The sequence below is a fragment of the Cebus imitator genome, unplaced genomic scaffold, assembly GCF_001604975.1.
Source record: "Cebus imitator isolate Cc_AM_T3 unplaced genomic scaffold, Cebus_imitator-1.0 Scaffold440, whole genome shotgun sequence".
Taxonomy (NCBI): Eukaryota; Metazoa; Chordata; class Mammalia; order Primates; family Cebidae; genus Cebus; species Cebus imitator.
In genome coordinates, this window is record NW_016107755.1 from 1,004,918 (window position 1) to 1,059,684 (window position 54,767).

The 54,767-nt window shown below is 44.2% G+C and overlaps 2 protein-coding genes and 2 pseudogenes across 5 annotated transcripts; 1 reads left to right on the plus strand and 3 right to left on the minus strand.

Annotated features, from left to right (window-relative positions):
• Positions 1 to 2,677: 2,677 nt before the first annotated feature.
• LOC108290621 (saoe class I histocompatibility antigen, A alpha chain) lies at positions 2,678 to 44,593 on the minus strand. Of its 3 annotated transcripts, none has more exons than XM_037732048.1 (8): positions 44,534 to 44,593; positions 5,594 to 5,863; positions 5,059 to 5,334; positions 4,192 to 4,467; positions 3,932 to 4,048; positions 3,453 to 3,485; positions 3,265 to 3,312; positions 2,678 to 3,102 (listed from the first exon to the last, which is right to left on the minus strand). In XM_037732048.1, exons 2-8 carry the CDS (start codon positions 5,850 to 5,852, stop codon positions 3,098 to 3,100), a joined length of 1,014 nt encoding a protein of 337 aa, XP_037587976.1. In that variant the 5' UTR covers positions 5,853 to 5,863; positions 44,534 to 44,593; the 3' UTR covers positions 2,678 to 3,097. The 3 variants fall into 3 exon arrangements, with proteins under 3 accessions (XP_037587976.1, XP_017365998.2, XP_037587977.1); XM_017510509.2 differs by lacking the exon at positions 44,534 to 44,593 and adding an exon at positions 5,992 to 6,236; XM_037732049.1 differs by lacking the exons at positions 2,678 to 3,102; positions 3,265 to 3,312; positions 3,453 to 3,485; positions 44,534 to 44,593 and adding exons at positions 3,503 to 3,770; positions 5,992 to 6,236.
• LOC108290580 (saoe class I histocompatibility antigen, A alpha chain-like) lies at positions 41,267 to 45,428 on the minus strand. Its single transcript, XM_037732084.1, has 7 exons — positions 45,387 to 45,428; positions 44,163 to 44,337; positions 43,642 to 43,974; positions 42,775 to 43,050; positions 42,532 to 42,648; positions 42,053 to 42,085; positions 41,267 to 41,694 (listed from the first exon to the last, which is right to left on the minus strand). The coding sequence occupies exons 1-7, from the start codon at positions 45,426 to 45,428 to the stop codon at positions 41,690 to 41,692; spliced, it is 981 nt and encodes a 326-aa protein (XP_037588012.1). The 3' UTR covers positions 41,267 to 41,689.
• A 4,174-nt stretch (positions 45,429 to 49,602) lies between these two features.
• Positions 49,603 to 50,993, plus strand: LOC108290640 (annotated as a pseudogene).
• A 300-nt stretch (positions 50,994 to 51,293) lies between these two features.
• Positions 51,294 to 53,983, minus strand: LOC108290650 (annotated as a pseudogene). The gene is made up of 2 exons (XR_005197166.1): positions 52,667 to 53,983; positions 51,294 to 52,511 (listed from the first exon to the last, which is right to left on the minus strand). The product of XR_005197166.1 is annotated as a heat shock protein HSP 90-beta-like (transcript).
• Between the last annotated feature and the right edge of the window lie 784 nt (positions 53,984 to 54,767).

Below are 54,767 nucleotides of genomic sequence, written 5' to 3' on the forward strand. Positions count from 1 at the left end.
TCCTAGCTACTTGGGAGGCTGAGGCAGGAGAATCACTTCAGCCCAAGAGTTTGAGGTTACAGTGAGGTATGATATCACCATTGCATTTCAGCCTGGGCAACAGACCCTGTCTCTGAAAAAAAGTAAAGACACTGTGAGCTGTCTACATGGACTCTGTGTCTCATGAGATTCATGTCCTGTAATTTTTCTAAATGGCATCTCTGTGTGGTTTTCATGAATGTGTGTCTGGTATTTCTTTCCTATCCTTTTACTTTCAGCTTTTCTGTACCTTCTGCTGAAATTATGGCTTTTGTAAATAGTCTATGGTTATTTATGGATTGACTTATTTTTCCCCCTCTGCACTATTTGTCTTGTCATTGGAGTGTGTGAGTCCATTATGGTTAATGTCATTGTTGGCCTCATTGGGTTTAAGTCTGTACATTGTCATCTGCCTTCTAATATTATCTCTTTTTCACTCAACTAGTTTTCTTCTGTTGCCTTCCTTAGATGAATAAAAAACTTTGCATTATTGTGGTCTTCTAAATAACTGTTCTAGTTTCAACTTCTCTTATTATTTCTTTAATTATCTGAGAAAGCACAATAATCCATGGCTTATTATAACCAACAGCAGACCGTAACTTCCCTGACTTCCACCTACCTGTGCAGACGGCCCAGGGAGAATCAGTGCTCTGGCTCTGAGACACAGGGGGTGGAAGCAGGAGAGTAACTGGGTGGTGAAGCTGTAGCTGCAGAGGCATCCGGGCCCCCCACCTGCACTCCTCGTAGATGTCTCCTCCACTGAATGCCTGCGATGCCCTCTCCTCCGTATGCTCCTGCCAGAGTCTCCCCGTCTCCACGGACAGCAGGTCCACCCTTCTACTCACTCAGTCCAACACCGTGGGTGTCCTTGATTCTTCTTTCTCACACCACAGATGCAATCCATTAGCAAGTGCTGTGAAGTCCATCTTCAAATTCATCCGGAATCCCATCACTTCCCACCATTTCCCCTGCTCACGCCCCAGTCAAGGTAACCAGCGTCTCCATCCTGGAATACTGCGCTCCTTCCCCAGCATTTCCCTACTGCCTCACTTGTCCCCCACCTCTCAATTCTGTTCTCAGCAAAGCAGCCAGAGAGAAGCTTTCAAAGGATAAGTCCCACCATGTCCCACTTTTCAAAACTGTCCTCTAACTCCCCATATAATTCATAGCAAATGTGAAAACCATCCCCACACCCTCCAGGCCTCCCTGCTCTGGCCACACCTCTGACCTCATTTCAGTTTCTCTCTGTCCAGCCCTGTTGGCCTCTTCCTCCTTCCAGGAACACAGACACTTTCCTGCCCTAGTGCATCTGCACTGAAGGTTCCTGCCTGAAAAGAGCTTTCCCAGTCATCCTTGTGGGCAGCTCCTCACATCCCTCAAATCTTCACTCAAAGGTCAAATTTACAAGGCCCATGCTGACCACCCAGCACAGCAGCCACCCCCCTGTCCCCACAGCCCACACTCTGGGTCACCTGCCCCACAGCACTTGCCACCTTCTAACTCAAGCATTTTCTGCTCTTTGCTTATACTATATCTATCATCTGTCTACAGAGGTATCCAATCTTTTGGCTTCCCTGAACCACATGGGAAGAAGAAGAATTGTCTTGAGCCACACATAAAATACACTAAAGACAGCTGATGAGCAGAAAAAGAAACAAGAAAAAAATGTATGTGCATAATTTTCATGTTATCTGCCACCACAGATAAGCAAAAATATCCTCATATTGAAAGCTGTCCGGGGCCACATGCAGCCTGTGAGCCACAGGTTGGATAAGCTTACATCTAGAACGCATACACCACAAGGCTGGAAATCCTTCTGTTTTTACTAAAATGTTTTCTAAATGCAAAAGCAGGCATATACATAGCAAACAACAAATGTCAGTTGAATGATCACTGTAGGGCACCTCCTTATTCTAAAGGCAATATCTTTATTAATGTAGCCTCAGGCCAAATGCTGTTTTGTGGCAGCTACAGAGCAATATCATCTCACACTGACATCAGTGCTGCCAGAGCTTTTCTCACCAGGGCTGTGTGTGTGCCCTCCCTCCCTTCCTCCTCCCACACCAACCCTCCTGCACGCTGCAGCACACAACCATATTTTTCTTTTCAGGAAAGATAACCCTGGGCTTATGGCTCCAATTTCCCAACCACATATGAATCTAAGTTAGACTCTGCCTTATAAATCCGTGAGTTTGGATTGGAGGCAGCACTAGGATTACTATGACTCAGGGCAGGAAGAAGAGTAGGAGAGAGAGCAGGAGTTCCAACAGAGTTACCTACTATGAGAAACTACTGGAGCCCTCCTCTCTGCAAGTATCAGAATCTGCTTCATTTAAGAAGGCTGGGGAAAAGATGGAAAATACAATCCAGGAAAGAGACCTGGAAGGAGGGCGAGAGGGACAGGGCTCTGAAAATTTCTCTCCTGATACCACAAGGACTTCTATATGTAGAGACCACCCTAGGTGACGCTGAAGTCCCTGTGATCACTGGCTGTGGTGGGACTAGCTTCTACTGAAGGGCCAAAGACAATGGAGCAGCAAAGATGACCCAGCCGAGCCGTGACCTCATAAAGCCCACAGTGGCCTGCACACCCACTGGGCACAGCCCCATCTACTCTCCACCCCTGCAACAAATCAGCACAAGAAACACGTGGACTGTAGAAGGTTCTCAGGTCTTCCATTTATTTTGTCTCTCAAATTTCAGGAATCTTTTCCTTTAATTAACCCATCAGTGTCTCATGGAAATAATTTCAAGAAGTAAATTACATTCACATTCTAATTTTAATAGGAAAGTAAGAAGTTACAGCTCAGTGCACCATGAAGTTGAGACAGAGATGGAGATATCCCAGCCCCAGGTCTCTGGAACAGGAAAGGTGACCGGGGAAGGAATGCAGGTGTGTGTGGGGAAGGGGGTCATGGTGGACTCGGGGCTGGGCTGGTCTCCCCACCTCCTCACACTATGCCTATAGGGACACAGACACATTCAGATGCTTTTGTAGTAAGAGAGGTCAGGGTTCTTGAAGTCACAAACAGAAGGTGTGGATAAATCATGACTCTCAGTCCCACACAAGGCAGCTGTCTCACACTATAAAAAAAAAATTCATTAACAAGTTTATATCAGTCACACTTTAAACAACTCATCACCAGCTCAATACATCCAAGTCAAAGAAACCCCATAACACAACTGTTCCCACTGTTCCCCCCAAAAACCCACACACATCAGCTCCCTCCCCTCCCAGGATCTCACCTTTACAAGCCGTGAGAGACACATCAGAGCCCTGGGAACTGTCGCTGCCTGGGGTAGAACAAAAACAGAACCTGGTCAGAGCCTACAGGAAATGCCGCTAGAGGAGGAATTGCTGGCTGGGTGAGCTCCCCCATGAGCTCCCGACCACAATACCAACGATCTCAGGGATCAGCCTCCTTCATACTTACTTGCAGCCTGAGAGTAGCTGCCTCCTTTTTTATCTGTGGGAAGAAAATATTCTGTGAAGGCTCAGAAAGGTGGCAAGGCCATGAGGTCCTAGAGAAACCTCCTAGTCTTGGACCCCAGAGAAGTTTCCAGAAATGTGTGCCTGCAGACTCAGGGAAGGATCAGGAAAAACAAAGAAAGCAGGTGTGGGTCCTGGAGCAACTACCCTCCTAAGGACTGTCCTCAGCAGGGACGTTCCCTTGTGACCTGTGACTGCTGAGATCAGGTTGACATCACCACAATCATGAAGGTGATACATCTGTCCTTCATTGTCACAGGTGCTTTACACAAGAGTAAGTGCTGGCACACAGGGCCCAGGCTGGGTAGGCTCATGAGTGTGGATGATGCTTCCCAGTAACCAGGCAGGGCACACTTCTACCTGGGGCTTGAAACCCTCAGTGGGACAAGAAATCTCAGACCCCACTCCTCACCCTTTCCTCACCTGAGCTCTTCTTCCTCCACATCACAGCAGTGACCACAGCTCCAGTGACTACAGCTCCAAGGACAACCAGGCCAGCAACGATGCCCACGATGGGGATGGTGGGCTGGGAGGGCGGCTCTGGGAAAGGAGGGGAAGGTGAGGGGCCCTGATCCCAGGTCCCAGCCCCCATCCCCAACCCAACTAAAGGTCTCCAGAGAGGCTCCTGCTTTCCCTAAGAGACATGACCCCCCCTTCCCCTCCTTACCCATCCCCCTCCTTACCCCATCTCAGGGTGAGGGGCTGGGGCAGCCCCTCGTGCTGCACATGGCATGTGTATCTCTGCTCCTCTCCAGAAGGCACCAACACAGCCGCCCACTTCTGGAAGTTTCCATCCCCTGCGGGCCTGGTTTCTACGAGCTCCATGTCCTGGGTCTGGTCCTCCCCATCCCGCTGCCAGGTCAGTGTGATCTCCGCAGGGTAGAAGCCCAGGGCCCAGCACCTCAGGGTGGCCTCATGGTCAGAGATGGGGTGGTGGGTCACGTGTGTCTTGGGGGACTCTGAAGGGAAGAGTCAGAAAATTCAGACATCTTGCATCTCTCATGGGACACTGCTGCAGCACCCATGTGACCATCCTGAGAATGGACAGGACACCTGGGGTGGGGAAGGGAGTGCAGAACCCAGACACCAGCCTGGACACAGGCACCTGGGATAATGTCCTGTTCCTTGGAAAGTTCTAGTCTCTGAGTGGGGAACAGGGACTTCTGGTCCTGATCTGAGTGGAGGCCAAGGGACTCAGAGGAGCTGGAGTCAGAACCCCGCACACATTGAGTGTGAGGCAGAGGACAAGGCAGGAGAGGAAAAATCCTGGTGCCCAACGCTGCTGTGGGGTCACAGGAAACCCTGATCAGTATTTCAGGGATTGACTTCCCCTCCTTTCCCTCAGAGACTGCAACCCTTAATTGTATCAGAGAACAGGGCAGGCTCTCAGACTCACTGTCTGGTACAGGATCTGGAAACCCAGGATTCCTCTCCCTCAGGACCGGAGGGAGGGAGATATTCTAGTGTTGGTCCCGTTTTCCTCCCCTCCTTCTACAAGGCCAGCCTGGGAGGTCTACAGGCGGTCAGGGAGGTGACCCCGGCCCTCGTACCCGCGCGCTGCAGCGTCTCCTTCCCGTTCTCCAGGTATCTGTGGAGCCACTCGATGCATCTGCCCTCCAGGTAGGCTCTCATCTCCTCAGCCCAACTGGCCGCCTCCCACTTGCGCTGGGTGATCTGAGCCGCCGTGTCCGCGGCGGTCCAGGAGCGCAGGTCCTCGTTCAGGGCGATGTAGTCCTTGCCGTCGTAGGCGTACTGTTCATACCCGCGGAGGAGGCGCCCGTCAGGCCCCAGGTCGCAGCCACACATCCTCTGGATGGTGTGAGACCCTGGCCCCGCCCCCGCGTCAGCCCCGCCCATTTTCAGTTTGGGCAAAAGTCCCCGTCCCCGCCCCACCAACCCGCGGGGATTTTTGGCCTAAACTGAAAATGAAACCGGGTAAAGGCGCCCGAGTTTCTCCCGGGTCGAGGGTCTGGGCGGGTCCGGCAGCCTCGGGGTGGCTATTGGGCCCGGAGACTCGGGGCGACCCGGTCCGTCCGTGGGGAATGTGGAGGGGTGGTGACCTGCGCCCCGGCAGGGGTCACTCACCGTCCTCGCTCTGGTTGTAGTAGCTGAGCGCGGTCCGCAGGCTCACTCGGTCAGTCTGTGCGGTGTCCTTGAGGTTCCGTGTGTTCCGGTCCCAATACTCCGGCCCCTCCTGCTCCATCCATAGCGCCCGCGGCTCAGCTCTCGGAATCGCAGCGTCGCTGTCGAACCGCACGAACTGCGTGTCGTCCACGTAGCCCACGGAGATGAAGCGGGGCTCCCCGCGGCCGGGCCGGGACACGGAGGTGTAGAAACACCTCATGGAGTGGGAGCCTGGGGGCGAGGAGGGGTGAGACCCGCCGGACCCTCCACCCAGCACCCCTTCCCGGGTCCTGCGTCCCCGCCGGGCGGCCCCTCGCTTCTCCCCGCAGAGGCCGTTTCCCTCCCGACCCCGCACTCACCCGCCCAGGTCTCTGTCAGGGCCAGGGCCCCCGAGAGCAGCAGGAGGAGGGTTCGGGGCAACATGACCCCATCTTCAGTGTCTGGGGAGACTCTGAGTCCGGGTGGGTGACTGGGGACTTTAGAACGGGGAGCGCGGCGACGCTGATTGGCTTCTCTAGAAACCCGGCACCCAATGGGAGTGGGAACTGGGTTCGCGTCATGAGTATCCAGGATGAAGGACCCGACACAGGTTGGGAGAGGAAGAGAAACGCTGCAGAGATGGGGAATCCCCAATACTGCGCCTCCCCAGTGCGGACACTGCCTTCCGGGCCTGAGACCCTGAGAGCCACGCCTGAGCCCTGGGACTTCGCCCTGACCCCGCTCCTCCTGTGCCAAGCGCTCTGTCTCAATGTCTCCCTGAGTCTGGGCCCAGGAACTGCTGAGAAACCATAGAGAGAAACCCTCAGCATGGGCCCCGTCCTCCCTCCACGTTTCATCCCGGAATCCCCGTCCCTGAACTGGACTTCCTCCCTCCTGCTCCTTACCTGTCCCCCTGGACTCTTCTAGAAGAAAACTCACCCCAGGAAACTTGCTGCCAGAGAGTGAGCTCGCCCTGGGAATGGAGGTGTAGAGACAGGGTTTGTTTGTTTGTTTGTTTGTTTCTTCAAATCTGGAAAAATTTTGCCTGAGAGCATGAGATAGCATAGAGACAAGTTTACTTTTTGTTTGTTAATTACAGTGGGTAGCAGAATCTTGGTAACCCCTGAATGATCAGGAACCTAATCGGTTAAAAATGTGACTTTGGCCCATTGATATATAAATGTGTCTAAAAGCTCTCATCTGAGACAAGGCAAGAAAAAATAGACAAACAAGTAAATAAATAAATAAAAGCATCGCAACAGGATCACAAAGCTCCTGTTTCACCTTCCCAGACAATGTATCTGTGACTCCCACTTGATGTATTTTAAATATACCTTAATTCCACAGCCCTGAGTTTCTGTGTGAGTCCAGGACATCTCCTCAGTACAAAGTACACACTGTGTTACTGTATGTTGCAACCAGGAGCCAGTACAGACTTCATTCACCTCACAGTCGCAAGTGTTCAATGCAGTCACAAGGCCCCCCACCAGTGCTCATGCACTGCCTGTTTTTAGGAAGTGTCCACATCTAAATGGTGTGTTTATTTTATAGGAGCACTTAGTATTTTTTAAACCTGATTGACATAAGAAACAATTAGTCTTTAGGCAGACCTACATAAGGTATTAAAGCTCAGCTGCAAGGAACACCCTGCTAGCCTCTGTAGATGGATGTATTAAAAATCTATAAAACAATGTGTTTAAAACTAAGAATTCTGCTTCTTTTGAACTCCTTCCCTCTGCTGCTTTTCCTCACCTCCTGCTTCTCCAGCCCTTCCCTCCATCCCTCTCATCCCTCAGGCCCTCCTCTCCCTTAGTCCCCACCACCCTGTCAGTCCTGAATAGTGGCTCTAGCACTGTCCCATTACCTGCTACATGACTGTTCTCTCCACAGTGGTCCTGCTACTGTGAGTCAGAGTGTCTCATTTCTCACGATAAAAAACTCCAGTGGCTCCACCTCAGTCTTGTGAAGCTTCTAGAACGTCAAGCACTTGTGCAAGTGAGGGCATACTTGGTTTAGTGTAGGACTAAATTAATTTTTGTTGACTGAATGATTAAAATATGAGTGTATTAAAATGGACCACAGAAAATTACAAAATGTAAGACACTGAAAACGTTAAGCAAGATTTTATTTTATGTAACTAGTGTGTATATCAATTCATCAATTCATTCTATGAGTCTGTTGAGCCTGTGTATGAATTTTATAAGACTGTATAACAAATTATTACAAGCATTGGCTTTAAAAAACAACTTTATTGTTGATTTATTTATTTTTAGAGACAGAGTCTCCCTCTGTCATCCAGGGTGAAGTGCAGTCACATGATCATGGCTCACTGCAGCCTCAAACTCCTGGGCTCAAGGGACCCTACTGCCTCAGTCTTCAGAGCAGCTAGGACTGCAGGCAAGTGCCACCATGCCCAGCTAATTAAAAAAAAATTGTAGAGACGAGTGTCTCACTACATTTTCCTGGCTGGTCTCAAACTCCTGGCTGCAGGTGATCCTCCTGTGTCAGCTCCTCAAATGTTAAGATTACAGGTGTGCACTACCATGCCTGGCCTAACACCACTCATTTATTTGTTTATAGTTCCTTAGTCAGAAGTCTGGGCAAGATGTGGATGGAATCTCTGTTCTGGGCTTCCCAAAGCTGTGTTTTCATTTTGATTCCTCCTTCAGGCTTATACAGAGGTGGCAGAATGCAGTTTCTGGCAGTTGTAAGACTGGGGTCGCTGTTCCTTGCTGGCTGTCAAGGTAGAGAACAGGGAGGGCTGTGTTCAATTCCTGGTGCCCACCAGCGTTCTTGCCTGAACAGCCCATTCATTTTCAAAGCCCACAGTGGAGGAAACCACTCATGCTGAATCCCTCTCACACTGTGAATCTCTATGCTCACGAAAGACCCAGTCCTTTCCTAGGCTCACCTGTTTAGGGCAGTCCAAGCAGGATAAACCCAGCCTAAAATCAACTAATTGAGGCCCTTAATTATATCTGCTGAATCCCTTCACAGCAGCACCTACATTAGAGTTGGGTGAATAACTGGGGGAAGGTGCATGACCAGGAGGTCGTTGTTGGGGGCCATCATAGAATCAGCCTAGCAAGGATTTTATCTTCCTTTTGTGTTTAATTGAGACACAGTTGGAAATTGAAGTTCAAGTAAATTGATCATTGTGAACGGGAATAAAATACATCCTCTTCAGCCATGGAAATTCTCCTTACCTTTTACAACTAAGTTACATGTTTAATATCTTATAGCTAGTTTAGGTCTGGTGTGGTGGCTCACGCCTGCAATCCTAGCACTGTGGAAAGCAGAGGAAGGCAGATTTGTTGACTCCAGAAGTTCAAGATCAGCCTAGGACACACGGTCAAACCCCCATCTCTACAAAAAAAATTTTAGAAAATTAGCCAGGCATGGTGGCTCGTGTTTGTAGTCCCAGATACTCAGGAGGCTGAGGTCACAGGATCCCTTGAGCCCAGGAGGTCGACACTGCAGTGCATGGTGATCATGCCACTGCACTCCAGCCTGGGTGACAGAGAGTGACCCTGTCTCAAAAATAATAATAACGATGATGATAAATTTAGAGCAAATGGAAATTAATGTGTAATAATATATCCTCTCTTGTCAAAATTAGTTATTTGCTATTGCATAACAAATTATGTAAAACTTAGCAGCTCAGAACAACAAATATTCATCATCTCCCACAGTTTCCAAAGTTCAGGAACCCAGAAGAGGTTTTCCTGAGTGCTTCTGGCTCAGTTCCTCTCACAAGGTTGTAGTCCAGTTGTCAGCCAAGGGCTGCATCATCTGAGCGTTTCACTGGGGCTGAGGATTCACAGGAAACATGGCTCAGTCACATGGCTGTTGGAAAAGGCCTAGTTTCTTGTTGTCTGGTCTCAGAAGTCCTCAGTTCTTAGCCACATGGACCTTCCTGCAGGGCTGCTTATGGGACAGCAGCTGGCTTCCCCCAGAGCTCACGATCCCAGAGACAGAGAGAAAGTAGAAGCCGCAGTAAGTTTTACGTTCTACACCCAGAGTCACGAACTGTTATGTCAGCATTACTCTATCTGTTAGAGGTTGTACTAGCTGGTTCTCACACTGCTATAAAGAAATACTCGAGACTGGGTTATTTATAAAGGAAAGAGGTTTAATTGACTCAGAGTTCTGCATGGCTGAGAAGGCTGCTACAAGAAACTTACAATCATTTCAGAAGTGGAAGCAAACACATTCTTCACGTGGTGGTAGGAGAGAAAAATGCAGAGCATAGGATGAAAAGCCCCTTATAAAACCATCAGATCTCATGAGAATTCACTCACTGTCATTAGAACAGCGTGGTGAGGGCAGGCGTGGTGGCTCACGCCTGTAATCCCAGCACTTTGGGAGGCCGAGGCAGGTGGATCACAGGATCAGGAGTTCGAGACCAGCCTGGCCAACATGATAAAACCCTGTCTCTATTAAAAATACAAAGATTAGCCTGGCATGGTGCCTTGTGCCTGTTATTCCAGGTACTCAGGAGGCTGAGACAGGAGAATTGTTTGAACCCAGGAGGCAGAGTTTGTGGTGAGCTGAGATTGTGCCATTACATCCCAGCCTGGGCATCAGAGTGAGTTTCCATTAAAAGAAAGAAAGAAAGAAAGAAAGAGAGAGAGAGGGAGAGAGGGAGGAAGGAAGGAAGGAAGGGAAAGAGAAAGAAAGAAGGAAAGAAAGAGAACAGCGTGTGGGAACCGTCGCCGTCATCCAATCACCTTCGATGTGGTCCCTCCCTCAGTATTGGGAGATTGCAATTCACATGAAAATTCAAGATGAGATTCAGGTGGGAACACAGAGCCAGGCCATATCGGAAGTGCATCGTTAAGTTCAAGCCACACTCAAGAGAGGAAAGTAAGCTGCATGTCTGGAAGGGAGCAGTATTAAAGGATTTGCATATATGTTAAAGCAAAATTAAAGGTATTATTTCAGAATTTTGTAAATCAAAGCCTTCTTTTATCTAATTATTGTTCTTTCATATGGTTTAAGCTTGTCTTTTAATTTAATTTTAAATACTGCTTTACCCTTGAATTTTAATTTTATTTTATTTTAAGTTCTAGGGTACATGTGCAGGATGTGCAGGTTTGTTACATAGGTAAACGTGTGCCATGGTGGTTTGTTGCACCTATCAACCCCATCACCTAGGTATGAAGCCTGGCATGCATTAGGTATTTTTCCTAATGCTGCCCCCCACCTCCCACCCACAACAGGCCCCAGTGTGTGTTGTTCCTCTCCCTGTGTCCATGTGTTCTCATTGCTTAACTCTCAATTACACGTGAGAACATGCGGTGTATGGTTTTCTGTTCCCGTGTTAGTTTGCTGAGGATAATGGCTTCCAGCTTCATCCATATCCCTGCAAAGGACTTGATCTCATTCCTTTTCAGGGCTGCAGAATATTCCTTGGTATAGGTGTACCGTATTTTATTTATCCAGTCCATCGTTGATGGGCATTTGGGTTGATTTCATGTCTTTGCTATTGTGAATAGTGCTGCAATGAACATATGCATGCAGGTATCTTTATAATAAAATGATTCCTATTCCTTTGGGTATATACCCTGTAATGGGATTGCTTGGTGAAATGGTATTTCTAGTTCTAAATCTTTGAGGAATTGCCACAGTGTCTTCCGCAATGGTTGAACCAATTTACATTTCCACCAACAGTGTAAAAGCATTCCTATTTTTCCTCAACTTCCCCAGCATCTGTTGTTTCTTGACTTTTTAAAAATTGCCATTCTGACTGGCATGAGATGGTATCTCATTGTGGTTTTGATTTGCATTTCTCTAATGATCAGTGATGTTCAGTTTTTAAAAATATGTTTGTTGACTGCATGTATGTGTTCTTTTGAGAAGTGTCTGTTCATGTCCTTTGTCCACTTTTTAAGAAAGTGGTTTTTTTTCGTGTAAATTTGACTAATTTGTTTGTAGATTCTGCATATTAGATCTTTGTCAGATGGATATTTTGAAAGATATATTGAAAATTTTTTCTCCCATTTTGTAGGATGTCTGTCACTCTGATGATAGTTTCTCTTGCTGTGCAGAAGCGTGTTCGTTTAATAAGATCCCATTTGTTAATTTTTGCTTTTGTGGCAGTTGCTTTTGGCAATTTCATCATAACATCTTTGCCAATGTCTATGTTCTGAATGGTATTGCCTAGATTTTCTTTCAGGGTTTTTATAGTCTTGAATTTTACATTTAAGTCTTTAATCCATCTTGAGTTAAATTTTGTGTAAGGTATAAGGAAGGGGTCCAGTTTCAATTTTCTCAATATGGCTAGCCAGTTCTCCCAGCACCAATTATTAAATAAGGAATCCTTTTCCCACTGCTTGTTTTTGTCAGGTTTGTTGACCATCCAGTGGTTGTAGATGTGTGGTCTTATTTCTGAGTTCTCTATTCTGTTCCATTAGTCTATGTGCCTGTTTTTGTACCATTACCATGCTGTTTTGGTTACTGTAGCCTTGTAGTATAATTTCAAGTCAGATAGCCTGATGCCTCCAGCTTGGTTCTTTTTATTTAGGATTCTCCTGGCTACACAAGCTCTTTTTTGGATCCATATGAATTTTAAAATAGTTTTTTCTAATTCTGTGATAAGCTTTTCTTTTTAAATTAATGATTAAAAGTTTGAGATATCAAAGAGCCTTGGGTGCTCAGGGGAAAACAGTTTGAGACAGAGAAAGGAGATTTAACATCTTTGAGTTTTTCTTGCAAATACCTTTAATAACAACAATGTTTTCTACAATGAGTTAACACAGTTGAGAACATAGAGTAACTGGATCAAATAGTTCCAAGACTTCAGTGCCATAAAAATAATGCCTTGAAAATAAGTCTTTGTTTTGTCTAAGATGTCTCAAATTTAGTGGAGGTATGCCCCAAGTGCCAATTTTCTTGTTCAAATATCATCTTCATAAAACATTTGCCTACACTAAAAAGCAAAACAAACAAAGCAACAAGAACAAATGCTGATCTGTCTGCTCTGTCTGTGGAGGAGCCCTTGTTTTGTTTCTTTGCTTCTCTAGTAAACTTGGTTTCACTTAGAAAAACATTGCCAAATTGCCTAATCAGATTGCTTTTCATTTACAAAAATGTGAATCTCATACTTCAGTCAACACATCTAGCTTAGCATGATGTCAATAACTTTGGTTTGGTGGAGTTGACAGAAATAGTTCAAATTGAGAAACAAGTTTTTTCAAAAACTGGCTTTTCAGTGGGCATTCTATAATAAACTTTTTATGTTCTGGTATTGAATGAGATGTGATAGAAGTGATTCGGACACCGCTATGATTCTAAGTAGCACTGCTATTATATGCTTCTGAAGTGTTTTTTTTTTTTTTAATTTTTTGCAATCCTCTTGTTTTCCATCCATATTTACTCTTCCATCACTGATTATTCCTTTCTACTATTTTGTGGTTTCATTCATTTTGATCAATGTTGTGCATTTCCAATTCTGTAAAAGTTTAATTCAGTCATATGTGTGGTAAAATGTAACATCATATCCTTTGCAAGATGGAATTACCTTGCACATCAGATTGAACACTGTATACTTGAAAATCTAGAGAGATGCCAGTGACCCAAGGATCAAATGACCTATTTCTATCCAAGGCCATTTTCATGGCATCGATGTCCTCTCTGTCACATGACTCCTTACAATTCTCTGTGGTTTTCTTCCAATATAAGTAGTTCTTGTTAAGGATTCTTGCAGTGAACTTTGGTATTCTTTTCTCTTTCCTTTCTACAAAAACCAGATATATGTTATTTTGAAAAACTCTGTTTAAGGAATTATAATCAATTAACTATCAGGGTGCCCAGAACTGGCATAAAACACAAAACCTGTAAAGCTACCCTGGGCTGCTGCCCATTCCCATCCCCCAGAAGGAGACTCCATCCTGAATCTTGTGTTTATTATTCCTGTGTGTTTCTTTAAAGATTTGTGCAATATGTATACATATATATAACAAAAATAACATGTAATATATATATATGTAAACATATATATAATAATATATAATATATTACATGTTTTATATATATAAAATAACATGTTATTTTAAATATATAAAAAATAACAAAAATAACGTAATATATTAAATATTATTATATACATATAATAACATATATTACATGTTATATATATATATATAATATGTGTGTGTGTGTGTGTGTGTGTGTGTGTGTGTGTGTGTATGTATATACCTAAACCAACTATTAGTTAGTTTTGCTGGCTTTTACACTTCCTGTATAGCAAATTCCTACTGCATTTATTTCCCGTAATGCACATTATGTATAGGAGTTATCTTTTGTTTGGGAGGGAAAGAAGGGGGAAGGGAGGAAGGAGTGAAAGAGGAAAAGAAGGAAAGAGAAAAGGAGGAAAGAGAAGGAAAGGGAGTGATAAAAAGGGAGAGCGAGAGTTTGAATGAAAATAGAAAAGAATGGGGGGGAGAGACGGAGGAAAGAAAAAGAAACAAAGGAGAGAAGAAACTAAAATAAAGAAAAAGAAAAAGAAAAAATATGCTTTGAGGAACTAGAAGCCGCATACATTGCTAATATTATGCAAATGGGGGGAAGTAAAACAGATGTGGATAACCTCTAGAGAATAATGAAAATGTAAGAGGGCTTCATCAGTTATCCTTTGCTGTGTAACAAACTATCCCCAAATTTTGTGACTTAAATCAACAAACATCAACTAACTCAAAAGCATAATACAAATACCAGCAAAACGGAACCACTGCAGGTAGAAGAAGTTGAATAAACAAGAGGATTTTACAAATTGGAATAAGTAAGAGGTCACTGGTGCACAGATGAAAATGATTTTGTAGTCCAAACACCCCAAAAAGCAAGTGCCATCATTGGATTAAAGTTACAACATTTTATTAGGGGACACACCTTTCAGACAGTATGATGAGAAAGATCGGTTACTCTGGGAAAGGCAACAGATGAAGATGCAAGTGTCAACCTCAGTGATGGACGGGAGAGAAAGTTTACTGGAGGGTGCAAGACCACAATCTAAGGAGAGTTGAGCAAGGCCATGGAGGAGTCCTGGAGGCAGAATTGGCTATCAGAGGAGTCCCCTGTCTCCCAGGTGTTGGGAGCCAGCCCCAACCCTGCATGTGGGTGCCCTGAACCCTGGTGGTGACAAGGGAGTGAGAAAAGAATTAAGACAAAGACAAGAGTAGAATTCTACAAGATGGGTCCAGGGGGCCAATGCACTCTAGGGCAGGGGAGACCACATTGGCGCTGAGCTCTGGGCTCCACAGGCTTTTATTAGGTGCATTATCTTGTTAATCTTGCGGGATGTGGGGAGGGGAGGTGAAAAGATTGTTGGGGGAGAGGAGAGCTTGGATCTGCAGCATTCAATAGCAAATGTGGTTCTTCTAAGAAATGCTAATTTAGGACACTGAGTTTTACCACCCATTGTTTAACAAGGTGGATCTGTGAAGAGGCACAGCAGATAAGGCTCCATAAGGTCTGACCACACTGAGTGTATTAAGGGGCTTTTATCTCCTGAGCAGTGCGGACACAGAGCAATCAGAATTACTCCGTATTCTGAGAACATAGGCAGAGCCTATGGTGTTCCGGTTCTCTCTGCCCTGCAAGGCTTTCTGGCCTCTCAAGCTTCCATCTGCAAAGACCCTCACGAGTCTTGTGAGCAGAGGTTGCATTCTTTCCCAGTGTTCTTGCACAAGCCCTCTTTAAGAGACCCCCATACAGACCCTACGTTGGGAAGAGATCCCGGGACCAAAGCAGTCTTTGCTGCCTTGCAACCACACCGCTGTGTTCTGTGACTTTAGAGTGCTCTCAAGTGGTCTTTACTATAGGCCTCCTGTTGTAGAAGGAGAAGCCACGAGAAACAGACCTCTCGAACACCGAACGGGGAAGGAAGAAGTTTATTATTAATATTACGGCTGGGAGCCGGGCGATGATTTGTCTAAATGACTTAGCTCCCGCAACAAAGAGAAGCTCTGCCTTTATATAGGCTTACGCTCTAGATATTACACGTGAAAGGATCTTAGGTTGACAGTGCTAGAAGTCACATACGAAAGGGTCTTGGTTGCTCACTTCGGCAGCACATATACTAAAATTGGAAAGGGTCTTGGGTTTACAGTTTTAGGAATTACATGTGAAAGGTTTCTGGTCTCCAGTGGAGGACTGGGGTAGGGGTTTGATCTTGTTTAAGTAAAAACGGTGTCTTCCGGAAAGATTCCCCCAACACCATGCCTGCTCTTTACAGGAAGGTGATTCAGGAGGTGTCTGTCTGCCAGCCTTTTCTTCTATTGAACCGCAGTGTGGAGGTCAAGCGGGAGGTGATCCTAGATGCCTGGGTCTCCTTCCTCACTGTTACCACTCTATTTCTCTTTTTACAGACCTTAAACAATTTTTATTGTACTGCACCATAGTTAGGAATTTTCTTAATTCAATATTTGATACATGGCACAAATCTCAGGTGTAACAAGCAAAGCAAGCTTGTAATTATTTAACTAGAAGTAGCACAGGTCTGCCCCTGGCCATCTTGGCCCACATCAGGAATGTCCTACCTTAGTGTCACTGGTGTGACCCATCACTGGTTGGGAGTAGCCCACGGGAATCAGAGCCTCAGCAGCAATGCTACAGAGGATGTCAGGGCACAGGAGCAGGGCCTTGGGAGATTACTCAGGAGTGTGAATCAAACCTTCTGCCCTGACAGGTGTGGGTCCTTGGAAATCAAGTTGTCTCAGGCTGAATTGCTGGATGACTCTGCTCACACTTACAATGGGGCAAGGAAGCCAGAATTCCCCCAGGTGATCTCTGGTTTCTACACACACTTCTGCCCTCACTGTGTGAAAGGAGCCATGCCTCCTCCTGGAGATGAGGGTCTGTTACCTGGGCCTGGGGAGGAGGAGACTCCTCTTGTCACCAGCTGGTCTCTGGGCACACACTGTCTAACCTTCTCTGGTGACAACCATAATGTGTAGTTCAGTGGGCTGTCTTTTGTCTCCTTTGAAGGGTACCCTCCTGTGGAAACCAGGACCTCCTACTCTGCACAGCCCAGTGTTGGGAGATAAAACATGCAAAATACCCCCGTGGGTGGATCTAAGGGATTGGACATGGAGCCATACCTGCTTCCACTTTTTGATTTCTGGAACCACATGTGCTTCCTGTTGAGAACACAGCACTGTACAGATGTCCCTGATTCAAACAATGCACCAAGTCCTAAAAGATGGCACCCACCCCTCAGAGTGCTTCCTCCAGGCTGGCACTGAGTTGTGGCTGTAGAAGACCTGTCCAGCATTCCTTGTGGCTGGTAGCACCTGGGTGGTGGAGATGGTGATAGGATTAGTGGAACCCACAGCCACGGAAACGCTGAAACTTTCCTGCCAAGGGAGTCCTTCAGGCAGATAATGGGCTGAGAGCACCGCCTAGCCTGCAGATCAGGAATATAACAGTATCCAGAGAGTGGTGCTGACAGAGTGTCTGAGAGCAAGGCAGGAAACCCCCCATGGAATAGGTGCCTAACGCTGTGAAGATGAACCTGTGGCCCTTCCAGGATGGAAGTGTCTAAATGTAGTAACTTTGTTACTTAGTGGCTAGTAAGTCACCTAGAGAAATAGTGCCCACCAGAGTATATCATGGGCCTCAAATGCTGATGAGTTGGACATTCAGAGATGGCAGCACCTGGATCTTCCTTGGTATGGGGAAGTCAGTGCTTCTGGTCCCATGTGTAGCCCCATGCCTGACACTGTGCTTGCTCCATTCATGAGTCCATCCTACCAGGCCTTGGCTGACCCACAGTGAGGGCCGGCTAACTTCCGTTGTCTGGTTGTTCAGTGCCACCTCAGACTTGGGTGTTTTCTGAAGGTGTCAACATGGGATTCAAGCTCAACCCAGGTGGGCCATTTTCACCTCATGATGGATGCTGTTGGGCCTGTGCAGTCTGTGATTTTGTGGGTCACACCGGCACTTAGAACCACATAGTTGCTTGGTGTTCTGTGGTCAAGTAATCTACAAAATCAGGACCAGCAACATTAAACATTGCTTCTTACAGGGGGCTATGTCTCTGCTGTGGATGACATGATCTTTCTGCAGAATCCCAGGCCCTCCACTGTGACTCTCCCACTGGTGCTTGGTTCAGCTCCTTCCTGCATTTTTCCCCACCACCGGCACCACCAGCACCAGGAAGTCTGAAGGAAGGTGGCTGCTTGCACCATGGCCTGGATCTGCTGCAGGGTCCTTTCCTGTGCAGGCCCCACTTGAAGCTGGCCTCCTCCTATGTCATTAGAGTATGGGCCAAAGTAACATACCTAGATATGGAATGTGGTGTCACAACTCAAAGAGGCTTATCAGGCAGTGTGCTTCCTTCCTTCTGGTAAGGATAAAACAGTTTGTATTTTACCCTGGAGGGGACACAACTTTCTTCCATAAAACTTCACTTTGGTAGCCATTCCTGAAGCTCTGTAAGGTTTATCTTCACCTTCTAGAGGCATGTATTTTGCCAAGGACTCCAGTGCAGTTTCTGACTGCTGCTCATCCACCCCAGTCAACATGAAGTTGTCAATGAAATGAGCGGATTTAATATCCTATAGGATATCCAGTATGTCTAGTATAGTCTTCTGACTATACTATAGGTGGATCCAAGATGGCTGAATAAGAACAGCTCTAGAGTGCAGTTCCCAGCAAGAACAAGGCAGAGGGTGAGTGATCACCATATTTCCAAATGAGTTATTACTGCCCAAAGACCAGGAGATTCCTGGGCTGAAAAGAGCCACAAGTTTCCAGCATGGCTGTTTCAGCCAGTGCAGCAGGTCTCTGCACAAAAATTCACGCAAATCTGGGCGGCCATTTGAACTGGTGCCTGGAATGCCTGGGAAACAGAGTCACCCATTCAAGTGAAAAAAAGTGGGATAAAACAGGGAGCCAGGTGATCTGGCTCGGTGGGTCCCACCCCCAGAAAGACCAGCAATCTAAAATGCTCTGGATTGAGAATTTCACAACAAGTGCAGCTGGACTTGGGAGAGGCCAGCTCTGTGGGGGGAAGGGTGTTCGCCATTACCAAGGCAGTCCACCGCTACCAAGGCAGGCCACCTCTGCCAAGGCAGTCTGCTATTACTGAGGCAGTCCACAATTACTGAGGCAGTCCACCATTGCTGAGGCAGTCTGTCAATACTGAGGCAATCCACTATTACTGAGGCAGTCTCCCATTACCAAGGCAGACCCCTATTACCGAGGCAGTTCTAACTATACTTCTATAAACAAAGCTGCAAGGAAGTTCACGCAGCAGCTGGGCAGAGCCCATGGCAGCTCAGCAATGCCTCTGCTGGCAGACTGTGACTAGACTACCTCCGAGCTGGGCAGGTATCTCTGAAAAAAGGCAGCAGCACATCAGGAACTTATAAATAAAGCACCACCTTCCCAGGACAGTGCACTTGGGAAAAAAGGCAGTTATGAGTTCGGCTGCAGCATACTTAAACTTACCTGCCCAGCAGCTCTGAACAAAACAATGGAGCTCACAGCTCAGCACTCGAGCTCCTATAAGGGTCAGACTGTCTCCTCAAGCAGCTTCCTGACCCCGTATATCCAAAGCAACACCTCATAAAGGAGAACTCTGATATCTGGCAGGTATCCTTCTGGGATGAAGATAACAGAAGAAGAAACTGGCAGAAACTCTTACTGTTCCGCAGCCACTGCAGGTGATCCCCAGGCAAGCAGGGTCTGGAGTGGACCTCCAGCAGTCCTACAGCAGATGGGCCTGATTGTTAGAAGGAAAACTAAGAAACAGAAAGAAATAACTTTAGCATCAACAAAAAGGGTGCCCACTCAGAGACCCCATCTGAAAGTCACCAACTACAAAGACCACAGGTAGATAAATCTACAAAGACGGGGAGAAACCAACACAGAAAGAATGAAAACACCCAAAGCCGGAATACCTCTCCTCCTCCAAGGAATTACAACTCCTTACTAGCAAGGGAAAAAAGCTGGATCGAGAATGAGTCTGATGAATTGACAGAAGCAGGCTTCAGAAGGTGGGTAATAACAAACTTCTCTGAGCTAAAAGAACATATTCTAACCCAAGGCAAAGAAGCTAAGAATCTTGAAAAAAGTTTTGACAAAATACTAACGAGAATAAACAGGTTAGAGAAGCATATAAATGACTTGACGGAGCTGAAAAACAGAATAAAGGAACTTTGCAAAGCATACACAAGTTTCAATAGCCGAATCGACCAAGCAGAAGAAAGGATATCAGAGATTGAAGATCAACTCAATGAAAAAAAATGTGAAGGCAAGATTAGAGAAAAAAGAGTGAAAAGAAACAAACAAAGCCTCCATTAAAATATAAAAAATATAGAAATATGTGAAAAGACCTAATCTACGTTTGATAGGTGTACCTGAATGTGACGGAGAGCATGAATCCAAGCTGGAAAGCACTCTTCAGGATATTATCCAGGAGAACTTCCCCAACCTAGCAAGGCAGGACAGTATTCAAGTCCAGGAAATACAGAGAACACCACAAAGATATTCCTCAAGAAGAGCAACCTCAAGGCACATAATCGTCAGATTCACCACGGTTGAAATGAAGGAAAAAATGCTAAGGGAAGCCAGAGAGAAAGGTCAGGTTACTCACAAAGGGAAGCCCATCAGACTCACAGCGGATCTCTTACCAGAAACCATACAAGCCAGAAGAGAGTGGGATCTAATATTCCATATCCTTAAAGAGAAGAACTTTCAACGCAGAATTTCATATCCAGCCAAATTAAACTTCATAAGAGAAGAAGAAATAAAATCCTTTATGGACAAGCAATTGCTGAGAGATTTCGCCACCACCAGGCCTGCCTTACAGACCTCCTGAAAGAAGCATTAAACACTGAAAGAAACAACCAGTGCCAGCCACTCCAAAAATGTACCAAATGGTAAAGACAGTCGACACAATGAAGAAACTGCGTCAACTAATGGGCAAAACAACCTGCTAGCATCAAAATGGCAGGATCAAATTCACACATAACAATATTAACCTTAAAAGTAAACGGGCTAAATGCCCAATCAAAAGACACAGACTCGCAAATTCGATAAAGAGTCAAAACCCATTGGTGAGCTGTGTCCAGGAAACCCATCTCACATGCAAGGACACACATAAGCTAGAAATAAAGGGATGGAGGAAGATTCAACAACCAAATGGAGAGCAAAAAAAAAAAAGCAGGAATTGCAATCCTAGTCTCTGAAAAAATAGACTTTAAACCAACAAAGATCAAAAGAGGCAAAGAAAGGCATTACACAATGGTAAAAGGATCAATGCAGCAAGAAGAGCTAACGATCCTAAATATATACGCACCCAATACAGGAGCACCCAGATACACAAGGCAAGTTCTTAATGACTTACAAAGAGACTTAGACTCTCACAGAATAAAAGCAGGAGACTTTAACACCCCATTTTCAATATTAGACAGATCAACCAGATAGAAAATTAACAAAGATATCCAGGACTTGAACTCAGATCTGGACCAAGTGGACCTAATGGACATCTACAAAAATCTCCACCCCAAATTCACAGAATATACATTCTACTCAGCACCACATCACACCTACTCTAGAACAAACCACATGATTGGAAATAAATCACTCCTTGGCAAGCACAAAAGAATGGAAATCATAAGAAACAGGCTCTCAGACCACAGTGCAATCAAATTAGAACTCAGGATTAAGAAACTCACTCAGAACCGGACAACTTCATGGAAGCTAAACAACTGGCTCCTGAATGTCCACTGGATAAACAATGAAATGAAGGCAGAAATAAAGATGTTCTTTGAAATCAACGGGAACAAAGACACAAAGTACCAGATTCTCTGGGACACATTTAAAGTAGTGTCTAGCGGAAAATTTGTAGCAATAAATGCCCACATGAGAAGCAAGAAAAGATCTAAAATTGACACCGCATCATCAAAATTGAAAGAGCTAGAGGAGCAAGATAAAAAAAACTCAAAACCTAGCAGAAGACAAGAAATAACTAAGATCAGAGCAGAATTGAAGGAGATAGAGACACACAAAAAAAAAACCCTTCAAAAACTCAATAAATCCAGGAGCTGGTTTTTTGAAAAGATCAACAAAATAGACAGACTGCTAGCCAAATTAATAAAAAAAGAAAATAGAGAAGAACCAAATACATGAAATAAAATAGGATACAGGGGATAGTCCCACCGATTAGACAGAAATACAAACTACCTTCAGAGATTACTACAAACAACTCTATGCACATAAACCAGTAAACCTGGAAGAAATGGATAAATTCCTGGACACTTGCATCCTCCCAAGCCTAAACCAGGAAGAAGTCAAAACCCTGAATAGACCAATAACAAGGGCTGAAGTTGAGGCAGCAATTAATAGCCTACCAACTAAAAAAAGCCCAGGTCCAGATGTGTTCACAGCTGAATTCTACCATACAAAGAAGAGATGGTACCAAGTCCTTCTGAAACTATTCCAAACAATCCAAAAAGAGGGAATCCTTCCCAAGTCATTTTATGAGACCAACATCATCCTGATACCAAAACCTCAGAGACTCAACAAAAAAAGAAAATTTTAGGCCACTATCCATGATGAACATAGATGCAAAAATCTTCAATAAAATACTGGTAAACTGATTGCAACAGCACATCAAAAAGCTTATCCATCATGATCAAATAGGCTTCATCCGGGAGATGCAAGGCTGGTTCAACACACGCAGGTCTATAAATGTACTTCACCACATAAACAGAACCAAAGACAAAAACTACGATTGTCTCAATAGATGCAGACAAGGCCTTTAACCAAATTCGACAGCCCTTTGTACTGAAAACTCTCAATAAACTAGGTATCAACAGAACATATCTCAAAATAATAAAATCTATTTATGACAAACCCACAGCCAATATATTACAGAATGGGCAAAAAACTGGAAACATTCCTGTTGAAATCTGGCACTAGACAAGGATGCCCTCTCTCGCCACTCCTATTCAATATAGTATTGGAAGTTCTAGCCACAGCAATCAAGCAAGAAAAAGAAATAAAGATTATTCAGTTAGGAAAGGAGGAAGTCAAATTGTCTCTATTTGCAAATGACAGGATTGTATATTTAGAAGACCCCATCATCTCAGGCCAAAATCTCCTGAAACTGATAAGCAACTTCAGCAAAGTCTCAGCATACAAAATCAGTGTGCAGAAATCACAAGCTTTTCTATACACCAATAACAGACTTAAAGAGAGACAAATCATGAGCAAGCTCTTATTCACAATTGTTACAAAGAGAATATAATACCTAGGAATACAACTAACAAAGGATGTAAAGGACCTCTTCATGGAGAACTACAAACCACTGCTCAACGAAATAAGAGAGGACACAAAGAGGTGGAGAAACATTTCATGCTTATGGTTAGGAAGAATCAATATTGTGAAAATGGCCATACTTTCCAAAGTAATTTATAGATTCCACAATATCCCCATCAAGCAACCTATGACCCTCTTCGCAGAACTGGAAAAAAAACACCTTAAACTTCATATGTAACCAAAAGAGAGCCTGCATAGCCAAGACAATTCTAAGCAAAAAGAACAAAGCTGGAGGCATCATGCTACCTGACTTCAAACTATACTATAAGGCTACAGTAATCAAAACAGCATGGTACTGGTACCAAGACAGATATAGACCAATGGAACAGAACAGAGCCCTCGGAGGCAATGCCACACATCTACAACCATCTGATCTTTGACAAACCTGACAAAAACAAGCAATGGGGAAAGGATTCCCTGTTTAATAAATGGTGCTGTGAAAACTGGCTAGCCATGTGCGGAAAGCAGAAACTGGACCCCTTCCTGACACCTTAAACTAAAATTAACTTCAGATAGATTAAAGAGTTAAACATAAGACCTAACACCATAAAAACCCTAGAAGAAAATCTAGGCAAAATCATCCAGTACATAGGCATAGGCAAGGACTTCATGACTAAAACACCAAAAGCATTGGCAACAAAAGCCAAAATAGACAAATGGGATCTAATTAAACTCCAGAGCGTCTGTCCAGCAAAAGAAACAATCATTAGAGTAAACGAGCAATCAAAAGAATGGGAAAATTTTTTTGCAATCTACCCATCTGACAAACTGCTAACATCCAGAATCTACAAATAACTAAAACAGATTTACAAGAAAAAACCAAACAAACCCATTCACAAGTGGACAAAGGATATGAACAGACACTTTTCCAAAGAAGACATTTCTAAGGCCAACAAACATATGAAAAAATGCTCATCATCACTGGTCATTAGAGAAATGCAAATCAAAACCACATTGAGATACCATCTCACGCCAATTAGAATGACAATCATTAAAAAATCTGGAGACAACAGATGCTGGAGAGGATGTGGAGAAATAGGAACACTTTTATACTATTGGTGGGAGTGTAAATTAGTTCAACCATTGTGGAAGACAATGTGGCAATTCCTTAAGGATCCAGAAATAGAAATTCCATTTGATCCAGCAATCCCATTACTGGGTATATACCCAAAGGATTATAAATCATTCTATTATAAAGACACATGCACATGTATGTTCATTGTGGCACTGTTTACAATAGCAAAGACCTGGAACCAACACAAATGCCCATCAATGATAGACTTGACAAGGCAAATGTGGCACATATACACCATGGAGTACTATGCAGCCACAAAAATTGATGAGTTTGTGTCCTTTGTAGGGACATGGATGAATCTTGAAACCATCATTCTCAGCACACTGACACAAGAACAGCACATGTTCTCACTCATTGGTGGGTGTTGAACAATGAGAACACACGAACACAGGGAGGGGAACATCATATACTGGGGTCTGTTGTGAGGGAATAGGGGAGGGACGGGGGGGTAGGGAGGTTGGGGAGGGATAACATGGGAAGATACACCAGATAAAGGTGATGCGGATGGAGGCAGCAAACCACATTGCCATGTTGGTACCTATGCAACAATCCTGCATGTTCTGCACATGTACCCCAGAACCTAAAGTTCAATTAAAAAAAAATATATATATATATTTATTTATTTATGAAAGAAGTGAGGTAGCCCTCACTGCATGCAATGGAGTCCTGGAGCTGCTGGTTTTTCTGGTGCTCAGTGTCCAGAGAGTGGGATGGAAGGAGGCTTTGTGCAGAACAGGAACCATGTCCCATAATTGTTTTTTCTTCATTAGACTTCTTGTCATAAAATCAAACACAGGTAACATAAAAGAAAAAAGATCTTAAAAATGGTGACCTTTAATCAAATGTTAACCATCAGAGAGAGAGAAGTTTGTCAACTGACCTAGAAACCCATCAGTTGTCCCAGCTCAATAATAAATTCTTCCCTATTAAATCAATCACATTCTGACTTTTATGGTCAGCACTTCCCTGTTCTATTTTATATGTTTATCATCCATAATTATAGTTTAATTTTACTTTTTATTTTTATTTTTATTTTATTTTATTATTATTATTATTATTTTTGAGACGGAGTTTCGCTCTTGTTACCCAGGCGGGAGTGCAATGGCGCGATCTCGGCTCACGGCAACCTCCGCCTCCCGGGTTCAGGCAATTCTCCTGCCCCAGCCTCCTGAGTCGCTGGGATTACAAGCACGCGCCACCATGCCCAGCTAATTTTTTGTATTTTTTAGTAGAGACGGTTTTAATTTTACTTTTTAAAATGTTTTTTGTTTCCATTTGTTCTATAGTTTCTCCCTTTGAAATTAATATTGTCTGGTAGAGTTTCCTGTTGTTTGCATTTTGTGGACTGTGCCCCAAGATATGATTTAATATGCATTTCTATTACCTGTATTTTCAAGCATTTGTAGGTTGGTATAGAGGTTTGCATCAATTCAGGTTTTTCCCCATGAGTTTTGATGATACTATATAATGTTTTTCATCAAGAGAAGGAGTTTAATACTGGTTATTTCCTTTTTTGTGATGTAAATTGCCATTATTTTTCAATGGCTAGATCTGTTAATTCATTACAAATATCAAAAGAGTTGTAGTTTCAGTCTTCTATTTCTTCTCAAGTATTATTTTAATAATTTCTAAAATAAGGGATTTATCCTCTTCTACTATTGGCCTATTCATAGAGACTTGCTTTTTGAGAGATTAAACCAAGCACCCCACAACCTGTGACCCAGCAATTGCACTCTTGGATATATATACATATAAATGCATGCATTGGTGTGCCCAAAGTTATGAAAGTATTATTCATCGCAGCATAATTTGAAGAAATCTGGATGTAACACAAATGTCTATCAATAGTGGCGAGACAGGAAATGTGAGCTATTTATAAAGTGGAGCACCTGACAGCTATGGGAGTGTACAGGTTATGACCACACACAGCAAGACGTGGGACATAAGAGTTACTGTATCCAGAACTGACTCATCTCATTTATGCTATTAGAAATCAAGACAGTGTCTGCTCTAGGGTCAGAGAGAGTGATTGGTGACCAAGCAGAACCCTAGGATGCTTCCTGGAGGCTGGCAATGCTGTTCCTTGATGTGGGTGCTGTTTACCTGAGTGTTCACTTTGTGAAAACCCACGGCCCATTTGTGGTTTGTCCACCCTTCTCCATGCATGTTGTCCTTCATTCAAGTATACATTTCTGGTGTTTTGAAACAATTCTCTCTAAACTAATAAAGAATCTCTTGCTGACAGTCCTTAGAAAGGCTTCACTTAAAAAATCAGTGCAATTATTAAAAAACCAGGAAATAAATGCCTATGACTCAGATCTAAAGAGGAGAATCTACAACAAGAGCAGTCAGCTTGGGAGCTGACATCAGAACACCTTTGGAAATGGCTTTTGAGCCAGGAACTAGGAGTCAAGACCCAAACAGGCCCATGGGAGGTGGGGGTGTGACATGATGTACCAGCAGTGCATGAATGAATGAAACATGGACAGTGGTTCCTGGTTTGACTGGTCAGTCTGGAACTTGGGGAAAATGAAGTTGGAAAACTGCAGGGTGGAGGAGGGAGGAACACATAGACTTCTTGCCATGGGCAGAGCATGTGAAGATAGAGCTTACATGTGAATGCCCACCAGTGGGTCTCTCAGAGAGTAGGGCTCCTTGTAACCAGGTGGACAGGATGGCTTGATGGTTGATGCCACTCAGCCACACAGGACTTGCTCATGGCGCTCCTGCACAAAGCGTCCATGGGGGCTGTGATGGACACTGCATGGGCACAGCAATTGAGTCACCATTCACCAAGGCTGACCTGGCAGCTGCCACTGCTGAGGGCACAGTCAGCTAAATCAGATGTTTGTTTGAGCACAGACATAAAACAGGCAATGTTCACTATGAATCAAAGTGTTATGACAGATAAAGATGCCACTGCAGATATAGTAGAGATTCACACAGTTTTCAAACTATGAAAAAATTATGTCAATGGACTTTTTACAAGTAAAGAAATTAAAACCATTGTGGAAATTCTATTTCCCTTCAACCATATCCAGTTTTACAAGTAGGTTCTACCAAACCTTCAAAGAACTTATATCAAGTATATACTGCCCTTATATAAAATATTTAAGATGTACAGGAAAATATAGAGAAAGCCAACAAATTCACTTTATTAGGCAGGAGTAACGTTGATCACAAAACTAGTTAGGGAACAAAGAAGGAAAAAGATATTACGGGAAAATTACTTTTAATTAATTAGATGTGAAAATTCTAAGAAAAATATTACTAGACAATATAAACCAATGCGTTATGAACACACTGTCTTGGCCAAGATAAATATCCCAAGAATGCAAAGATATTTAAATTTTAAACCTTTTAATACATTTTACCACTTAATTAAAGAATAAAATATAGAGATGATGTTATTTTACTAGAGTAAGAAATTAATCTAGATGAAATTTAGCACTCCATCTGACCCATATTTCTTTAGTCATCCCCAGTTTAAAGAAACCATGCAATCAGACTGGGCCACTCACATAATCCAAAGTAATCTCTCCATCTGAAGTCCATGCTCTTAAGCATATCAGCAAAGTCCCTTTTGCTGTGTAAAGTAACATATCTAAATGATCTGTTTCTTAGGGCTTGGTCATATTTGTGAGGCCATTATTTTGGGCTCCACAGTGTATGTGGTGGCTAAATGAGGTTTAACATTAGGCTAATTAAATTCCTAGAAGATGAGAAGTGAGTAAATGGAAAGAGGTGTTCCAGAAAGAGGTTATTTTAAGATATTAAGCAAATGTATCATAATTCTTTGAATAAAAAGAGATTCACATTTATTCATACTGCACTGGAGCTTCACATGCTAAAGAGAAGCAGTGATCTTTAAAGTAGCCACAGAAGAAACACAGACCATCTAAGAAACAACCAGATTAAAATGTAACTGACTTTTCCCTCTCAGCCACAGCAGCCAGAAGATACACCATCATCAAAGATCTGACAGAAAACCAATGTCAAACTAAAAACTTGAGGCTGGCAAATCTCTCTTTCATGAATAAAGGTAAGACAAAACAATATTGTATAAATGAAATGTTTGCGCTCTCCAAAATAGCCATCTAAAAATATCTACAAGAACAGAGGAATATATAAGAATGAAAGAGAAAGGAAACAGAAATTTTAATTTGTAATCATTGGTACATATTACTCAGTACTGTCATTATAAAATATTAATAATGTAGCTTTCAAAGAAAAAAGTCATGTCAAATACATAACATGTTGTGTTATAATTTCTTTATTTATCCCTGCACCCTCACTCTTGACTTCTATGAAGTCCAAGGAAGCTTGATTCTTTTTCTTGAGACTCAGCTGCATAGACTCAACTCCATAGAGCACAGTACCCAGAATTAATGAATGTTTATATGGATGAGTTTTGTGAAAGTACTTAGCAGATCAGAAATTGTGGTGCATAAGCACAATTCAAAAGTGGCTTAGGAGTGACATCAGAGAACATGGTGGCATAAGAACTCCAAAGGCCAGCCCTGCACAGAGACAATGTGCTTGTAAAACATCAGGATAAAAAATTTTCTTGGAAAGCTATTAAAGCACAGATTCCTGGACTCACCATTAGATATTCTGATTGATTGGGTTGATAAAGAATCAACTGCATTGGAACGCTGAAAAATCATCAAAGATTTACATCAACCTTAGAAAGTCCAGAAAAATGTACTGGAACACAGAAGCAGAGCTTTGTGGCACCATATCTTACCCTTGACTCACTCCTCCCTCTCCAAGTCTGCAGTGATCTTGAAGACAGCAGCCTGGGAACCCAGAGTGGGTTCCTATGCCAGAGAAAGCCGAGTGGACCACGTTCTCAAAGTATTGTGATTGTCTGTTTTTTTTCTGTTGGGTGACTCCATGAAGGCAGATAAGAAATGGCTTACATTGGGCTGGGCATGGTGACTCATGGCTGTAATCACAGCACCTTGGGAACCTGAGCTGGGTGGATTTCTTGAGCTCAGGAGTTTGATACCAGCCTGAGCAACATGGTGGAACCCCATCTGTACAAAAAATACATAAATTAGCTGGGTATGGTGGCACATGCCTGTAGTCTCAGCTACTCAAGAGGTTGAGATGAGAGAATTGCTTAAGCCCAGGAGGTTGAGGCTACAGAGAGTCAGGATCATGCCACTGCACTACATCTTGGGCTTCACAGAAAGACCTTGCCAAAAACAAACAAACAAACAAACAAAAAAAGGAAAAGGAAAAAGAAAATAAATCCTTTGCATTTATTTTCCCTACTGATAACTCCCTTAGGTTGGAGAGGTAGAGGGCACCTAATAAAAGCATTTAAATATCAGTGAACCAGAAGCTGCCCAGTTGGGGCAAAAATTATTACATGAGGAAAGTCATAGACATGCAGAAAAGCCTGGAGGGGAAACTGGGTGAGTGAGATGGGGAATATGGGTTTTGAAAAGCTTCCATATATCTGTAAGTGTGTATACTCTACTTCATGACCCCAGTATGTAGCACGGCAGGAGCTCTTGACCAGCAAAAGCATTCTAACTTGAGTGGGGGGTGCATGGGAAGAAAAGGAGATAGGACAGGCAGGGTCAGGAGGACTGAGGAGACAGCACTCCAACAGCTACTTTATTTCTCACAAGTAAGAATTATATACATTTTCCAGGCTTCTTGTTTACGTCATTGCAAGGGGAAGAGCAGATCTGTACATTACATGCCCTACACGATAAAGAAGACAGATACACAATCAGTGGTCATAAAAGGTACTGGACATTCCTTGTGATCATAAAACTTATCTACGTCCAGACATCGTTCCTCAAGACTGCAGGCCATCTGGTTGTCTTTTAACAGGATTCTCCTTTTTCTGTTCCTGACTCAACTTTATCTCAACCTCCCTCTATCAGGCATCCCTGTGTCTGGGCTCGACCACCCGTCTTGTGAAACTCCCTTTGCAAGTATTCACATGGTTGGGTTCCCCATGCTCACAAAGCACCTGAGAATGCCCTATGTTCACACCTCTTTTTTGGCTAAAGATGTTTAAGGAAATATCTGTCAAATCACAAGTTGACCACTGAGCTAACAAAATAGAGGTTTCAGTGATAACGCACAATACAGAATACAGTCTATACAAAAATAGTTCAGAAAATGTGAGTTCCAAAGTTATCACATGGTACTATTCAAAATAAAAATGAGGGGTCCAATTAAACTAGACAGTAAGATCCATTCTCAGGAAAAAGGAGAAATAGACAGAAACTATTCCTGAGAAAGGCCATTGAACATACCGAAAAAACACTTTAAATCAACAGTCTTAAATATGTTCATAGAGCTAAAGAAAATCATGGGCAAAAAAACTAAAGAAAATCAGAAGAACTATGTTAACTCAAATAGAGAACATCAATAAAAAGACAGAAAGTTTAAAAAGAGACCAAGTAGAAATTTTGAAGCTGATAAGTGCAATAACTAAAATGAAGAAGTCACTAGTGGAGATCAAAAGCAACTTTCACTATGCAGAATGAAGAGTCAGCAAGCTTAAAGATAAGACAATTGAAATCATCCAGTTTGAGGTGCAGAAAGAACAAAATTATGAAGAAAAATGAACAGAGCTTAAGAAATCTGTGAGACACCAAGCATATGCACTTTGTGAGTTCTCAAAGAAAGCAGGGAAGGAGCAAAAGAAGAATGGCTTTTTGGAGGAATAATAACTCCAAACCTCCCAAATTTGATAAAAAATATGAATCTACACGTCCAACACACTTGATATGTTTTAAGCAGTGAAAATTTCTAAATGTCCACACTGAGAGACATTATAATCAATCAGTCAAATACCAACAAAAAACAGACTGTCTTAAAAGCAATAACAGAGAAGGAACTTTTCAGGTACAATGGATCCTCAATATGATTAACATACAAGTTTATGTCAGAAACCATGGGACTCAGGAAGCACTGGGATGACAAATTTAAAGTTAAGAAAGTAAAAGGACTGACAGCCAAGAATTGTATATCTGCAACTATTCCTTCAGAAATAATGGAGAAATTAAGACATTCACAGGTTAAAGAAAACTGAGAGGGATTGTCTGAACCCTGCAATATGTGTATGTGTGTGTGTGTGTGTGTGCGCGTGTGTGTAATTCTTCTCTTGTTTTTCCTATTTGAGTTAAAAGAAAACATCCATTGACTGATGAATGGAGAAATAACATATAGTTTATTTCTACAATAAAATATTATTTGGCCATAAAAATAATAAAGCAGTGGTACATGATAAAACATTACTGAATCTTGAAAACATGATAAGGGAAGGAAGCCAGTTACAGAAGGCTACGTAATTTATTAACCCATTTTTTGGTGAAATATTTAGAAGAAGCAAATCTATAGAGAAAGAAAGTGGATTTGTGGTGACAGAGTCTGGTGGCAGGTGGAAATGGAGGGTGATTGATTAGTAGATGCAGCATTTCCCCTGAGGTGACAAAAACATTCTGGAACTGGGGAGTGATGATGGTTATATAACATTTTGAACCTACTAATTGTCACTGCAATGTACATTTCAAATGGTTACAGTGTTCATGTACACTTTTGTGGTCATGTACATTTTATCATAATAAAAAAGAGACTGAGAAATATATTCCAAAGTCTTTTTTATGGTAAAGTCCTGAGTTTGAGAATCTGCCTGTCTTTTCTTCTCAAGACATCATCTCCTACCCAGAGTTCACCCTGGTTCTTCTGCAAGTAGAAAGCCTCCTTTCAGGACATTATCCAAGATCAGCCAGACCCAACTGCAAAAGTGACTTCTGTCTTGGATCCAAATGCTCAAATGCAACTCTAGGGCTAATTTCAGTGGGAGTAAGAGGTTATTCAATGAGAATAACTCATTTGGAGAGAAAATGTTTGGCCTTAGGAAAGTGCTTTGCTTTCCTAAAGAGGATCCTGCTTGCCAGTAATTACAGTTTTCGTTTGTGTGGGGTGGAGTTCTCAGCAGAGTAAAGATATCTCTAGGAACACCACACAGCTCATGTGTAGCTGACTGATTCACTCATCTGCCACCACCAACTGAAGGAAGGAACTGTATTCTTACCTTGGCCCATCTTTCAGCTGCAGTCCACTGAACATGAACTGTTACAAGTGTGAAGCTTCCAGGGTTTTCAGTTGCTCTTCCTGCTGTTGTGGAGCCTCCACAGGTGTGACTAACACCCAGGTGAGCCTAGAGGAAGCTGAGTGTCTCTTAATTCTCAAGGCCAACATTTTTAGTGAACCCAGAAGAAACCCCTAGGTTCTCAGGGACTCAGATTTTCAACTGTGGAAGGGAAGAATCCCACTCTCTCAGGTGTGCTGGTAATTTATATATATATATGTATATAAATATAATGTAAATGTACATAACTATAATTTATGTATCTATGAATTAGATAATTAGTATTCCATAAACTGATGGTATTTTTAGTGTTGACTTCATTGCTCATGTGAACACTGTAATAGAAGGATGAGTCACGGATTTTAGAGGAAAAATATTTTTTTAGTCTCTGAAAGAGCCATCAGTAGACATTTCTGCCATATGGAATTCCAATGAGAAATATGTTTTAGGCTGAGATTGACAGGAGATCTGAACTCTTTTTTTTATTATTATTTTAAAGATGAGATCTATGTTGCCAGGCTAGAGAGCAGTCACCATTCACAGGTGTGATTATAGCCTCAAACTCCTGAGCTCAAACAATTCTCCCACCTCAGCCTCCTGAGTAGCTGGGACTCCAGGTGCCGGCCACAGCGTTCAGCGACTTTTCATTGTTATTTTACTTCAAATGTTTTATTTTGAATGTTAAAATATATGTTTCTACACTAGAAATGTGAAAATATATTTGATTACAGAAGACTTTAAAATGCACAGATCAATGCCTGGTTGAATTTTAAAGACAATAAAATGCAGAGAAGAGAGAAATGTCACCCAGGCCTCCCCTCAAAAGAACCACTGCTATTATATTATTAAACCTTCCTGGAATGCAGTGTGAATGGTGGTCCCTGGAGCTGTCTTTTGCAGTGGTGCTGATTTCCATTCTGTTGTTTTCTATGTATATATACATTTTATATATGCTTTCATTGTACAAAGTTGCATTCATAAGTTGTGGATTATCTTTTATTTGATAGAGTCTTGCTCCTGTCTGCTGTGCTGGAGTGAAGTGGCATGATCTTGGCTCACTGCAACCTCTGGATCCCGGGTTCAAGTGTTTCTCCTGCCTCACCCTTTTGAGTAGCTGGGACTACAGATATGAGCTACCAAGCCTGGCTAATTTTGTGTTTTAAGTAGAGATAGGGTTTCACTTGTTGGCCAGGCTGATCTTGAACACTTGACCTCAAGTGATCCACCCATGTTGGCCTCCCAGAGTGGTTGTGGGTTATTTTGAATGTTGCTTTTTGAAAGTATTATTATGCAAGTAGTTTTCCATGTCATAAAGTCTGCATAGAGTTTATGGACTTTACAAGCTGCATCCCATCTCCAACAAGGAGATGTGGCCAGTGTTCCTGTTTTTTTTACCTCCATCTGCTTTCATTTTGTCTTTTGATAAGTAATATTTTGACAACCATGTTTCTATGTAAAGGTTCTCCTATGGTTGTGATTTTAAAAATTCATAGACTACTTAGGTTGGGCATGGTGGCTCATGCCTACATTCTCAGCACTTTGGGAGACTGAGGCAGGCAGATTGCTTGAGCCCATGAGTTTTAGGCCAGCCTGGGCAACATGGAGAAACCCTATTTCTACAAAAAATACAAAAGGATTAGCCAGTCTTGGTAGTGCATGCCTGTAGTCCCAGCTACTCAGGTGGCTGAGGTGGAAGAGTTGCTTAAGCCTGGAAGATTCAGGCTGCATTGAGCCTTGAACACCACTGCACTCCAGCCAGTGAGCTCCTGTCTCAAAAAAATAAATTATATACTATTCAAATGGTAAGTATTAAACTCGTGTCTGTGAGGATGTTTCTGGAAATGATTGGCATGTGAGTGGGTGGACCTAGTGAAGAAGATCGTCCCTCACTGTGGGCAGCCGCAATCCAATCACCTTGGGGCCCAGATAGAACAGAAAGGCAGATAGAAGGCAAATTTCTCTCTGCCTCTGTCTTTGTCTCTGTCTCTGTCTCTCTTTCTCTGTTAGTTTCTCTCTGGAGCTGAGGCTGGGACACCCTTCGTCACCTGCCTTGAACATCGAAATTACGGGTTCGACGGTCTTTGGATTCTGAGTCTTGCACCAGTGTGCTCCTTTATCCTCTTGCTCCCTTTTCTGGGTCCTTGGGCCTTTGATCTTGGACTGAGCCCCACTATTGGATTTTCTAGTTCTCTAGCTTGCAGACAGTCTGTTGTGGGACTTCTCAGCTTCTGTAATTGTGTGAGCTAATTAGCCCTATAAATCCCCCCCCCCTCTATCTATCAATCAATCATTTATCTATCTTTCTATCATCTATATGTGCTCTTGGTTCTTTCTTTCTTGGTAATCCTAATAAGGAACAGACAATAAACAAATAAAATCTGTCATAGTATCAGTGATAACTGCCATTGAGGAAAATATGCCTAGGCTGGAAGATTGGTAGTAGAGGTGGAAATGGAAGGGGTTAGATTTCAGAGATCACTGGACAAGACCTTTCCTAAAACTTGACCATGTGACATTTGAAAAGAGACATTAATGGTGGGAGGAGTGAGCCATGTGGATCCCTAGGGAGCAGGTGCATGTGGGAGTCTCAGCAGGGGCAGGTGGCAGAGACAGGACAGAGCAGACAAGAGGCTGGTATGAGTGGAATCGAGTGAACTGGGCTGAGAGTGATGGGATGAGGCCAAAGTGGCCATAGGGTGCCCTGTGATAAGGAGCTCATAGGAAATGGTGGGAAACTGTGGTTTCATTGTGCCCAAGAAGGAAGGAGCTGGACTGTTCATAGGATATGCTCTAATTCTCATTTGAAAGGCACACTAGTCTGTTGTGTCGGCATTGGACCATGGGCATGAGACCGTAGGCAGCCTAGCTGAAAGGCCCTTCCAGTTTACTATCCTAGAGAGGATGGTTTTGGTGTGGAAACGGCAGAGGAGTAAGAAGTGATTGGATTTAGCGTTGATATATATTTTTTAAATTGTGACAAAACACACATACCACAACAATTTACCTTCTAACAGTTTTTTTCAGTGTACAATTCATTGGCATTAAGTACATTTACAATTGGTGGTGGTTACAAAAACACCAATATGCATTTCCAGAACAATTTCATCATCCCAACAGAAACTGTACCCATTAAATGACAGCTGCCCATTATTCCTACCCTCAGCCCCTGGTAACCTGTACTCTACTTTCTGTTTCTATGAATTTGCTTGTTCTAGCTGCCTCATACAAGTGAAAAATCACATTTGTCTTTTTCTGACTTATTTCACTTAGAGTGTTTTGAAGGTTCCATCCAATCTGAATATTATTTACTTTTAAGGCCGAATAATATTCCATGTGCATGTGCACCATGGGTTGTTTATCTTGTCATCCTCTGACGGACACTTGTGTTGCATCCACCGTTTGGGTTTTGGGAATAGTGCTGCTATGAGCATGAGTGTACAATTATCTGTGTACATACCTACTTTAAATTTTTGAGGGTATATGCCAAAAAATGGAATTGTTGGGTCATATGGAAATTCTGTTTTTACTTTCTTCAGGAAGCATCGCACTGTTTCTGTGGTGGCTGCACCATTGCTCACTCTCAACAGCAGTGCACAAATTGTTCCATTTTCTCCACATCCTCTTCGGTACTTGGACTAGTGAAGCTGAGCATTTTGTTATGCCCCTCTTGGAATTCCTTATTTTTATGTCCTTATCACGTATCTTCTCTGGAGAATTGTGTATTCATGCATTTTACCCATTTTTGAATGTGATTGCTTTGCTATTATTAAGTTGTAGTTCTTTACATAGTCTGGATATTAATTCTTTATCAGATACATGATTGGCAAATATTTCCTCCTATTCTGTGCATTTTCTTTTCACTCTCTTAATAGTGTCATTTGATGTAAAAAAGTATTTATATTTCGATAGAGTCTAATTTGCCATTTTTCTTTTATTATCATGTTACCTGCCAAGAAACCACTACCAATTCTAATGTCCCTAAGATTTCCTCAGCATTTTCTTTGAAGAGTTTTACAGGTTTAACTCTTAAGGTTAGTTCTTTAAGCCATTGTGACGTAATTTTTGTATAGGGTGTAATAGAAGGGCAAGAATTTTTCTAGTATCATTCTTTTGCATGTGGATATCCAGGTTTGCAGCACCATTTGTTAAAACACCATGTGTTGGAGTGGGGCTGATCCATTTGTAAGATGCACTGAGCACTAATACATGGGAATACCATGCATTTATCTACCTGTCTTTCCTCTAGAGTTGTTCTGAGAAGGTTTTCACTGACAACGCAGCAGAAATAAATGTATATGACTTCCTATAAAATAAAATTCAAGTAAAACTATAAATATTCAAATGCTGAGACTGCAGCAAGACTAGAACATCACTAGAAAAGCCAAACATAGGCTGAAATGGAGGGTTTATGTTTACCTTGCTACACATTCTGTTGGCCCACCATCTCTATGCTTATTGCATAAGAGAGCCACAGGGCGGGGTGAGAGCTCACATAACCAGTCCCTGGTTTTCTGCGTCAGAAACAATTTCAAATTCTCTGCTTAGACAGAGTAAGAAAATTAACTGAAAGATGTTGAATGTGAAGTTGGCATCTACAAAGTCGGACAGTGAGTAATAAATGTCAACATCACGGAATCCAAGGAGATTGTATCGTTTTACACAGAAATGCCCCACTCTGCATTGCTGAAGAAGGCGGGTCCCTTCAGGGGAACTTTATGATGAAGAGAAAAACGCTATATGATGTAGAGGTTTTCTGCTGCAGCCCTAAACTGCACTGTCCTTCTTTCTAACTGAAGTTCTCACAAAGTTGTATAGCTTCAATGGTTGCACCTGGGCCCAACTTTTGTTTTTCTGATGTTGTTTGTTAGAGCTCCTGGATGGGGCTTAGAGAAGCGACTTGGATATTTTGCAAAAATTATATTTCTTTAATGGAATTTGAAATCCATGAATACTCTGCTTTTCTGCCGTATCCCCAGAGCAGGGTGAACACCTTGCACTTCTTTTCAGAACGTCACTAGGGGTGGTACAAGATTTGGAGCTAGGGCCTCCCTTGATCTCTACCTTTCTTTAATTCAGAGGATCAGAAGCTGTTGGGGGAAGAACTGTGTCTTGTGCCCCTCCTGATCTGGTTAATATTACTATTCAATGTCCTGTGAGGAAGTCACGTGTGCAACTAACATCACTTCTGCACGCAGTGTCATGGGAGAGTGGGTTCCTGGGCCCCAGGTTAAGAGCATAAGCACTACAGGCACGGACCTAGAGCTCTGGGAGGGGAGGGATGGCTGGGATGGAACCTAGTCTTGTCCTTTAGTCCTGGGGCCTTTTCACTCTTCACATGGTGGGTGGTGGGCATCTGGCAGGTGCTGATGTTAATGGAGTCGAGGGAGGACACTGGCCAGGACTGGGAAAGCGGGATTGGAGAGATAATTAGGGCAGACATTATTTTTTCTGAGCGTTAAGTCATGGCTTGAAATGTGGAGGGCCTGGAGGTGTATCTCCCTGCCCAAAGCTGTTTTTGCCTTTTCCCACAAGGCTCATTTAGCCACAGGCCTAGTGTCAACACCAGGGGGCGCCCACAGACCATGAAGGCACCGCGCAGCCCGGATTGTCTGTGGTACTGGGTCCTTGACTTGACCAGGAAGACAAGACTTTGCAGCCAGGCCGCCTGGATTCAACCTGCAGCTCTGGTCCTACTGACACTTTTCCTCCTGGTGCCTCAGTTTTAAAATCTGTGAAACGGTGAGGACATTACAGCACTTACTTCTGGCGTGGGTTTCTCAACAGCAGCACTGTTAACCATTTAGGGCAGAGAGTCCTTGTGGAGTGGGCTGTCCCGTGCATTGCGGGAGGTTTACCAGCAGCACCCCACTCACTCACTCCCACCAATCCCCATATGGCAACTGAAAATGTCCCAGGATTTTGAGGTCTCCCTTGTGTCTAGCAGCTGCCGTTCCTCAGGCATTTTCCCACCTGACACTTGAGCTCATCTCTGCTTTGGTCCACATAAGGCCACTTTAAAAAAAGTTGTTTCTTTAAAGATTCTATCCATCTTTTAAACAAATGCATTTTCTTCCTTTATGTCTGCATTCAGTTAATTCTTCCACACTCTTTGTTTAGTATATCTTGAAATGTATCAATTCCAGTTCTAGTAACTAGCATATCTGACTTGCGTGGTACCTGCTATGACCCCTAGTAGAGCTCTGATTCCTTTCGCCCAGGGAATGCATTCTCGATTCTGCTCTGGATGATGGAAATCAATTTAATATACGTTATTTGTTTGAAATGTTGCTCCTCATCTGTAAAATGTACATGTGGATATGACTTGAATTACTAAGTGGTTTTATTTCTTCATTCCTCTGATATTTGTTGTGCATCTACTGTAAGTCATATACATGGCATGACATGGCTTCCTTGATCACACCAGATCAAATGAGAAAATGAGACGTTCTAGCCAGGTGTATTGGCACATGTCTGTAGTCCTAGCTATGTGTAAGGCTGAGGCAGGAGAATTGCTTCAGCCCAGAATTTCGAGGTTACACTGAGGTATTTCAGTCTGGGCAATACACCCTGTTTCTTAAAAAAAATAAAAAGATATGGTAAGCTGTCTACATGTACTCTATGTCTCAGGAGATTCACGTCATCTAATTTTTCTAAATGGCATCTCCGTGTGATTTTCATAAATGTTTGTCTGGTATTTGTTTTCTACCCTTTTCCTTTCAGTTTTTGTATCTCCTACTGAAATTATGGCTTTTGTAAACAGCCAACAGTTATTTATATATTGACTTATTTTCCCCCTCTGCACTATTTGTCTTGTTATTGGAGTGTGTGAGTCCCTTATGTTTAATGTCATTGTTGACCTTATTGGGCTTAAGTCTGTACATTGTCATTTGCTGTCTTCTAATATTGTCTCTTTTTTGTTCAACAATTTTTCTTCCATTGCAGTCTTTAGATGAATAAAACACTTTACATTATTGTAGTCTTCTGAATGTGTTCTAGTTACAAATTCATTTATCATTACTTTAATTATCTGAGAAAGCACAATAATCCATGACTTATTATAACTGACAGCAGACCATAACTTCCCTGACTTCCACCTACCTGTGCAGACAGCCCAGGGGAGAAGCAGTGCTCTGGCTCTGAGACACAGGGGGTGGAAGCAGGAGAGTAACTGGGTGGTGAAGCTGTAGCTGCAGAGGCATCCGGGCCCCTCACCTGCACTCCTCGTAGATGTCTCCTCCACTGAATGCCTGCGATGCCCTCTCCTCCGTATGCTCCTGCCAGAGTCTCCCCGTCTCCACGGACAGCAGCTCCACCCTTCTACTCACTCAGTCCAACACTGTGGGTGTCCTTGATTCTTCTTTCTCACACCACAGACGCAATCCATTAGCAAGTGCTGTGAAGTCCATCTTCAAATTCATCCGGAATCGCATCACTTCCCACCATTTCCCCTGCTCACGACCCAGTCAAGGTAACCAGCGTCTCCATCCTGGAATACTGCTCTCCTTCCCCAGCATTTCCCTACTGCCTCACTTGTCCCCCACCTCTCAATTCTGTTCTCAGCAAAGCAGCCGGAGAGAAGCTTTCAAAGGATAAGTCCCACCATGTCCCACTTTTCAAAACTGTCCTCTAACTCCCCATGTCATTCAGAGCAAAGGTCAAAACCCTTCCCACCCCCTCCAGGCCTCCCTGCTCTGGTCACACTTCTGACCTCATTTCAGTTTTTCTCTGTCCAGCCCTTCTGGCCTCTTCCTCCTTCCAGAAACACAGACACTTTCCTGCCCTAGTGCAACTGCACTGAAGCTTCCTGCCTGGAAAGAGCTTTCCCAGTCATCCTTGTGGACAGCTCCTCACATCCCTCAAGTCTTCACTCAAAGGTCAAATTTACAAGCCCCATGCTGACCACCCAGCAGAGCAGCCACCCCCCTGTCCCCACAGCCCACACTCTGGATCACCTGCCCCACAGCACTTGCCACCTTCTAACTCAAGCATTTTCTGCTCTTACTCTGTTTATACTGTCTCTATCATCTGCCTACAGAGGTGTCCAGTCTTTTGGCTTCCCTGAACCACGTGGGAAGAAGAAGAATTGTCTTGAGGCACACATAAAGTACACTAATGATAGCTGATGAGCAGAAAATAATCAAAAAAAGAAAAAAAGTACACGCATAATTTGTATGATGTCTGCCACCACAGATAAGCAAAATCGACTTCACATTCGAAGCTGTCTTGGGCCACATGCAGCCTGTGAGTCGCAGGTTGGACAAGCTTGCATCTAGAACATATACACTGGAAGGCTGAAATTTTTTCTGTTTTAACTTTAATGATGTTTTCTAAATGCGAAAACAATCATATAGCTAACAGACAACAAATGTCAGTGGAATGAATTATCACTGTAGGGCACCTCCCTATTCTAAAGGCAATATCTTTATTAATGTAGCCTCAGGCCAAATGCTGTTTTGTGGCAGCTACAGAACAACCTCATCTCACACTGACATCAGTGCTGCCAGAGCTTTTCTCACCAGGGCTGCGTGTGTGCCCTCCCTCCCTCCCTCCCTCCTCCCACACCAGCCCTCCTGCACGCTGCAGCACATAACCATATTTTACTCTTCAGGAAAGATAACCCCAGGCTTATGGGTCCAATTTTTCAACCACGTATGAATATAAGTTAGACTCTGCTTTATAAATTCATGAGTTTGGATTGGAGGCAGCACTAGGATTACTACAACTCAGGCAGGAGAGTTCCAACAGAAAGTTACCTACGATGAAAATCCATGGGACCCCTCTTCACTGCACGTTTCCAAATCTGCTTTCTTTAAGAAGATTGGGGAAATTTGGAAAATACAATCCGGGAAAGAGACATGGAAGGAGGGCAAGAGGTACGGAGGTCTGAAAATGTGTCTCTTCATACCACAACGGTGTTTATGTGTAGGAACCACACTAGGTGACTTTCAAGTCCCTGTGATCACAGGTCGTGGTAAGACAAGGCTCTATTGAAGGATCAAGGGCAATGGAGCAGCAAAGATGACCTAGTCAAGCAGTGACCACATAAAGCCCACAGTGGCCTGCACACCTATTGGACACAGCCCCATCTACTCCATCTCCTGCAACAAATCAGCACAAAAAACACGTGTACTGTGGAAGGTTCTTGGGTCTTCCATTTATTTTGTGTCTCAAATTTCAGGAATCTTCTCTAATTAACTCATTAACCTCTCATGGAAATAATTTGAAAAAGTAAACTATACTCAGATTCTAACGTTAATAGGAAAGTAAGAAGATACAGCTCAGTGCGCCATGAAGTTGAGACAGAGATGGAGACATCGCAACCCCAGGTCTCTGGAACAGGAAAGGTGATGGGGAAGGAATGCAGGTCAGTGTGGGGAAGGGGGTCATGGTGGACACAGGGCCGGGCTGGTCTCCCCACCTCCTCACATTATATCTATAGAGACACAGACACATTCAGATGCCTTTTCAGAAAGAGAAGTCAGGGTTCTTGAAGTCACAAAGGGAAGGTGTGAACAAAAGTTGCCTCTCAGTTTCACACAAGGCAGCTGTCTCACACTATAGAAAAATATTCATGAACAAATTCGTATCAGTCACAGTGAGGGGTGACACTTTAAAGAGCCCATCACATGCTCAATACATCCCACTCCAACAAACCCCATAGCACAGTTGTGTACACTGTTCTCCCCAACACCCACACACATCAGGGTACTCAGGGTCTCACTTTTACAACGTGATGTGAGAGACACATCAGAGCCCTGGGCACTGTCATTGCCTGGGATAGAACAAAAGCAGGACCTGGTCAGAACTCACAGGAGATGCAGCTATAGGAGGAATTGCAGCTGGGTGGGTTCCCCCACGGGCTCCAGACCACAATATCCCAATGATCTCAGGGATCAGCCTCCTTCATACTTACTTGCAGCCTGAGAGTAGCTCCCTCCATTTCTATCTATGGGAAGAAAATATTCTGTGAGAGCCCAGAATGGTGGCAGGGCCATGAGGTCCTAGAGGAACCTCCTAGTCTTGGACCCCAGAGAAGTTTCCAGAAATGTGTGACTGCAGACCCAGGGCAGGATCAGGAAAAACAAGGAAAGCAGCTGTGGGTCCTGGACCAACTGCCCTCCTAAGGACTGTCCTCAGCAGAGACGTTCCCTTGTGACCTGTGACTGCTGGGATCAGGTCCCCATCACCACAGTCATCAAGGTGATACATCTGTCCTTCATTGTCACAGGTGCTTTACACAAGAGGAAGTGCTGGCACACAGGGCCCAGGCTGGGTCGGCTCATGAGTGTGGATGATGCTTCCCAGTAACCAGGCAGGGCACACTTCTACCTGGGGCTTGAAGCCCTCAGTGGGACAAGCAATCTCAGACACCACTCCTCACCCCTTCCTCACCTGAGCTCTTCTTCCTCCACATCACAGCAGTGACCACAGCTCCAGTGACTACAGCTCCAAGGACAGCCAGGCCAGCAATGATGCCCACGATGGGGATGGTGGGCTGGGAGGGCGGCTCTGGGAAAGGAGGGGAAGGTGAGGGGCCCTGATCCCAGGTCCCAGCCCCCAACCCCAACCCAGCTAAAGGTCTCCAGAGGGGCTCCTGCTTTCCTTAAGAGACATGACACCTCATCCTCTCCTTACTCCATCTCAGGGTGAGGGGCTCAGGCAGCCCCTCATGCTGCACATGACATGTGTATCTCTGCTCCTCTTCAGAAGGCACCACCACAGCTACCCACTTCTGGAAGGTTCCATCCCCTGCGAGCCTGGTCTCTATGAGCTCCATGTCTTGGGTCTGGTCCTCCCTATCCTGCTTCCAGGTCAGTGTGATCTCCGCAGGGTAGAAGCCGAGGGCCCAGCACCTCAGGGTGACCTCATGATCAGAGATGGGGTGGTGGGTCATGTGTGTCTTGGGGGGCTCTGAAGGGAAGAGTCAGAAAATTCAGACATCTTGCACCTCTCATGGGACACTGCTGCTGCACCCATGTGACCATCCTGAGAAGGGACAGGATACCTGGTGTGGGGAAGGGAGCACAGAACCCAGACACCAGCCCGGACACAGGCACCTGGGATAATGTCCTGTTCCTTGGAAAGTTCTAGTCTCTGAGCAGGGTAGGAGGGATTGCTGATCCTGTCCTGAGTAGAGGCCAAGGGACTCAGAGGACCTGGAGTCCGACCCCCACACACTTGACTGTGAAGCAGAGAACCAGGCCCGAGAGGAAATGGTTTGGTGCCCAAGGCTGCTGTGGGGTCAAAGGGAAACCCTGATCAGTATTGCAGGGATTGTCTTCACCTCCACTCCCTCAGAGACTTCATCTCTTGATTGTATCACAGAGCAGGGCAGTCCCTCAGAGTCATTCTCTGGCACAGGATCTGGAAACACAGGAGGATTCCTGAGGACCAGAGGGAGGGTGATATTCGAGTGTCGGTCCCATTTTCCTCCCCTACTTGTGCGAGGCCAGCCTGGGACGTCTACCGGAGATCAGGGAGGCGCCCCGTTGCCCCTGGTACCCGCGCGCTCCAGTGTCTCCTTCCCGTTCTCCTGGTGTCTGCGGATCCACTCCAGGCACCCGCCCTCCAGGTAGGCGCTCATCTTCTCCGCCACATTGTCCGCCTCCCACTTGCGCTGGGTGATCTGAGCCCCCAGGTCCGCGGTGGTCCAGGAGCGCAGGTCCTTGTTCAGGGCGAGGTAATCCTTGCCGTCGTAGGCGAACTGATGATACCCGTGGAGAAGGCGCCCTTCGGCCCCAGGTCGCAGCAATACCTTTCCTGGAGGGGGTGAGACCCTGGCTCCGCCCCCGCTCCCGCGGTCACCCCGCCCACCGAGCCCCGCCCCCGCCCAACCTGCGGGGATTTTGGCCTAAACTGGAAACCAAACCGGGTAAAGGGGCTTGGGGCTTTCCCAGGTCGAGGGTCTGGGTGAGTCCCCCAGTCTCGGGGTGGATCTCGGACCCGGAGACTCGGGGTGACCCAGGCCGTCCGTCGGGGACGGGGAGGGGTCGTGACCTGCGCCCGGGACCCGAGTCATTCACCAGCCTCGCTCTGGTTGTAGTAGCCGCGCAGTTTCCTTAGGTTCACTAGGAAACTCTGTGCAGTGTCCTTGAACATCCGTGTCCCCCGGTCCCAATACTCCGGCCCCTCCTTCTCCATCCACGGCGCCCGCGGCCCCATCCTCGGACTCGAGGCGTCGCTGTCGAACCGCGCGATCTGCGTGTCGTCCAGGTAGCCCACGGAGATGAAGTGGGGGTGCTCAAATACCTCATGTGGTGGGAGCCTGGGAGCGAGGCGAGGCTGAGATCCGCCCGACCCTCCTCCCAGCGCGGCTCCCCGGATCCTGCGACCCCGCAGGTCGGGCCCCTCGCTCCTCCCGCAGAGACCATTTCCCTCCCGACCCCGCACTCACCTGCTCAGGTCTCAGTCAGGGCCAGGGCCCCCGAGAGCATCAGGAGGAGGGTTCGGGGCGCCAAGGGAGACTGGGGACTTTAGAACCGGGATCGCGGTGAGCTGATTGGCTTCTCTAGGAACCTGACACCCAGTGGGAGTGGGAACTCGGTTCAGTGTCGTGAGTATCTAGCACGAAGGTCCCGACACCAGTGAGAAGAGGAAGAGAAACTGCGGAGATGAGGAATCCCCAAGCTGCTCCTCCCCAATCCACACACCGCCTTTGGGGCCTGAGACCCTGAGAGCCACGCCTGGGCCCTGGGACTTCGCCGTGACCCCGCTCCTCCTGTGCCAAGCGCTCTGTCTCAATGTCTCCCTGAGTCTGGGCCCAGGAGCTGTCTGAGAAACCAGAGAGAAACACTCAGCATGGGCCCCATCCCTCTCCCTTCACTTTTTATCCCGGAATCCAGGTCCCTGGACTGGACTCCCTGCCTCCCACTCCTTACCTGTCCCCCTGGACTCTTCTAGAAGAAAACTCACCCCAGGAAGCTTGCTGCCAGAGAGTGAGCTCGCCCTGGGAATGGAGGTGTAGAAACAGGGTGTTTTTGTTTGTTTGTTTGTTTGTTAATCCGGTAAAGTTGTGCCTGAACGCATGAGATAGCATAGAAACCAGTTTGCTTTTTGCTTATTAACTACAGTGGGTAGCAGAATCTTGGTAACCCCTGAATGATCAGGAATCTAATCGGTAAAAAATGTGACTTTGGCCCCTTGATATGCAAATGTGTCTAAAAGCATTAAAACAGGACTCAAAAAGTTAAGTTTCACTTTCCCAGACAATGTATGTGTGACTCCAGCTTGTTGTGTTTTAAATTTACCTTCATTCCATAGCCCTGAGTTACTGTGTGGGTCCAGGACATCTCCCCAGTTCAAAGTAGCACACTGTGTTACTGTATGGTGCAACCAGGAGCCAGTGCAGACTTCATTCACCTCACAGTCGCAAGTGTTCAAGGCGGTCACAAGGCCCCTCACCAGCGCTCATGCACTGCCTGTTTTTAGGAAGTGTCCACATCTAAGTGGTGTGTGCTTATTTTATAGGAATGCTTAGTATTTATTTAAACCTGATTAACATAAAAAACAATTAGTTTTTGGGCAGACCTACATAAGGTGTTAAAGGCCAACTGCAAAGAACACCCTTGCAGGCTCTGTAGATGGATGTATTAAAAATCTGTAAAACAATGTGTTAAAACCTAAGAATTCTGTTGCTTTCGATTTCCTTCCCTCTGCTCCTTCTCCTCACCTCCTGCTTCTCCAGCCCTTCCCTCCGTCCCCCTCATCCCTCAGGCCCTCCTCTCCCCTTCGTCCCCACCACCCTGTCACTCCTGAATTGTGGCTCTAGCACTGTCTCATCTGCTACATGACTGTTCCCTCCGCAATGGTCCTGCTATTGTTAATCACAGTGTGTCATTTCTCCACCTAAAACACTCCAGTGGCTCCACCTTGGTCTTGTGAAGCTTCCAGAGTGTGAGGCATGTGAGCATATGAGGGCAGACCTGGTTCATCGTAGGCACTAAATTAATTTTTGTTGACTGAATTAATGAAATATGAGTGTATTAAGTTGCATCACCGAAAATTATAAAATGTAAAACAATGAAAAAGTTAAGAAAGATTTTATTTTATGTAACTAGTATGCATATCAATTCATCAGTTGATTCCATAAGTCTGTTGAGCCTGTGTATGAATTTTATAAGACTGTGTTATTATCGTAAATATTGGCTTTAAACAACACCCATTTATTGTATTCATTCATTTATTTTTAGAGACAAAGTCTCCCTCTGTCATCCAGGGTGAAGTGCAGTCACATGATCATGGCTCACTGCAGCCTCAAACTCAAGGGGCCCTCCTGCCTCTGTCTTCAGAGTAGCTAGGACTGCAAGTACCACCATGCTCAACTAATTAAAGAAAAAAAAAAACTGTAGAGATGACTGTCTCACTATATTATCCTACTGGTCTCAAACTCCTGGTTACAAGTGGTCCTCCTGTGTCAGCTCCTCAAATGTTACAATTACAGGTGTGTGCTACCACCCCTGGCCTAACAACACCCATTTATCTATTTATAGTTCCTTAGTCAGATATCCCAGGATGATGTGGATGGAATCTCTGTTCTGTGCTTCCCAAAGCTGTGTTTTCATTTTGAATCCTCCTTCAGGCTTCTACAGAGGAGGCAGAATGCAGTTTCTGGCAGTTGTAAGACTGAGATTCCTGTTCCTTGCTGGCTGTCAAGGTAGAGAACAGGGAGGGATGTGGTCAATTCCTGGTGCCCACCAGCGTTCTTTCCCACACAGCTCCTTCATTTTCAAAGCCCACAGTGGAGGAAACCCTTCACACTGAATCCCTCTCACACTGTGAATCTCTATGCTCAGGAAGGACCCAGTCCTTTCAAGGGCTCAGCTGATTAGGACAGTCCAAGCAGGATAAACCCAGCCTAAAAGCAACTAATTGAGGCCCTTAATTATATCTGCTGAATCCCTTCACAGCAGCACCTACATTCAAGTTGGTTGAATAACTGGGGGAAGGTGAATGACCAGGAGGTGGTTGTTGGGGGCCATCATAGAATCAGCCTAGCAAGGTTTGGATCTTCCTTTTGTGTTTAATTGAGACACAGTTGGAAATTGAAGTTCAAGTAAAGTGAGCATTGTGAACGGTAATAAAATACATCCTCTTCAGCCATGGAAATTCTCCTTACCTTTTACAACTAAGTTATATATTTAGTATCTTACAATTAATTTAGGCCAGGTGTGGTGGCTCATGCCTGCAATCCTAGCACTGCGGAAGGCAGAGGAAGGTGGATCCATTGACTCCAGAAATTCAAGATCAGCCTGGGAAACATGGTCAAACCCCCATCTCTGTCAAAAAATTAGAAAATTAGCCAGGCATGGTGGTTCATGCCTGTCATCCCAGCTACTCAGGAGGCTGAGGTCAGAGGACCCCTTGAGCCCAGGAGATCGACACTGTAGTGCATGGTGATCATGCCGCTACATTCCATCACAGGTGACAGAGCGAGACCCTGTCTCAAAGATAACAAGATTGATGATGACAAATTTAGAGCATATGTAAATTAACGTGTGATAATCTATCCTCTCTTGTGAAAATCTATTAGTTACTTACTATTGTGGAACAAATTATGTAAAACTTAGCAGCTCAAAACAACAAATATTCATCATCTCCCGCAGTTTCCAATGGTAAGGAATCCAGGAGAGGTTTGCTGAGTGTTTCTGGGTCAGGGCGTGTCACAAGGTTGCAGTCCAGTACAAGGGCTCCATCATTTGAGTGTTTCACTGGGGCTGCGGATTCAGATGAAACATGGCTCAGTCACATGGCTGTTGGAAAAGGCCTAGTTTCTTATTGTCTGGTTCCAGAAGTCCTCAGTTCTTAGCCACATGGACCTTCCTGCAGGGCTGCTTATGGGACAGCCGCTGGCTTCCCCCAGAGCTCACGATCCCAGAGACAGAGAAAGTAGAAGCTGCAGTGACTTTTATCTTCTACACCCAGAGTCACGAATTGTTATGTCATCATTACTCTATCAGTTAGAAGTTGTATTAGTTCATTCTCCCGCTGCTATAAAGAAATACCTGAGACTGGGTAATTTATAAGAAAAGGAGGTTTAATTGACTCACAGTTCTGCATGGCTGAGGAGTCTGCCTTAGGACACTTACAATCATGGCAGAAGTAGAAGCAAACACATCCTTCTTCACATGGTGGCAGGAGAGAGAAATGGAGAGTGAAGCAGGGAAAAGCCCCTTATGGAACCATCAGATCTCATGAGAATTCACTCACTATCGTTAGAACAACATAGGGGAACCGTCCCTGTGATCCAATCACCTGTGATGTGGTCCCACCCCCAATATGTCAGATTACAATTCGTAAGACACTTCAAGATGAGATTTGCGTGGGAACACAGAGCCAGGCCATATCAGAAGTGCATCATTAAATCCAAGCCACACTCAAGAGAGATAATTAAGCTGCACCTCTGGAAGGCAGCAGTATTAAAGGATTTGCATATGTGTTAAAAGCAAAGTTAAAACTGTTGTTTCAAGATTTTGTAACTCAACGGCTTTTTTTATCTAATTGTTTTTCATTAATGCTTTAAGCTTGTCTTTTAATTTAATTAATTTTAAGTTCCAGGGTACAAGTGCAGGTTTGTTACATAAGTAAGCGTGTGCCATGGTGGTTTGCTGCCCCTATCAACCCATCATCTAGGTATTAATCCCGGCATGCATTAGCTATTTTCCCTAATGCTCCCGCCACCACTGCCCAACCCCAACAGGCCCCAGTGTGTGTTGTTCCTTTCCCCTTTTCCATGTGTTCTCATTGCTCAGCTCCCAATTATATTTAAGAACATATGGTGTTTGGTTTTCTGTCGTATGTTAATTTGCTGAGGATAATGGCTTTCAGCTTCATCCATATCTTTTGATGCAGCCATAAAAAGAAATGAAATCAAGCAAAGGACTTGATTCCATTTCTTTTTATGGCTGCATAATAGTCTATGGTGTATATGTATCATCTTTTCTTTACCCAGTTCATCATTGATGGGCATTTGGGTTGATTCTATGTCTTTGCTATTGTGAATAGTGCTGTAATGAACATACACATGCACGTATCTTTATAAAAGAATGATTTATATTCCATTGGGTATATACCCTGTAATAGGATGGCTGGGTCAAATGGTATTTCCAGTTCTAAAATTTGAGGAATTGCCACACTGTCTTTCCCAATCATGGAACAAATTTATGTTTCCACCAAGAACATAAAAACATTCCTATTTTTCTGCAACCTTGTTCCAACTCCTGTGTTCTCAATGGGAAGACTGGAATGTTTCCTTCCAACTTCATCAAGGAATTGTCAGGTTAGTCAGATAAGCTTGGCATTTCCCAGGATGAGCATCTGTCCAAGTCAAGTTTAAGGGAAACCACAGGCTCTGAGAGTGATAGAGGTATCTCAAGCAGCACCAAGTCTGAAGGTGCCGACGGGACAGTGGTGACTGCAGCAATCCAATCCCAAAAAGTTAAAGGAGTGGGCTTTGGAGATATTTTCAAAAACAAGCCAATCAAACTAAGACAAGATCAACTGAAGTAGAAAATGACTTTCTGCTGGGCGAAAAGACTATTGGGAAGAAGTTACCTACGACTCTGGCAACTCCAGACTCCTTGAAAACAGAAATGGGCAGCAGGACAAAGAGCAAGGATTACTGCAAAGTAGTATTTCCATATGAGGCACAGAATAGTGATGAAATGACAATCAGAGAAGGAGACATAGTCACTCTCATCAGTAAGGACTGCACTGAGGTAGGCTGGTGGGAAGGAAAGCTGAACGGCAGAGGAGGCGTTTTTCCTGATAACGTCGTGAAGTTATTTCCACCGGACTTTGAAAAGGAAGGGAATAGACCCAAGAAACCACCGCCTCCATTCACTCCTGTCATCAAACAAGGGACAGGTACCACTGAGAGAAAACATGAACTTAAAAAGGTACCTCCTGAAAGACCAGAAATGCTTCCCAAAGAACAGAAGAAAAAGAAAGACCAGAGACAGAACCAAAACTGGATTTACAGAAGCCCTCCATTCCTGCCATACCACCAAAAAAGCCCCGGTCATGTAAAACCAATTCTCTCAGCAGACCTGTCACACTGTCCCCAAGGCCAGAGCTACCAGTGGGTCTGCTGACACACACCAGGGGTGATGGTCTGAAGACTGACTTGGGGGGCAGTTTGCTGCTTGGCATCTTGGACAAAGATCTCTCAGACCGCAGCAATGACATTGACCTAGAAGGTTTTGACTCCGTGGTGTCATACTGAGAAACTCAGTCATCTGACCACAAGCAGACCAAAAGCTACGGGGAGGCGGCCGCCATCCCAGTCCCTCACATCTTCATCCCTGTCAAGCCCTGATATCTTCGACTCCCCAAGTCCCAAAGAGGATAAGGAGGAACACATTCCTCTTGCTCACAGAGGAGTGGATGCGCCAAAGAAAACTTCCAAGTCTGTTACCATATCCCAAGTGTCCGAAAACAAAGCATCCCTGCTGCCCAAGCCGGGGACAGTGGCAGCAGCTAGTGGTGGGCCAGCCTCTCTGTCCTTGGTTGCCTCCTCCCCATTGTCATCCTGTTTGGGAACAGCTGGACACAGAGCCAACTCTCCGTCTCTGTTCCACACGGAAGGAAAACCAAAGATGGAGCCTGTGGCCAGCAGCCAGGCGGCAGTGAATGAGCTAAGGACACAGGTCCGAGAGGGGAAGAGCATCATCGAGAACATGAAGGACCAGCAGAAACGAGAGATTAAACAGTTATTGTCTGAGTTGGATGAAGAGAAGAAAATCTGGCTTCGGTTGCAGATGGAAGTAAATGACAAAAAGAAAGCTCTACAATCAAAATCAATACTTGATCAATGAAATGTCACATTATTCATCCTGAGTCCGAGACTCAAATTTTCTGCCCCAGCCAAAATAATTTTGTGCCAAAAGATTAACATTTTGCCTCAACATGGTCCTCTTTGAAAGATTAGCACAAAAGTCTTGATAGAACAACACAGATTCCATCCAAGAGGAGAATCTTCCCCCTGGTTTAGTCCCGGGGCCGGCACTCGTTGTGACTTACACAGAGCAAAATTGTGCTAAAGGCTTTTCTACTCTGAGATCTCAATGTGAAATGAAAACTCAGGCAGTTTAGTCCATAGTGGTACTAATTTGATGATATTTTCCATTAATAAAATGTAATTTCAGACTTAAAAAAATTTTAATAAAAATTTATTTTTTTATTTTGCATACTTTAATTTCAGAACAAAATGAACAGACAAACAAAAAAAGCCCCACAATACACAACATCCAATCCTGCTATCAGAGTAGGGAAAGAATGGGGACTTGACACCCTTGTTTCCTGCCTTCAACAGAAGGACAGGAGAGAAAAAAAATACCAGACATCAGCGTAGGGAGCCAGGTGGGACAGGGGCACCCAAGGCTGCAGTGGGAGCCATGGGGACACTATACAAGGGCAGTTTTCCAACTACGAACCCCTAATCTACTTCTTCCATGCGAGACGCATCCTCATCATCCTCAAGAGGGGAGATCTCATCAGGAACTGCAGCACTGGGTTCCTCTGCTGCCACTTCATCTTCATCGATACGTAGACCTAGCTTGATCATGCAGTAGATGCAGTTGGAGTGGGTTTGGGGATTCTCAAGGGAAAAGCCAGAAGAGAGCAGGGTGGTTTCAAACAGCAGCACGACAAGGTCCTTGACTGCCTTGTCATTCTTGTCTGCCTCAGCCCTCTGCTGCAGCATCTCCACAATAGGGTGGTCAGGGTTGATCTCCAGGTGCTTTTTGGCCATCATGTAGCCCATGGTGGAGTTGTCCCGAAGTCCCTGAGCTTTCCTAATCTGCTCCATATTGGCTGTCCAGCCGTAAGTGCTGGTCACAATGCAGCAGGGTGAAGACACAAGTCTACTGGAGATTGTCACCTTCTCAATCTTCTTATTTAAGATTTATTTCATGAGCTTGCAGAGGTTCTCAAAGTTTGCCATGCTCCATTCCATTTTCTTCTTTTCCTCCTCATCCTCCGGTATCTGCAGACCCTCCTTGGTAACTGAGACAAGGCTCTTCCCATCAAACTCCTTTAGCTGCTGCACACAGTATTTGTCAATGGGCTCAGTCACATATACCACCTCGAAGCCACACTCTCTCCACAAAAGCTGAGTTGGCCACCTGCTCTTTACTCTCACCAGTGATGTAATAGATGGACTTCTGTGTCTCCTTCATGTGAGAAACATACTCTGACAGAGATGTCATCTCCTCTCCAGACTGGGAGGTGTGATAGCGCAGCAGGTCAGACAGGCGGCGTTGATTAGTGGAATCCTCATGAATTCCAAGCTTGAGATTTTTAGAGAATGCCTCATAGAATTTCTTGTAAGTTTCCTTGTCTTCCACCAGCTCAGAGAAGAGCTCAAGGCACTTCTTCTTTTTTTTCCCATTTATTTATTTTATTGCATTTTAGGTTTTGGGGTACATGTGAAGAACATGCAAGATTGTTGCATAGTTACACACGTGGCAGTGTGATTTGCTGCCTTCCTCCCCATCACCTATATCTGGCATCTCTCCTGGCACTTCTTAACAATGTTTTTGCGAATGACTTTCAAGATTTTGCTCTGCTGGAGCATTTCTCGGGAGTTGTTCAGAGGTAAATCCTCAGTCAACCCCACCACGGATAAAGTTGAGATACTCTGGTATCAGCTCATCACAGCTGTCCATGATGAATACACGATGGACATAGGGTTTGATGTTGTTCTTTTTCTTCTTGTTCTCAAAAAGGTCAAAGGGAGGTTGCTTTTCATACTGATGAGGTATGAACAGCAATGCCCTGAATTCCAACTGACCTTCTACAGAAAAGTGCTTGACTCCCAAGTGGTCTTCCCAGTCATTGGTGAGGTTTGTAGAATTCTCCATACTCCTCTTGAATAATGTTATCAGGGTTTCTGGTCCAAATAGGCTTGGTCTTGTTTAGTTCTTCCTGATCAATGTATTTCTCTTTGATCTTCTTAGTTTTCTTCTTCTTATCCTTACCGCTATCATCCTCATCTGAACCCACATCTTCAGTCTTGGGCTTTTCTCACCATCTTTATCTTCCTTTTCTTTCTCACCTTTCTCTTCCTCTGCCTCATCATCACTAATTTCCTTCTCTTGTTGCTTCTCCAAATAAAGGGTGACAGGACAGCCTATGAACTGAGAGTGCTTCTTCACCACTTCTTGACCCGCCTTTCTTCTAAGTACTCTGTCTGATCTTCTTTAAGGTAGAGGATCACTTTAGTACCCCTGCCAATGAGCTCACCATGGTCAGCACGCACAGCGAAGGAACCTCCAGCAGAAGACTCCCAGGCATACTGTTCATCGTCGTTGTGCTTTGTGATCACGACCACATTCTCTGCCACCAGGTAGGCAGAATAAAAGCCAACACCAAATTGCCCAATCATGGAGATGTCTGCACCAGCCTAAAGAACCTCCATGAATGCTTGAGTACCAGGCTTGGCAATGGTTTCCAAATTATTTATGAGATCTGCTTTGGTCATGCCAATGCCTGTGTCTACCAAAGTCAAGGTACGTTTCTGATGGTTGGGGATAATTTCAATTTTCAGCTCTTTACCACTGTCCAACTTGGAAGGGTCTGTCAGGCTCTCATAGCAAATCTTGTCCAAGGCATCAGAAGCATTAGAGATCAACTCCCGAAGGAAAATCTCCTTGTTGAAATAGCAGGTATTGCTGATGGGAGACATGAGTTGGGCAATTTCTGCCTGAAAGGCAAAAGTTTCCACCTCCTCCTCTCCATGGTGCACTTCCTCAGGCATCTTGAAAAGAAAAGTCTCACAGGTATTAGAAAGCAACGTGGGCTGGTTGTCCAACACACACGAGGCACAAGAGCAGCGCCGGAGTGACTCGAAAGAAATAAAAATTTATTAATAAAAAATTATTAAAACATCAAGGAAAAACAGATAAAATCAGGTATATCTGTTTTTTCTTGACTTTTTAATAATTGCCATTCTGACTGGCATGAGATGGCATCTCATTGTGGTTTTGATTTGCGTTTTTCCAATGATTAGTGATGTTGAGCTTTTTTTCTTATGTTTTTGGCCTCATGTATGTCTTCTTTTGAGAAGTATCTGTTCATATCCTTTGTCAACTTTTTAATGAAGTTGTTTTTATGTAAATTTGCTTATTTGTTGATTCTGAATATTAGACCTTTGTCAGATGAGTAGATTGCAAAAATTTTCTCCCATCCTGTAGCATGTTTGTTTGCTCTGATGATGATTTCTTTTGCTGTGCAGAATTTCTTCTCTTTAATTAGATCCCATATGTCAATTTTTGCTTTTGTGGCAGTTGCTTTGGCAATTTCATCATAAAGTCTTTGCCCAACGTGTATGTCCTGAATGGTATTGCCTAGAGTTTCTTCCAGGGTTTTTATAGTTTTTGGTTTATACTTAAGTATTGAATCCATCTTGAGTTAACTTTTATGTAAGGTGTAAGGAACGGGTCTAGTTTCAATTTTCTGTATATGGCTAGCCAGTACTCTCAACACCATTTATTAAATAGGAAATCCTTTCCCTGTTGCTCATTTTATTTATCACATTTTTTGGAAAGCACATGGTTGTAGATGTGAGGTCTTCTTTCTGAGTTCTGTTTCTGTGCCATTGGTCTACATGCGTTTTTTTTTTTTTTTTTTTT

Excerpts from the sequence above, each read along its gene's own strand:
- LOC108290580 (XM_037732084.1), bottom strand. The coding sequence starts at position 45,428 with ATGTCCTGGACCCACACAGTAACTCAGGGCTATGGAATGAAG. Across the intron at positions 43,975-44,162 it reads CTACAACCAGAGCGAGGCTG|GTTGGGCGGGGGCGGGGCTC; the intron begins GTGAATGACTCG and ends AAATCCCCGCAG. Across the intron at positions 42,086-42,531 it reads GTGGAGGAAGAAGAGCTCAG|ATAGAAATGGAGGGAGCTAC; the intron begins GTGAGGAAGGGG and ends TTCTTCCCATAG.
- LOC108290621 (XM_017510509.2), bottom strand. The coding sequence starts at position 6,055 with ATGTTGCCCCGAACCCTCCTCCTGCTGCTCTCGGGGGCCCTGGCCCTG. Across the intron at positions 5,335-5,593 it reads CTACAACCAGAGCGAGGACG|GGTCTCACACCATCCAGAGG; the intron begins GTGAGTGACCCC and ends GGGCGGGGCCAG. Across the intron at positions 4,468-5,058 it reads GGAGACGCTGCAGCGCGCGG|AGTCCCCCAAGACACACGTG; the intron begins GTACGAGGGCCG and ends TCTTCCCTTCAG.